This window comes from Python bivittatus, unplaced genomic scaffold (genome assembly GCF_059951505.1).
Source record: "Python bivittatus isolate LINGU-HERP-01145 unplaced genomic scaffold, Pbiv_v1 ctg000590_np1212, whole genome shotgun sequence".
Classification (NCBI taxonomy): domain Eukaryota; kingdom Metazoa; phylum Chordata; class Lepidosauria; order Squamata; family Pythonidae; genus Python; species Python bivittatus.
The window spans coordinates 31,002,639-31,074,727 of NW_028277086.1; the positions used below are offsets into that span (position 1 = coordinate 31,002,639).

Sequence of the window (72,089 nt, forward strand, 5' to 3'; positions counted from 1 at the left end):
TGTAGACCAAAACATCCCAGCTTAAATTTTGCATCTCCTTCTCAAATACCTAAGGCAAGTCACTTTTCTCACAGACTCAGTTCCATATCTGCAATACGGGCAAGATAACATACGGGGCACTCTATTTATTAACATGTTTGAATATTCTAAGGACTGATTAAATATGAGCACTTTTAAGATAATGTTTACAATACCAGCTCCAAACAGCTAGAATTGTCCAGCTTGGCCCTAGAGAAATGGTTCTCAAGGTGTCTATTAAAGATAGTCAACATCAAAACCATACAGCTTTTTTATTGAAATTCTGAATTAAAGATTACTTTTCATTAAACCAATAAATGTTTATTATTGGTTATAAATTCTAGGAAAGTTTTGTATTGAAGATAGACTTTATTTAAAGAGGTGTCTAATCTAAATTATGTTTAAAGATAAAGAACCATATTAACATTTTTATGTTGTTATTGTTGTTGTTGTAACAGCACCTGGGTCAATGATGTGTGGTCAGGACTGGCAGGGGTTCGAGAGATTTTTTTAATGTCGTCAGTTGCTGGTGCTGTGCTATTGGGTCATGAACTTCAGCTGGTCCAGGAGGAGGAAATTGAAGTGGCAATGCCTCAGTAGTGGCCTCCAGGAGAATTAGGCTGGCTGAGCTGCTTGGTGGCCTGGAGAAGATTAAGGGCTGACCAGGTCTTCAGTCAGAGATTCTTGGTTGCAGAAATAACTGGGGTGGCAGTGAAGCCAGCAATAGTATGGGCCCTTCATCTGTGCTGCTGATCAGCTGTTTAGCACAATTGGGCTTCTTTCTTGAGGCACTGCTGCTTAGCTGTTAGAGGCTGCTGGAATATATAATGGTGACAGCAGCACATTTGATCCTTTTCTTCCTTTTCTTCTTTGCTCAGGTGGCAGCAGCCATGATGAAATGCCAATGTACCCAGTTATGTATGTGTGCCCTAGGCTGACCAAGTGATGCCACTGAGGTTCTGTCTGGAAGCTATGGGGACCTCAATGGGGAAGAACAGGCTTTGGGTGAACCCTGGAAAAACTGAGTACTTTGGATGAGACCCCTCCAAATCTGTAGGCTTTCCATCTTTATCTTCCATCTTTATCTTGGGAGTTGCAGATCCCCAAGCAGAGTAGGCACAAAATTTGGGGGTCTTCCTGGACATGCAGCTTCTGTCTAAAGAGCAGGTAGCAGCTATGGTTAAGAGGCATTTGCATAGATTCTTCTTGTGCACCAGTTGTGTCTGTTTCTGGATTGGGAGGCCCAACTCAAAGTAACTGAGTTAGTCACCTCCCAGTTGGATTACTATAATACACTACATGGGGCTGCCCTTGAAGAGCTTTTAGAAGCTGCAACTGGTCCAGAATGTAGCGGCACAGGGAATTTTGACTGTTCCACAATACACTCATGTAACACCTATTCTCCATGAACTGCACTGGCTTCCAGACGGATTCAGGTATACTTTAATATGCTAGTTATCATCTAACAATCCTTACATGGCATAGGCCAGGTTACTTGTAGGTCTGCCTGTCTCCAATTATCTCTGCTTGACCCACCAGAAACCCCAACATTGGCATGCTCCAGGGCCCATCTATCTTGTGGGACCTACGAGTTTTGTCTTCTCTGTCACTGCACCTGCTCTGTAGAGCATCATCCTCTGGAGATCCAGATGGCCTTAACCTTGTCAGCTTTATAGACCTGGATGATTCCACGGCTTTGGGCCAGGCGGTTAAGCAAACCCCATTGATTGGTACTTTAATTACTGCTTTAGTAATTTGGAGTGGAATGATTTTCAATTCTAGACATGTGGGGGGCTTATTTATTTATTTATTTATTTATTTATATTTAAATACAGTCTTATGAATTGGATTATTGTTTTCTGGTTTTAACCCTCTGTACACTGCTTAGTTGTCTCAGTGACATGGGCAGCTATGTAAATGGTTTAAATAAAATAAAAATAAAATGAGTGAAGGGGAACAAGGGCTTGGAAGTTGTTGATCAATAATTAGCAGCTGGACATCAGAGTCAATTCTTCCATGATCAAATTGTAGTCTTCTAATGTGTGAAGATTTTAAATTATAAGCAACAGTTGCTATGTTTACATGTGTACATCCAAATCAGCATTAGACAAACTCAGCTCTTTAGTAAAACAAAAGCGAGTAAAGATAAAGATGCCCTTGAATTGAGCTTGACTCAGGTGACTACATTGACAACAGCACTGTTGTCTTGTGATTTATTTCTCCAGCAAGCTTTCACAACCATTTAATTTAATTTAATTTAATTTAATTTAATTTATTAAATTTGTTATAGCCACTCACGCTGTTAGACCCCAGGTAGCTTACAAATCCAACAATAATTCCATCCAAAAAACAATAAAAACAATTTAAATAATTAAACAGACATAAATAGGCAGCCTGGATTAAAACCAACAAAATGATAAGCTATAGATATGACAGGGGACCCACAAATATATCAATAAACACATTAACTACAGGACTGGTAACACAACCAGGTTTTAAGGGCTTTCCAGGCCAGGTTGCAGCCCTGGTTTTCCGTGGTGGCCATGCATCCAAATTCTAACCAAAACTGACACTTTAGCTTCAGAGTTCAGGCAAGTTCAACCAGGTACTGTCCCAATTCTAATTGCTAGGTGTTCCATATTGCTGCTGATACATGTTGTTTCCACTCCTACAACTGCTGAAGTTTAATCTAAAAAAGCCAGAAGATATTATGCTTAGTGACTTCAAAAGGTCTTATAAATGAAATTTAAAATACAGATACAAGACCATTAAGCAAAGGTGATAGGATACAAACATTCCATCTGTTTCCATGCACATTGTTCTGTGGAGAGATTGTTTCCGTTAATCAACTACTTCCTCCATTGTCCAAAATTCCAAGATTGCCAGACAAAATTCTCAGAAATACCTTAATATTTTTTAGCATCCCCACTCCATATTTTCCAAGAATATCTTTAAAATAATTCTAAGTGAATTTGATATTAGAGTAGTGAACTTCACCACTGTCCTAAATGAAATAATACTGAAGACATCATAACGTCTTATCGTAAGGATAAACTGAACGATTAAAATGTGATGCACCAAAGTGCAAAATGGAAGGAGGCAAACAGCTAATATTACACCAAGCTTGGTAAGCAATTTCACCAATTCATTTGATGAGCCAATCATAATATGGAAAAAAAAAAAACAACCCTAACTTTACACCAACATGCCAAAGAATACAGCTGAAGCTGCTACAAAGTTTCCATTCAATATTTTATATGACTCCTCACTGTCCTTTCTGCCCACGTATAAACAATTTCCCCACCAAATACAAGGAATATTACATTTGAGCTATGGACTGTTTGGGCAGGGAGCATTTTGGCTTTGGGAAGCAAGAGCTTGTGTTCTGTCGACCTATTAGAACTACCAGTGTCTTTTGAGGACTAAGATTTTTTAATATTTTGGAACATTTTTTCTCACCTATTTTTAATTAAAGTGTAGATTTGCCCTCAGACGTACACCAGTACTACTGTAAAATTCTGTATTTACTTACCTCTTCATATTTGCATTCATTATATTAGTCATATAACCAAGTTGAAGAGACTAGCTGTGCTAGCTCTATATGAACATATTGTGACTGATGGTTAATTCACTAGGCTGAAACAGGGCCTTTAATACATTCAAACGTAGGTTTACAGAGGGTGTCCTTATGGAAAGACAGAATGAAAAATGGAAATATAAATGGCACTTAATGCTGTGCTGAAATTTGCCTCACTTATTCATTTTCTTCCCCTCCAAAAGAAACTTCTACTTTTTTACTTTATTCTCAGGGTTGGTACTTCCACATTTCTCTTGTGGTGTTTTTGAGCTTACTTTTTATTGGAAGCACCAGAAGGTGCTAGTGTTGGTGTTAAATGTGACAACTTTCCATCACTCTTAAGCCTCCCTGACTATTCGCACTGCCCAATCTGAAAGTGCCCAGTAGAAGGAATTCCTTTATGATGCCTTCCCTTTGCGATTTGACACATTGAACTGCAACTAAGAAAATGCAAGACCACTGCATTTACCCATGATAATTCTTCCCAAGTTCTCTTCTCCTTCAAAAGACATTTCAGAAGCAAAATCCCATTACCAAAATGGAAAGGAACTAATAGGAAAAAGTGCTGGAGATTTTTCTGTATGGCCATACTCAAAGATTTGTCTCTTGCTTTTTTATTTTCTAACTGTTTTATTCTTGCTGGGACAGCAACATTTTTGTGAGTCTTATCCCAGGATAAACCTTCTTCTCAACAACCACCTTATACTATATACATTTAATACCCATTAATTGGGGAACATCAAAATCTCACTTTCTTTATAAACTGATTAAAATGTGATAGGCACGGTATAAAAAAAAAGGAGAGAAAATAAGCCTTCTGGTCCACACACTTGTGTTTGGCCACATTGCCAAAAAAGATTTCTATAGTTACTAATACATAATTACAAATGTTATTAATCCAGTTGCCATTTATTCCCACTTATGAACTATAAAATGTTAATATATGACCAATACAAAGTTGAAATGGTTACAACCAAATGGTAACAACTAAAAATCAATAGTAGAAAATCCAGAAGCATAGCTATAATGGAATAATTAACCCCTTCCCTCCTTTTTTTCCATAACACTTTAGTAATAGAATTATAAAACTAATTTAATTAAACATCTGTATTAAATAGGCAAAGGATAAATTTACCAGAATAGAACTTTATAATTATTTTCATTGCCAGTGTAAGCCATTTTATTGCTATGCATCCAAATGCATATAAATGTATAGTTTATTCTTTAAATCTACCAAGACAGACTAAAGAATCCAAAAGAAATGGACACAGAATAATCTTTCACAACTTGCTATCTTCCAGAAATTTTAGATAACAACTTTCCTCATTCTCTAGTACCCCGGTGGCAAATGGATGCAATAAGGATATTACAAAGAGAAGGGGAGCAGAATGATGTCACTAGTATCAACTTCAAGGATAAGGAGTTTGCTGTCCAAGTTTGAGGATGATACTAAATTGTTCAAGCAGGTAAAGGGTTAAAGTGATTGTGAAGATCTTCTGGAACTCTTTGACCTGGTGAATAGTTCAGAAAATGGTGGATGCAGCTCAATTTTAGGGTGCTATAGGACCCTTCCTCACCCTAATTTCCTATATTCACAGATGGATCTGAGTTACCTGTAACTAGCTAGGAAAAAAAAAGTCTTGGGGTCATTGTAAATAGTTCAGTAAAATGGATTGTGCAGCAGACATGAAAAAGCCAAATTCCATGCTAAGTTGTATTTTATTGGGTTGTCCCATAGCTGCATCCAGAACTGCACTGTTTCTTCTTTGTCAGATGTTGACTGGCTCATTGCAGTCTCCCCACTGATGGATTGGTAGAAATGTTTCTGATTTGACTGAAATTGGAGATTCTGCCTATAGTGTATATAATTCAAGCTTTGTGTTTGCTGATCTATTATTTCCAGTTCTTCCTTGATCTTCCTCGTTTCTAGGTTAATATTTCTTGATCAGGTGTTCTTTGGTCTTCTTGTTCTTCATCTTTTTTTTCTTTCATCTAGCTTAATTGCATCTGATCTTAACTTGCTGATATTATTTCCAACCTGATCTTCCATTTTGGTGGTGCGCTGTTTGGCTTTTTTTCCTGTTTGTTAATTTTGCATCCAAGATATTCAGTTATAACTGCAGCTGTGCTGTACATTAGTTGGCTTGTTTCTTGCACTGAGCTGGTACTTATAGTTGATATTACAGTATTGGCATCTTTTAATACTTGTGCTAGCTGTTTCTTTGTAACAGGTTTCAATGCAGGCAATCTTATTCTGTTGTTTTTGTGCTGTTCTAAATGCTCAGTTATTCTTTATTTCAATTCCTCTTGTTTTTTAGTTGGAGGAGAAGGCAAAGGAGAGGGTACCTGGTTTGGGAATGAAAACAATTCAATAGCTATGCCAGCTTCCTCTACTTCTGACTCCCCCTGTTTTGCCTCTACAGTCTGAGCTACTTCTGGCAAGGTTTTGATTTCTTTGCCCTGGGTAGACCTTTGCAGTTCTTCCAATTCTACTTCTGTGAATATTTTATTTCATATTATAAATTGACGTTGATCTGCTAGCCTGTGTTCTGTTATTTCTGATTCTGGATGTTGTTCTTTCCAGAGCTGGTGCATTCTTTTCAGATATCTTCTTCTTGTTGGTCTTGATTTGTAATAGTAGATCATTATTTCTTTGATTTCAGTTTTTGTAAATTTGCGATGGGTGAAGAACTTTTCTTCTGGTAGTCCTGCAGCTGCTGGCCCTGGTTGCTCAGCAACAGTCCTAAGTCCTGTAGTTCACTTGTCACCAGATGTCCAGGAACTAGAACATCTAGCACAGTCCTTGTTGACCCAGGTGGTGACCAATCTGGCATAGGTTTCTGTAAATTATGTCTCACCATATTGTTTATTGGAGAGACACTCTTTGTCTGGCTCCTCTAATGAGATCTGTCCAGTATGGTTGAACCTCTGGCATAAGTCTCATCCTCCTTGGAGCATGCAAGCTCCACAACCATGTCAAGGTAATGCCTCAGTGTGGAATTATTATTATTATTATTATTATTATTATTATTATTATTATTATTTTAAATTTGTTATAGTCCCTCCAATAGACTCTACACAGCTTACAAAATACAAAAACAATATAAACAGTTCAAAGTATAGAACAATGTGGACAGCAAAATCATGCATAAAATGGAGAAACTGCACATAGAAAAGGGTTCTTCCATAAAGGGAAGGAACAACCGATGAAGATTCAGAACAAAGGAAAGTACTTCCATATAGTACAAAATTAACATGTGGAGTTAATTAACACCAGATAAGGTGATGGCCGGTAACTTGAATGGCTTGAAAAGTGGAAACACAGTACATGAATCTGTTTTGGGTTTTGTTTGTGTTAGAAAGGAACTGAAAATAAAATATGGTTCTTGGATACTAAGCCTACAGTATGAAAAGGCTGAGGAAAAACTAAATGAAAGCTATTCACAGTAGGTTGAAATTGGGCCCAGGAGCACTGCCACTGAAAGCTTACTACAGAGATGATGTTTTGGACAGTTTATTGACTGTTTCCCAAATAGCAAGGATAAACAGAATACTAGACATCTCTGAACACAATGTGTTATCTGATTATGTGTTTTCATTTTACAATTAAATTATCTGGCCTATCAAAAATCACTGTATGACACCCATTATCATTTGCCTGATTAGAAAATCATAATAATTACTTCCAACCCATTATAATGGGAAATCCCATTATATCCAATTGACTGACATGACAATCATCACAGTTTATGCTGTGCCCAACTGAAAAGTACAATTTTTCATAAACATACATTTTCTGACTTAATTTATTTAATTATTTTTATCCCAACTCACCCTCAAAAGACATACATTTCAGGTGGTTTACAGTCTCATAATTCCATTAAAACTAATAACAAAATAAGTAACAAGTAAAGTGAGAAGAGGCATATTGTATGTTACTTAACAAACTGAGAGTTAACTGAACAGCTTAAGAGTCCAAATGTCTGCCATAAAGAAATGTTTTGGCATAGCCCTGTAAGGCCATCAAAGAGGAAGGGGGACAGGTTTCCTTGACAGAAAATCTTAACATTTATATTTTATGATTTTATTGGTTCATTTAAGTGGATGAATATTGACATTTTAAGTGGATTTCTGTCACTCTGTTTTTCTTTGTTTGATCCTCTTAATTAGTGTAAACTTCCAAGAGTCCCAATTGATTATAGTGGGTATAAATGTGATGAACAAATAAACAGAAAAAATATAATGCAAACATAGTGAAGGCCCATTCTTGCATCACAGTTGAGTGTAACTCAGATGTTGGTGGAATGCAATGAGTAAAAAGAATTCCTTGAATATCTTTAAAGATGGTACTATGTCTCCTCTGAAAGGTTTGGAATGGACAAAGACCCTGGGAATGAGGACTTGGTTATATAACCAGAAAATAAATCTGGGTTAAAACATGTGGAGTCCTGAGGAAATTAAATTCCAAATGGTAGGAATATAATTATCTATTTTTATGAGCTTGGGCATTGTAACTTTAAATGAATGTAATGACTCTTTCCACATTCTTAAAGATCAAAGCAGACCAAAGCATCTGAGGATCAGGGATAGGTTCCTGTTTCTTTTAAGTACTTTTCAGTTCCGCCAATAGAAGCTATAAGCTATGAGAGATAATAGCACTAACCTGAGTATAGAATTTCAGTCTATCAAGGGCCCTCGGATTGTTATTATATCTTAAATATATTGAAAGCCCCTGAAGAATTTGGTTCCTAGTCACAGTATAAATTTAAAATACTAGAATTTAAGAATTTGTAGAAGAATGGTGAGTTATGCATGGCCATGAAAAAATACGAAAGAGAAAAAAAGTTTTTATAATGTTTTATTTTATTAATTTGCATATATTATACTATATATGCAAAACTTAGAAACAACACTATAATTTAAATAGATATATAATACATCTAACCTCATAAGATGGAGACTCAGATGGTGTAGTGGCTAAGGCATCAGTCTAGAAACCAGGAGACTATGAGTTCTAGTTCTGCCTTAGGCACGAAGCCAGCTGGGAGACACTGGGCCAGTCATTGTCTCTCAGCCCTAAGAAGAAGGCAATGGCAAACCACTTCCAAAAAACCTTGCCAAGAAAACTGCAGGGACTTGTCCAGGCAGTCACCAGGAGTCAAAAACTGACTTGAAGACACACACGCGCACACACACAAAACCCTTCATAAGATAGTGATTAGGTAATGTATGTGCTTGTGTGGTTTGTGGTGCAAATGCAAATTGCCTATAGACAATTTCAAGATGGCTGTTTCCCCTTTTCTTCTTTAAACCAAACTTTAATTAATTAAGAAAGATACTTACTAATACAAAAGTGTTCTTTAACCTAGGATTCATGGCTACAATGGTGGAAAAGAAATTGCAGCCTTCTAGTCCAACCTTCTGTTCAATTCAGGATTTATAATGTGAAACACAGTTATGGCATCCTGATTACTAGACATCCCATCTCTGGTATTATCAGCCAAAGTCAGCATACCCTTTCCCAACTTTCAAATAATTAAGTAAACTCTCCCCACAAATCCTCCCATTGTAAAACATGCTTTCAACTGAGGTAAAGCAAAGGTTCAAACCACATCTCTCTCTTTTAAAAAATGTGGTTCATGTATTAGTCACCAGAACAAACAGCACACTAGGAAGATACATTAATGAGCCACAGTACAAATAGTCCAGGATAGAAGCAGATTATTATATATTTTCAGACTATTCATTAAGTGGTTTATATAGTATGTAGCGTACTGTCTTCAAAACTCAGCCCAACTTCCACAAAGTTTTGCGTGTCTTTCTCTTCTTCCCAAGGATCCAGTGTTAGATCTGGAATGAAGTCTTGCAATATGATGCATGATTAAGTTATTCATTCACTGCCCAATGTAAAGAATATGTAGAAAGAGAAATTAAAGGCTGCACACTTTTTCAATAAATATAAGGTTCTATATTTATGAAACACCCAGCAGTTATCCACTACCCAATTAGATTTTACTATTAACATTTGGCCTTGGCATCTAGCCGAGGTGCATTTTTTGAATGTCAATTTATGTGATGGTGTATGAGAATGACCTTGGGAGACAGGAGGAAGAGCTGCAGACTGAACAACTGGCATGTAAAAGGTATCTCAGTCCACAGAAGGAGAATGGGTGTGGGAAGCATTTCACAAGGGACCTTCCCTAGTTTTCCAGAGAGTAAAAGGAGAAGAAGGGAGAAATACTTTCAGACTTTCAAGATTCTGTCAACGTAACAATAAAGATAGAGCTGGTATTCATTGTTGTGCTGCTAGTCTGGACTCCTCTCTGGACAACTAGGAAAGGTTCCTTCTGAAATGCTTCCCACTCCCTGTCTCTCAAGGTCATTCCCACATACCATTACAATTTAAATGAAAAAAAAGTGTTTTAAAAGCTTTATGGGATTAAGAAGGTACAGTAGAAAGATACTTGTATGGTGCACGTTATGCAAACCACTTAACATTTATTTATTTATTGAACAGAAACAACATATAGAAAACATTGTTTTAAAACTACTTGTGAAAGATACATTGCAATAGGAACAATATAGTTACATTCCAAAGGGAAGTTAAATGGCAATAATTACACTCATTTTACTGGTTATTTTTCATGCATATGATACCTCGGTCAAATCCAGCTGCTTTTAACTGCAGTTTGCTTAGGTTTTCATTCCATTCTCTCCTCAAAGGAAACAATTAAAAATAATTTTGATGGGCAATTGGGATTCAGCAGTTATGGTGGAAGCTCAGCTGAAGGCAGCAGCTGGGACATTATTTTGTAAGCTTAGGCTGATACAGCAATTACAGCGAATGCTGCTATGAAAACTATGCTGCCTTTTTTTTACCATTACATGCAAGCTAGACTATTGTGATTATATGCACGCAGGTCTGCAACTACCTTTGAGGTTGATTTGGAAACTTCTCTTGGTACAGAATAGAGCATCCTGGACAATGGCAGAGCTTAGACACTTAAACTATATTATATCAAGTCTATATTATCTTCTCTAACTGCCTGTTCACTTCTGGGCCTAACTGAAAGTGCTGGTCTTCATCTTCAACATCCAGGGACAAGACCTAGTTCCTATCTGAGCCAACTTTTCAGCAAGTCTTTTGTCTTTATTAACTCAGGTGAAGACTATGTGGTACAGATGTGCATGCAACATAACCAATTGCTTTTTTTCTCACCTCAGCCCAGAAATACCATATTTTCATATTAGTCCATTTACCAGGATAATCTTCCATTTGTGATATTTGTCCCTAGTAAAACTCTGCCCATGTTTTCCTCCCTCCTTCCTTCCCTTGAAGAGAAATTGTATTTACATACTGTACATAGAATATGTTGTCCCAGGCGCCATATTCTCACAAAGCCTTGGTATAGACTAGAGACCCTCTAAAATTTGCCAGATGTTGACCCTAACCCTAACCCTCATATTATACTGAATTGTTTTTGTATTTGTTCTTGCTCTGTTCTCTTGTTGGAGCATAGTTCCTGTGATAGCATTCAAAGGTCAGGGGTGGCTTTATCTGAACAGGGTTGTGCACCCACCTGCAAAGGAATTTTAAAAAGCAAAACTGCCTCTGAATCAGACTCATCTGACCTGTAAATTGAGATATATTGGACTATAACTCTTATCACCCACAAGCAACATGGCATGGCCATGTTGGTGTTGACAGGGATTATAGTACAGCACATATGGAGACAACCAAATTCAGAAAAATTGTTCATTATCATACTAACAGAGGTATATCATTTCCCTCTTTCAGTGTATGATGGTCTCTGTAATCATCCAGAGAATTAAGACTATTGTCAGACTGAGTTAAGAATAAATTTCCCAGTATATGTAGAACAACATATACCTCATCTTGGCAGTATGGAAATATCAACATCAGGATTTCTTAAAGTATGTTCTATGAACAGATTACAGGTGTGCTGCAAACATTTGTAAAAATAATTCAATCTTGCACACCTGGACCAAAAAAAACTTGAGGAGTAAGAACATTGGATGAGATTACTGCAATGTGCTCTACATGGGGCTGCCCTTGAAGAGCATCCAGAAGCTTCAGGTAGTGCAAATTGCAGGGGCGCAGACAGTTATGGGTGATTTTTCTTCAGCACATGTGACCCCTCTGTTTCTCTAGCTGCATGGGTTGCCAGTATGCTTCTGGGTTCAATTCAAGGTGTTGGTAGTAACCTATATAGCCTTTCATGGCATGGGGCCAGGTCACTTATGGGATTATCTCTCCCCAATTGTATCTACCCATCCTATGAGATCTGACAAGAGTGGCATGCTCTGGGTCACATCCATTAAAGAGTGTCATCTGGCAGTTCCCTAGAGGGGAGCATTTTCTATCATGGTGCCAGCCCTCACAAACATTATTCTCCTTGAGATTAGACTTGCCCCAACCCTACTGGCTTTCCATAAGGCCTTAAAGACTAGGTTCTGTTACTGAGCTTGGATCCTGGGTTATGTCATTGAGCTTATATCATGGCTAGGTTGATTGTGCTGTCTTCTCTTGGCTGCCATACTTGTCATTTATTGTTTTCTTATGAAGCTTTTATTCCCTGTTAGCCACCCAGAATCATATGTTTGAGATAGCCAACTATATAAATTGATTGGATGGATGGATGGATGGATGGATGGATGGATGGATGGATGGATGGATGGAGCATTGCACAGATGTTCTTAGAGGCAGTTCCAGGCATATTGGCCAGAAAGGGTAGAATATGGAGGAACTTTGAGAAGATGACAGGTAATGGAATTAAAGGACTACCAGTCACAACCAGGAAGTCTAAGAACTTATGGAACATAGGATGCAAGGCGATAGAACTCTGTGAAAACTACACATTCTTTTCCATACGACACATAATACATAATTACATAGTTCTATGTCTACATTGTTCCCCACACACACTTTAACATCTTTTTTCTAAAATAACATTCAGGTCCGCATATAACTTTTTTGTTAATAACTAGAGGTTCTCAACAATCAGGAGAAGCACTGGGGATTTTGCAAAGTTACAAAGATAGATTCTTTTTTTAAAAAATCCAAATTTCTACAATGATCCAGAATTAAAAGTTTTAGTAAATTGCAGCTTTACCACTGATTTACAAGAGAGTTCTTCATTCATTACAGTACCAAACATTACAATATTTTTTTCATATCTCATAAAAATAGCACCTAGATTAAATAGCACAATATAATGCCATGGCATTAGTATTATTACGCTTGTGAAGACTTGCGGTGGAACAGCCTGGTCCTCAACTAGTCTGCAGTTTTTATGTGGATAGAAAATCTTTCTACATTGGAAAAATAAATATTGTTATAATCGCACATTATAAGTATATTAAACAGTGTCCTGAACAGCACATTTGTTCCTATGTGCCACAGTGACGCAGCATGTGGTGACATGTCCTTCTATTTATGTCATTCAGGAAGGTCACTTTATATTAGTAAAACACAGTATTAGACAACATAGATTTTTTTCAGGATAGATGTCTCAGTGTGGAGGCATATAGGCATAGCCTATTGCTCAGGCCTGAAATATATGATTTGCATGCATATGATCCTAGTTCAGATGCATATAATTTTTAGTTGAAAGCTCCTAAGCCACCACATTGCAAAACCACAATTTTCTAAGAATCTAGAAAACTGTAGTCCATCACAATAAGTAGCATTGGGACAGATGGACTGGAGACTGACTCTATACTTGGAATATGTGTGTGTTATGTGCATGTGGGGAAAGTGACAGAGAGAGAGAGAGAGAGAGATGCAGAGACATTCAATTCTGAAAAATCTAAACTCTAATTAATATTTTACAAAGTGCAGTAGGGAGTTAATGCAGATGGTTGCACTGAAGTGATCTAATGTACTATTGTCATCTATTAGAGCCAAATTTCTTTATTTCAGGCATTGACCAGCCTTACATTACATAAAACATGGAAATAAAGTAAAATAAATAAATAAAATTAGATAAATAAAACAAAATGGAATAAAAGATAAATTAAACACAACTAAAACAGGGGAAACTTTTGTTGTTCAGGTAAACCACTTTAAACACCGATACCATTAACATTAAGGCTTCAGTGAAACAATCATCATAAATGTAGCTGGAAACCGTTAAATACAGGGGTTAACACCTCTTGTTATCACTAAACTTGGAGCAAGTTTAATCAAGTCAAACTTGATGTCAACTTTATTCAACCTCTTGATATCCTGTCAAATTTTGCTAGCTGTTAAACAAAACCTGGTAGTATTATAGGAAACTGTATCACTCTAGTCAGCTAAAAGATAACTGAGATAAAAAAGATTCAGTACAGCCTAGATACTGAGCTAATGAAGGGGTGATAAATTTGTGTCACTGATCTCAGTAGGACTGACAGTAAAGAAGCAGTAAAGTTGTTTCAATAGCTTCTGCTGTAGGGCGACAAAAGCATTCATTACAGGGGATTTTCTCGAATCTCTTCTGCAAGGCCACAGTTTGCAGAGCATGTGAGTATCCAGGGTGTCCACAGGATGTGGTCAAAAAAGTCAAGAGGGTGACCATAATGATGTGATCAAAGTTCTGCCCCTTCAAATGAAGCTTTGATTGCATTGCCCTGGCTACCACCTTGACTTTTTAAACCATCCACTGCAGACCCTCCCGCAAGCATCAGAACTGTTTGGAATTTTGGTATGGTGACCATATTAAGATATCTACAGTAGCTGGTTTATAACTGGTAACTTGGTTGCCTAAGAAGACATCAATAGGAGCTAGGGCTGTGTTTAAACTGATTTTTATTTTTTATTTTTTGTCTGCGCTCAGTCATTGCTGACCCTGCAGTGACTGCTTGGACGAATCCTTGCAGTTTTCAAGGCAACTGTTCTTCAGAAGTGGTTTGCCAGAGCCTCCTTCCTAGGGCAGAGCCCAGCTGGCGAGCGCAGGAGGCGGGGTTTCCGTTGCTTCGCGCCCTTTTCGGGCGTGCACAGTTTTTCGCGCTTACCGGCAACTGCTCCCGACTCCTTTTTTGCAAGGTGCTGCCAGCATTTTTCCTCCCACCGGAGTGAGAGTACCCATTTATCTACTCAAGTAAGTTTTCGAACTGTTGGGTTGACAGGAACTGGGGAGGAAACAGGAGCTCACCCTGTTTAACGCGAAGGCTGGACTCGAACCGCTGAAGTGTCGACCATTTCTGGCCAGCAACTTTCAGCGTCATTAAGCCGCTGCGCCACCGCGTCCCCCTGTTTAAACTGATACTGCATATCAAATGCTCATTGTCATTTATTATTTATATGTTAAAGTTATCTTGCTTTTCCTTCAAGGCTACATACATAACATTCCTTCCTCCAATGTTTGCCCATAATCACAGGTCTATAAGGAAGGTGGGCCTAAGCAATAGTGAAGGCCCAAGGACACCAAGCTACAGCTAGTAAACTTCTGTGGCTAAAGGTTGACTTGAAATTGAGTCTCCCCAGTCCTAATACAATCCCCTAACCCAGTGTTGTCCAAACTTGGCCACTTTAAGATGAGTAGACTTCAACTCCCAGAATTGCTGGCTGGGGAATTCTGGGAGTTGAAGTCCACTCATCTTAAAGTGGCCAAGTTTGGACAACACTGCCCTAACCATTTCACTAATAAATATTCCCAACACCAATGCAGGAGAATGGGAAACAATTTTCAGCAGCTGTTTATCCTTCTTTGCTTATAGGTTCCCTCTTGGCTATGGTATTCCTATATTAAGCTCTCAAAGCTCAGGAAAGGGGACATTTTCAGAGAATAATGGTCAGGCATAGAGAAAGTTCGACATATTTTCCTTCCTTCTCACCTTCCAGTAAAGTTAGCTTGGCAGATACAACACAATGCAAAGACATAGCAATACAGAGAAGAGTCCATTGGATTCAATGAGTCTTCTTCCCAAGTAAATTCCAAACTATACATAAGCAAGTTCAGCTTATAAATTGAACTGACTTAAATCCATATGGTCAAACCTAACTTTATATCAAAGAGGGTAAGCAGTCCAGCTGTCCCATACTTAACAGTGTAATCCACTGTGAGAGCAGGTGCCTTTGAAATTTTTGCATTCTGTGAATGTTTGTGCATGATTACCAAAATGCAACAGATATTTTGCCATGTTAGGTCTCAGCAGGGCAAAACAGCAGTAAATTAAGCACAAATGCAAAATTGCGTCTATGCAACACTTCCACTGGTATTGCCAGTGAAGTGACATGGCCATGTATGCACATGTGTGCAAACAGCTGGAGATGGTTTTTGAAGTTGCTGCATCAGCCTTGCAAAGGATGTGGCTGTTCTGATACTTCAGAAAGAGGTGGTTCATTCATGCTATTACATTTTGTGAAACCCCTCTCTTGAATGCTTTGCACAGCGCTACTGCTTACCGTTTTTTTCTCTATTGGAACTGCTGCAGTGTCACCTGGAACCACTTGACATGGATCATTTTGGTTAAAAAAACCTCTATAACCCTTCTCTCATTTTTCCAGCTTCTCAATCCACTTTCCATATAACGCTATTTATTTTCCAAACATTTAAATAGAAAGTTGGAGATTTGAATTGAGGAACCTAGTGAAAAGATGCTTCCTTTCCAGCCATAACTGTACAGATCTACACTACACTACGGAAACTTTAAATCTAAATAGTCACTGAATGTTTGTAGGACTTGGCTTTCATCAAACACCTAAGGCCCAAATTATTGTTATTTTTCTACTAAATCAAGGCTTGGCCAAATATGTGCTGCTTCACTCCATCTGTAAACCAGATGAGTGAACTTTAATAAACAACTTTATTAAACAACAGCAGCAACTTTAATAAACTCTGAAGTGATTGTATCACTATTTTAAAGTCTTCAGAAACATTAAAAAGAACACTTTGGAATAGAATTCACTGTCGGACAATTACTTCACCTGCATAGCCAATTTAATATATCAAAATGGAAGATTAACAGAACCTGAACACCCTACAAAGGTTCTGCAAATTTTGAAAGCATGGCTTTGCTCTCAAACCTAGTGTTTGTTTGTTTGTTGTGCCCCTGGCAATTTTCTTTTGTAAGATGATGTGTAAATTTGTCTGGGCATACTTGTGCTTTTCTTTTTTAATTGCCTTTTTCTCATTGCAACTACGTTAGTTACCCAGAGTCATCTGGGAATGGGTGGCCTTCCAAATCTAAATAAATAAATAAATATTAAAGATATATCTAAAAGAAACATGTTAAATACAAAATCTAAATACTTTTTTTAAAAAATCAAATTCTTTCTTGGCAGAGAAAAAGAAACTGCTTTTGAAACGCTATTTTCCTTGCTTTTTGTCTTTACATTTCTATAGAACTGTTGTAGCAATTGTCTCTGTTTCAACTACATACAGAAAAAACATAACAAAAAATTTATCACCATGAGAGTTCTCCTGCTTCTAGAAGTAATAGCTTGATGTCCATAGGAATTTCCTGATCTTTAGCTAGTTAGGAAAATCTGTCTTCCTAGCCCAGAACTCCTAAGCTTACTCAAATATCTTTGATGATGGACTTTGTCAAAAGCTTTTCAAAGTCCAGATATACAGTGTCAACTGTAGAACCTCTATCTGCATAACTGTTCACATTCTGAAATAATGCCCCTTTCCCTGCCTCTCTCTCCTTTACCATGCATGACAAGTAGGATATGGGACAGGAGGAAGAGAAGGGAACATCTGATTTACTGCTGCTGAGTTCACTAGTAGCAGCTTCCTCTACTCTGACCTCCAACAATGGCAGAGGATCCGGGAAGGCAGAATAGCATGTTTCTCAGACCCTCCCCAGTCCTAACAGTTGACATGAAAATCTTGGCCTGTGTAGTATGGTAGCAGCACAGACTCAAAATCTGGTGTTGCACTGAGCCTCCAACATCCTTAAACTGTCCCTGCTTGCAGTTCTGAAGAAGAGAAGTGCATAAGCAGTGCCACGGAGAAGTCCCATATGCACTGGATAACTAATATCTCCTGATAGAACCTGGTCTTAGTAGACGATTATGACTTTAGCCAGAACTGTACTGATATGGTTGATCCATATAAACTATTTAGAACTAGAAACCCTATAACCATTTAAGGCTTTAAAATGTGAAAAATGCACTTCAACCAGCAACCTGTATAAAATAGTAGAAGAGAATGTGTAATATATTCTAAGCATCCATTTGTAGTTACAGTACCATCATCATTTCCTTTACTGATAACATGGATAGGATGATGATTAAATATGGCAAGTTTGGTTTGCCTCCCTATTCTATTGAATATGGTCCTGAAGGAAATGCTACCCCAAATCACAATTGATTGGGGGAGTGGGGGGGGGGATGGCAGTGGCAGATAGTACCTGAAGTATATGCATCCTGCGTTATGCCTCCTCAAAGCATTATATGAACTCTTCCAACAATTCCTAGATGTGTCAAGAGGAATATCACTAACAGTTGAAAACACTGAGGAGAGGGAGGGTTCATTTCTGAGAATATATGCCTACATGTGTCCATCCATTCAACTGAAGTCCCCACTCTCAGATATATTCGTTCTTTCTTCCTGCAAGAAGTTTGAACATCAGATTACTACTAATTCCCCATCACTAAGACCAGTGAATGGAGTTAATATGAAATAAATGTTTAACATATTTAGAGAGAGTTAGTGCTGTCTCAGTCTGGGTCTTTTTAGTTCAATGGAATGTAAACAACTCAGCATTCCTACACCTTGATCCCATTTCTGTACAGATCAGAGACAAGGCACAATGTCACCAGTTGGAAAGTAAAGCTAAATCCTATTTATTATGACTTCACCTTTGTATGAAAGGGCTGAAAGAGATTTTCCCAAGATATAATATTAAGTGCTAGAAATAGTTAAGTGTGGGGAAAGTCTAGGATAGTGTTTTAAATGGCTCCGATTATGATAGAACTTTTTTGCACCCTTAACCAGCCTGGTGATTTGGAAGTGTGACTTAATTTAGCTCTCCTATTCATTTATTAGAAAGCTCCCAAACCATGTCTTCTTTGAAGGATTTGTGGAACCAGAAGCAACAGCAGTTTTGAAGTTGTCTGTGCCATGCTGCCTGTGCTCCAACCTTTGTCCTCAGGTTTACTGTAAGATATGGAGCTGGCGCCAGTGTTGAAATAAGATTTGTGTCACTCTACTCAAACATATTTTTCTCTTTGTCTTTCCTAGAAAAATGAGAGGACTACATTAATATTCTCTTTTCTTGACAAGCTAGCTTTCTAAATAGTCAAATATTCCATTTCCTTTCTAGCATTCAACCCTAGTCAAAAATCCAGAAAAAGGTATCTTGTATACCTTAGTGTCTTACAGTATTGGCAGGTACAGTCAAATACTTTTTAGAGTATTGCAACAATTCTTTTTAAGTCAAAAATCCTATGACTCTTACAGTTTCAACATATGGATATAAATAGAAAGTCCACACTGGGGTAGGGGCATTTTCTCCAGTGGCATGAGACATTGCTTCAGTCAAATATTCAAGACAGTTAACAAGAATTAAATGACAAAGTAGCTGATTTAAAAGCAAGTTAAAACTAATGTTAGAATTCATAGCAATTAAAATGTAGCAAAAGAAATGCATCTTAGCTTTGCTCAAAAGGCAAAGGGGGTAGAGGCTAAACAAGAATTTAAGAAGAGTGTTCCCATAGGTTAGGAGTAAGGCAGAATTCTTCATCAGTTTCTTAATGGTGACTGTGATGGAAATATGGCTGCTATTTTGTTTTTCTCAGGATACTGGGGATGAATATCAGCTGCCACACTGAATAGTTGTGGAGAAAGGGAAGTCATTAATTTGACAATGACTTTTATCATGGGGGGGATGGTTAAAAAAAAGTCTGAGAAAATTCAAGTCAGCTCTGATTCAACATTTCATTCCTGTTCCATTCCTACTTATTAGAAAGAAAACTAACTAGAACTTCTCCACACTTGAAAGTAAAATAACTAATTCATATAAACTGCTGGTAATCATATGCAATCTGATTTTTATACCTCTCATTGCTCAAAAAAGCTGTAAGAGGTCCTGAAACAAGAGTACATATGAAACAATACAGAGTGTCAAAGGCAATCTTCCGAGTGACTGGACTGCATAGAATCTTTTCTGCAACACTCAATAATGTATGATTGGATGTGTTTCTTTTTCTCTAGAACAGACTGAAGATTATGGAAATCCATTAATTAGCTGTGTGTTAAGAAGGAGTAATTTTGCTTGAACATAACCACCTGGAACACACATCAATTCACTGGATAATTCCAATATTTAGAAACAAGAGAGAAAACAAACAGCAATCTGTAGTAATGCTTCAAACTGGGGCACCCATTTTCAAAAGCTGTACATTTCTGAAGCTTAAGGCTGAATGGAGATTGTAAAAATATAGATGACTGGGTCTTATGCAGTCTTTCATGTCATTTATTAGGCCCCATTTTTATTTTCTAGGAACATGAGCAGTATATTTTTGCAATAGATTCTTTGAGCAGTTGATTTATGACAAGACAATGTAATATGGTTTTATGAAACTATTTCTCATGAATGTGTTAATATTTTGCACTTTAATAAGAAGTAAAATCATTATGGTGGGGTTGTTTTTTTATTTTTTGCTTACACAAGGCATTTTAATTCTAACAACAAACTTGACTGTTTTTACTGTAACATCAGATTTATTTTTAAATTCTGCAAAAGACTTCAGCTTTTATACCATTTATTATAAAGAAAATCTTTTACCCTCCTTTTCCCTCAAGAAACCTTATTAGGAACTATCTGGCTAACTGGCAAACTGGTTTGCTTATGTTGGACGACAGTTATTTGCTTTTGCTACACACATTAAGAAGGTTATTTTTGCTGTTTATATAAAGTGTGTAGTTAGACAATTTTTTTCTTCAGATTGCCAGAGGACTAATATTGAGGATAAATGAAACTGCTTAAAACATCTTCACTGAATATCCCTCTCAAAAGGGAGTCAATGCCTTCAGGGATTTATTTTTTAAGGAAAAGAAGTGGGGGGGGGGGGCAGAGACAATTCCAACTAATCCTTAGACTCAAGACCAGTTTTTCAACCTTGGCAATTTGATGATGTGTGGACTTCAACTCCCAGAATTCCCTAGCCAGCATGCTCAAGTCATTTAGAATGTCAATGCTCAAGAATTAAGTAACAGGTCCCAAGAGTGAATGAAATCAATCTACCTATCATCTATCTATCTATCTTATCTATCTATCTATTGTTTGATTTATATTGCACTTTCAAGATGGCCATATATAATGCTCCCTCCTCCTATTTTCCCCACATCAACAGTCCTGTGAGGTGGGTTGGGTGGAGAGAGAGGGGTCAAGAGTGTGGCAAGTTCTTTTAATTAAAAAAAAAAAAATCCCATTTGTCCCTTCCTGAAAAATGTTTACTCTTTCTTTAATACTCTTTTTTTTTTTTTGCTTTTTCAAGAGAAGCAACAGTTTCTTTTTAAATATTTGTAGAAATATCCTTTGTATCTTGATGGATTTATTTATTTGTACAATTTAGGCTAATGATGCTTTTCCTGAGGGAAGTTGAGCTTTGACAGCCAAAAGTTTAGGATACAAAAGTGACACAAATAAAAGCAATGATTAGGGGAATACTTTCTAGATAAGAGGGAACACTCCTTTCAACTGTTAGGCCTAACATCCCATTGAAATGAGTTCGCAAAAGGTCCATTTTCTTGTTAATAGTATGCTGTTTTGAACTCGTTTGTCTAATTCAGCACACCCAATTTTTCCTGTTTATTCCTCTGTATGAATATTCTCATTTATTGTCACATTGCTCAACTCTTTTTTTTTTACATACTTGTTATTAAATTACTTTGTTGATCATTATACCATGAAAGTGTTCCCTAAAATGATTGCATGATGGCAAAAAGAAACAATTCACTGCCACCTATTCATAAGAAACTACTAGTTCCACATGTCAAGGTTCACTTCTATAATAAATGCATTATTTCGGGAATATCTGTTTCCCCATTTTTTCCAATAATGAGTTGATGTCACTTTAAAGGATCTTATTTCAATTTCAGGAGGCATATCAGTTTTTAAACAAAAGGCGCCTTTTGGTATGTGTTTCACCGACCAAAGCAGCAGATAGGGTGCCCTCATCTAGGCAAGCAAAACTGATGTGACATCACAATTTCTTTTTTTTTCAAACATTCCATATACTTGAAAACAAAAGCAAAAAAAAAAATGCCTGTTGGCTGAAATTAAAACTTTGTATAGGTCATTTGACAGAAATAGTTTAGAGCAGTGTTTCTCAACTATGACAACTTTCAGATGTGCGGACTTCAACTCCCAGAATTCCCCAGCCAGCATTGAAGTCAACACATCTTAAAGTTGTCAAGGATGAGAAACACTGGTTTAGAGGCATGAAGTAGGAAAGTGAGGAAACAACAAGTTCAAAAAGAGAGGGAAAGCATTTCATGAAAAGAGCAGAAGAGACAAGAAGCAAGATGTTAATGAGTAAACACTAAGAAATCTCAAAACGCTTTCAGAGGGACCACAACGTTGTATCTCTGGACACTGCATATCTAATAACTCTGAAGAGATACTGAAGGAACAAAAAGCCATGGACAAGAGAGATGGATGGGATACTAGGGCTTAAAGTTGCCTATTGATTTGATAGCAGTTGTATGACAGATTTTTATTAAAAAATGATAGGCTTGGTGATTAGCCTGACCCAAAAGCTGCCACATTGCAAAAATGCTCATGAGAGAATACTTTTGAAAATGGTCTGGAAACTTCAGTTAGACAAAACAGAGCATAGCAAGGTTACAAACCAGGATTTATAGATACGATTGTGTTTATGGTATTCCAGTGCTTCATCAGTTGCATGGTTCCTGTTCCAGTTCTGTAGAATAAGCATACTGCATTGGATTTCCAAAATGCCATGGCGCAAAGCATTAAAAATCAGGTATCTTTGTACTGGCAGGTATGAAATGGAGTGATCTCTTTTGGTAATCTGCAAAGACTTGTCTCCAAGCAATGAAAAACGTAATTAATAAAATTAAGTGGGTGCTGCAAGAAAAGGAATCTTTTTCATTGTAGCACCCCGTCTATGGACTGCCCTGCTCTGAGGTTTGACTGATGCTTATATTTTTCTCATGTTAATACCACTCAGAGATATTAGAGCCTAGATTATTAAAAGTATTTTTATATATTTTCTATTGTATGTTGCTTATTGGCATTTTTATTTCACTATTACTATATACAGTGATTTATTCTCCTAAATCACTATATATAGTAATTTATTTATAAGATGTATTATCTACCTCAATCCCAGAGGACTGTAGTTTCTATATTTTTAGTCCACTCAGTAGAATACACACATAACTCTTCTTGAGGTATAATCATCTGTTGGCTGGCATATTTATTTGTGAATTGTCCAGTTCTCTCCTTTTTCCAAGTTTAGAGTGATGTATGATAAACCTTGTAATAACGTTGGCTGAGACTTAGTGACATCTAAAAAGTTATGGGTAATTTAATATTTTGACTGTTTGACAATTCTGAAATGTTACATCATCTAATAGGAATTGGCCTTGTGTTCTAATGCAAATCACAATTAAGCTGCAAAAAATGCTTAAATATTATTCCAACAGCTTGATAATGCAGATGTATTTTATAAGATACATTGCCTTTAAAAGTAAATTAGTTTATTAATTATGGCTTATTATTAAGCCTAAATTCCATAGTCATATATATAGTTATTATTTTGTGAGTGTAGCTCAATGCACATTTTGCAAAATGTCCCAGGTCTGATCCTGAATTACTCTCTTTAAACAAATCATGCACGGTAGGATATATGACCCTGTAGAAAGACATTGCTAAAGTGTATAAAGAATGGGTTCATTCAGTAGACAGTAAAGTAGCTTGGTTTATTCCTCATACTAATCTAAAACATTTCTTTGGCTTTGAGTTTCCGTGTTGTGTGAATCTAGCCAATTATCCTTTATTTAATAAACCATGGTTAAACTACCCATGATTTAGTACAATGTGTAAATGATGTCACAGTCTGATCTCATATAAAACACTTTCTGTATTATGATATTTTAAACGTGAAATACTTTGGTATAGCTTTGAGGCCAAAGACTAGTGATCAGTCATTTAGTTATTAAATCACACAAGCGTATGCACACAGAACATAGAAACATAAGCATTTAATTAAATCTACAATTCATTCTAGAGGAATGAGAGAGGAGCAGAGTATTTCAATATGCCATTTCTTTAGCTCCTGGATCAGATATAGCTGTGTCAAGGTAGGTTTATCATCCCCAGTACAAAAATATTAAATCAGTTTCCACAATACAATCCTTTGTGCACTCAAATAGTTTTGAAATAGGAAACTAAGCTTTTTCTGTGAAAAAAAAGACAATAATTTCTGTTTCTGTGTTTAATACTGCCTGCTGACCAAAAGGATTTGGAGCTACTCTAGAACAATAATAGAACTGCTTATTCAGAAGCCTAACACTTCCAAAATAAATAAAAATAAAACAAGAAACAGATGGCTTTTAACAAATAATGAACAAAGCCTTTACAGTTTAAAATGCAAGTTTTATTTAGTGAAGCTGACCATTCTGTTTCTCAGATTGCTTTCTTTCTTTCTTTCTCTCTTTCTTTATTAGTGCACTTGAAAATAGAGATTGTACTTCCAAATGGTGGGCGGAAATAGACTGTGTGAGCTAGAGTTCAAAGCACTTTCACCCATGACTGCCTTGAATCACTTCAAGAAAGTTGCTCTTTATTATATTTAAAAGCCACTTTCCAACATTTGAATGGTGTCTGGACATGGTGATGTACCCCCAGGCCTTGGGTTGAGATGGATGGAGCCCCTTGTTGGATGTGTTTTTGCCTATATTTTTTGTATAGAGTGACTGGATCCCACCCTGTTTTGTTTTTTATTGTGTTTTTATGGTCTATTATATTGTAAGCCACACAGAGTGGATTTAGAGTCAGATGATACCTACACTGAATTAATTAATTATGAGATTATTGAGCTGAGGCTAAATCCCAAGAAGATAGATGCACTATAAATAGGCAGCTCCTTTGTCCAGGAATTTGGAGGGAGGGGCCTAGAATTAGACGGAATCATACTGCCCCTGAAGAGGCCCATTCAATTCATGGTGATTCCTTTGAAGGCATAACTGGCATAACACAGATGGCCATTTCCAGAAGTGCCTTTGCCCAGTTCCAGCTGACTCAGCAGCTACAACTACACATCCAGTTATATCTATTTCTGGAAAAGGATAACCAGACCACAGTGATCCATGCACTGGCAAATCAAGACTGAGTTAACGCAATACAATGCTGTGCACTGCAATGCACTATCTAGAGATTGCTCTGGAAAGTGCAAGTGCTGCAAAGTGGTGAAGGAGGTACCTATCACCAAAATGTCACTTCTATTCTGAAGGGACTGCAAAGGCTCCCAGTTTGTGACTGAGCTAAATTCAAGGTATGTCATGAGATTAAAAAAAAAAAAAACACCACCTATATGGCTTAGCAGGCTGTGTATCTGGCAGAGCACCTGCTTCATTATATACCCACCCATCAAATGTGGATGGATCTGTTCATCAGGCCTTTGGCTAATTGGTATTGTGGCATGCATTGTGCATGGTTGTTGAGCCTCATGCCTTTTTAAGGAGTTTATGGTTTTAAAGGTATTTTAAAGATTGCACTGAATTATTCATTGTCCTGACAGCCTATGAGGATGATCTGCATTAAAGGTGAGTTGCAATTGCTCAGTTGATAGAACTCAGGAGTTGGAACATTATCCCATACATGGAGCAGTATCAGGTTATCTCAGTCACTACCTTGCCAGTATAGAATCAGCTCACTTGTCTGGTCATCTAGAGATGACCCTCAGAGTCCCCCCTCTTTGTAACTTACACAGGGTGTGGATAAGGTGGCTGGCCTTCTTGAGAGCTGCCCCACTTTATGGAACTCCTTCCTGTCCCAGAGGTACATCCCCCCCCCCCAACTCTCCCTGCATTTTGAAAGCAAGTGAATTCCATTGTTCATTTGGCTCATGTTGATTGAGGGTGATAATTTTTTCAATGAATGTATTGCACTAGTTATGTGGCTTGCTGTTTGCTACACAGGGTCTTTCAGGATTGGAGTGATAGTTAAATATTGTTAACAAATAAATGAATAGATTTTGTCCTACTATTGTTGCATTTGGGGCTGACATCAACCAGATTGATTATATGACTCTGGATCAACTGCTGTATGTTAAGAACATGTGTTTTTTTGAGCTATAATTCCAGGATTTTGAATTAAGATATGAAGATCTAAGAATTTTTCAGCAATGCAGGTTTGCTAAAAAATTATACAACATTGGAAGTAGATTGTTGATATTTGTCAATATTTAAACTGGTCTTTTTTTCAACAAAGGGACAAAAAAAATTCTGAGCAACATGATCAAAGCATGCTCTTTCTATAACATAATTTCTTGATTTTCCTTCCTTTTCTCTTCTTTTATTATGTTTGTTAATTCTGTGTTTGTGTTGATCCTTTAATGTTGCTGTGTGCATTTGAACTTATTGTATTACTTCACTAACAAAACATTTTAAAAAATCATATGATTTATTGAATAAACCACAACGGTATTTGTGCAACGTAAATCCCATGTTAACTTAGCATATGGGGTTCAATCACTCACTTCCATGAAAAATAAGATCACTCCAGAAGGTCAGGTATAGGTATTACTCAGCTTTGTTGCCTGGTTGAGTTATTCGTTTTGGAGATATTAGAGATGTTTTTGCAAGAGAGATATCAAGCATACATTTCTATTTTTAAAAAATTAAATATATTAACATTTAGCTGACTTTATTCAAAAAGATGTTTATAAAAATGTTTAAAATACTTGCCAAACTACATGAAGTACATATAGTGAAACAAAGTAATACTGCAATGTCTATGTGAAAAAGTACCAAAAAAGCTGTCTTATGAAGTATGTATGAAGAACAACAATACTGAAAGGATTTTGAAAGAACAGTAACACATTATAAAGTTAGGAAAAAAACCATATAAAGTATTTATTAATTTTACAGTGTTTCACAACACAATTTTCATAGAAAATTTGATTATTGTCACCAGCTTTATTAATTTATTTATAATTTAGATTTCTAAGACTGCTCAACTCAACAGCAATTCTGGGCAGCCTTTGAATATATTCTGAATATACCACAATATGATTTATTTAATGCACAATGCTTGTGGCTAGAATGAAATTAAATTTATTGATAGAAAAATATAATACTGGGATTGTAATCCTTGGCATTATGTCCTGCCCTGCAGGAATATATGCCAGCTGAAGAAAGAGTATTTAGGCACAATATCATACATTCTTACAATTCATCAGTACTATATGACCTAATATCTACTCGATTCTACATTCAAGGTTATGCAAGGTATTTTTAAGAATGACCTAGGGGACCTAAAAGGAACTCTAGTCTACTTTAACTCAGTTCTAAAGGTATATTTAAATGTCATTCCCGCTAATGTCTGTACATGGATGAAATTAAAATCAACTTTAAGTCTACTTGCACTTTAAGATGCAATGACTGTTCAGTAACAAGTCAGTGGCATCTAATTATGTTTTTCTATTTTACAAAAAAGCTTGTCTACCAAAATGCAATTTAAAAAATTGCTATAACAGTTAACCAGCTGTGTGTGTGTGTGTGTGTGTGTGTGTGTGTGTATTCAAAGATAATGACTTTCTTTTGTAAAAAGACTTGTTTATTTTTTATTTTATTTTTCCACTTTTTAAAGTGGAAAAAAATATGTAAAACTGGCAACATTTCCTAATCTTTTGAGTTATTATAAGTTTTTATATCTTGCTTCAGGGAATTTTTTTAGTTTTAAACAATGAAACATTCTATATACAAGTGATATAGGATTTATCATAAATATACTTTTTCAGTTAATATTGGTGGCATATATAAAACAATCATAATGATAATGTATTGTGTTTTTTTTTAATGTGGAACATTTATGAGCTTTGAATGCACTGCATAGAAATAAATGCTAAGAAAATATAGCAATATTTAACACAGGATTAATATACTTTTCCATCATCATCACTTCTCAAATGCAATTTCCCATGTTTAACATTATAGATTTTTCTTCATTAAGATTCACATGCAGTTAAACACTCTTCTAATCAGCAAATAGTGTATATCTTCTGTACAGCCATATTACACTTTTATACAAACTTGAAGCAGGTCAAAATTAATGTTCTGTCTCTTCTTTTAAAAATTTGCATTTGATATTATAGATGCCATTTACTTGTCCTCAAACCACTGCAAATACTCTGAATGCTTTGCCTCCTGGCGGATTCTGTAAACTGTAAAAGAAAAATAAAGAACTAATGGTTTGAAGGAACTTAATCTTATCATGGACTCTCATTTTCCAAATGAATCTGCCTATTAAATTAAATCTATGTATTCACTGCTAATGGTCATTACCAGAAAGATGACATAATAATATTTGGACAGCATGGTCAACTTATATAGTATACTTAATTAACTATTGGGCATATCTAATGGCAAAAGCAGTAGCTATTTCTAGCAGTAGATAGAAATGTTATGGCCTTTTTAGAAACTTCCATAGATTGATTTTGCAAAAGCCCATCTATAATCACTAACAAGAAGTTCAATGAGCTCAAAATGCTAGGTGTGATATAAAGGGCAGTTTAATAGTGAGTCACAAAGTCAACTTCAGTTCTGAGAAGTCTCAGAAGCAGTCTCAGTAAGGAATATTACAGTATCTTTACATCGTTACCATTGAGGGCAAGGCATTGATTCATTCCTATTTAAATGTGCTTCTGTACAAAATATGGACAATATCATATCATATGTCATATCTAGGTATGATGAAGGGGACATTTACAAGAATTCCATAGTGGAAATATAAAGTTTGAGGTCTATCTTCTTGGATGCCTAAATCTAGAACTCTCAATTTGAGCTCTGTTATAGCTTTCAGTGAGAGTATACCTGAAGGGGAACAGCCCACAATAGGACAGGTCAAGGTATACCATATTTTTCCATCAATAAGACGCCCCCATGTACAAGATGACCCCCACTTTTCCAACCCAAAATTAAGAAATCAATATTTTAAAGATAGTGCAGAACACATTTTTATTTAGTAATTAGTTAACATTTACCTGATACACTCGGTGGGAGGAGGTCCAAACCGTCTCTCTGCAGCTCTATTTCCATGCTCTTTTGCATAACTGATTACATTCAATCACGAGTGAAACTGCCAATAGCTTGTCTCTGCAAACAGACTTCCTCCAATTGGTTTGTTCAGCATCAGCTGACGTCAGTTACATAAGGCTCATGATTGGAGGAAGTCTGTTTGCAGAGTCAAGCTATTTCACTCATGATTGGAGGCTAGAAATAGGAGGAAGCCTGTTTGCAGAGACAAGGTATGGGCAGTTTTGCCACCGCGCGGTTCTCTACTCGGCTGACTTCCTTGAATAAGACGCCCTTCAATTATTAGCGTAAGGATTTTAGAAAAAAGTATCGTCTTATAGTCGTAAAAATACAGTATTTGTTTTTTCTATGAAGAAATGCAATTGTTAGAAAAGGTGAGGGTGACCAAAGACCTGCCACCAAATATTTGTTTTAACTAGAATTTAAATCAGCAGGGTCTTAGGTGGGCCTCAGCAGGAACATAACCACATTCCACCCAGAGAACTGCATTCACTGCTGATTGAGAGACACAGAAGATGGCTTTCAGAAATTTAGACTGAATGATTTGCACAGGTTTGGGGGCTGCACATTAGGAAAATTTCTAAGTAGTTAATTTCTAATTTTCTCCTAAGGCAGAAATATCCTACTGCCTGTAGAGACTGACTTGGGAAAGGTTTGCTCCATTATCTGCATACAGAGATATGTGAAAACTGGAAGATGAAATATGATTTTTGCAAGGGCCAATATTATGTCATTAATGTAAACATTAAACAATAAAAGGGCCAGAACACAGCTGCTTTACTTCTTTTAGGATGGAAACAGGAACAGTCAGTTCAGATGTATTATTATACATCTATTTAACATAAAAGTATTCTTATGTGACATTATCAGCTGAAGAAGGCACTTTCAGTGAATGAAGCAGGTAGGTTCTGCCACAGTCTTTCTCAGGGGACTGAGTCAAAAGCCACCTCCAAATAAACAGAGAGTCCCTTGGGAAGCTGAAAAATTTCTCAGCTAGGTGATGTGGGATTACACATGATCAACACTTGAATATCCTGGAAGAAAGCCTACTTGCTCTGCACTTAGATATTTTCCTGGATCATCCAACTGGCAAATTTATTATAGAGAGGTTTCATGTACAACTTGCTAATTTTACAGCGTAAACTGATTGGATGATAATTAGCAGGATTATTCTTAATTGTAGATTGGTAAAATAATGGAGTAATGCCTTCTTCAATAATGCAGTAAAAAATACCATGTGTTTAAAGTCATGCTTTGTACCTTTCTGAAAAAACGCCATTTTGAAATGAAGCAGTGTACATTCTTCTCTTATCCACTGGCATGACATCAACAAAGCCACCTTCATTGCGAATTACTCCAGCATGTACTGCTGTCCGGCAGATACTAGACACCTGAGGGAAATATAGAAGGATTTCTATTTTAAAAAGTAGTGTTGACTTGCAAATTATTAGCTGAATTTATACAGTCTCTTGTTTTTCCTAATGTCCATTTGTTGATTCAAATTAAGCAATAAGAGAGTTTTCATCTCTTCCACTGAAATCAATGGAATATGGAATAGTGTTATATAGGAAATCTATTTTTAAGTGTAATTCAACTTAACTGACATGTTTTTTTCCCCTAAACTAGGGAATCAGTTTAATTAATATTACTTTGAGTTGAATGTAGATAAATAAATAAATTTAAATATAATTATTTTCTTTATTTATTTACTGCACCAGCTCACTTAGGTGTCCTAGACTATCCAATTCTCTAGGGTGCAATCTCTGGCACATCTGTCAATGGCTGTGCCATATAATTAAATGTGAGAAACAAAGGGGAAAACATTTTAGACAAAAGTGTATAAACTTAAAGGCAAATCTTAAGAGTTATTAATCTTGCCTAAATTTCTTTTTCTCCATCCAACTAAAACAATTTGTATAATCATCTTGAAAACCTTTTATGGCTTTAAAGAATATATTATGTGTTTTGTCTGATTAGTGATAAAGTATGAAGAGTAAATCATGATGGCAAGGCATGTGTCAAACAATACTGATCCTGAAATATTTATAGAAATGTGACATTAAATGATGCCAGATTATCTCCATTAGTGAAACAGTGATTACATAAATCTGGTCAGGCATTTCACAGACTGGGGGGGAAAAAAAACACTAGGGTCATTTTTAAAATGCATTTATTCCTTTACCACACAAACTGACATGGTTTAGTATAAATCAAGTTACAGTCATTCAGAAAATCAGCCTGTAGTTAAACCAGTGTTCCACTATTTTTGTCTTTCCTAGTCTATTTCTTTTCAGCTGTGGTTCTACATTCTTATTCACACTTGATGTTCTTTTATTTCACAGCTTTCCTAGTATATGTACATTTGGGGCACTTTGATCTGTACCCAAAATGAAATGGGGCTCTTTTTTTCTGGGGAGAAGTGGTTTCAGATTGGAGCAAGGAAAAAGCCACAGACATTACCGGCTGAGACAAGGAAAGAGAGGGAAAAGAGGGAAGGCATTGGAAGATCAGGAAGAAGGGAGGCTGGTGGAATATGCCACTCTGGGGGCCTTTTCTTGCCACCGAAATCATTACATAAGCCATATATTAGTGGAAGCTGAGGGAAGGGAATGAGGGAAGATGCAAGGAAGATGCCCAGATTTTGTTTCTCCCGTATCCGAGAACAACCAAATATATTCTGGGTTTGTGTCTGCAAATGTTAATGCAATAGCTTTAGCATCCATATATCTCCCCCAAAATATATAAATACCTATCTGTCTTTGGATATAAATATTAACTATTGATGTTTAAATTGTGTATCTTTCCTTAAATTACAAACAGATTTATATACATGCCAAACTATTTCTTTCATTTTGGTGTGGTTTCTGTTTTCTGGGAAGGATGGGGGTGGGTATTTCTTATATTATTATTTTTGTTTGAAGACCATATGTTTAAATGGTTTTTTTTTAAATCTCAATCCAGAGGAAAATATATGTTATCATACTTACATCCGAATAAATTACAGTTCCAATAACTCGGGCATAGTGAGGATTTGCCTGCACGCAGTTGTGAGGACAATGGACCCTTTAAAAATTGAGGGGAAAGACAAAGATTAATGATTCTATATGAATACTATAATAACATAAAGACAAATGTGATAATTTTATTCAGTATAAAAAATGAAATATTAAAGAATAACAGAACCCCAGAAGCCAGTTAAGACCATCAAGTCCAACACTCTACTAAGAACAGGAATTCATATTAAAATATCCCTGACAGAAAGCTGTCTAGGGTAATCAGTTATATTGTCAAATGTATAAACATTTAAAATAGAATGCATTTCTTTGTTACATTTTTGTTCTATCATTTCAATTCAGTAGAGTACCCCATGGAAAGCTTGAAGATTTTCCAACAATTCTTGCTTTGCCACCAGCTCTTAGTATTGTATATGTGCTAATCCACATAAGTAAATCCTTGCAATTAATGGAAAAACTTTTTTGTAAAATGGAGATGGGGCAGTTTAATGTCTTATATTATTCTCATGCAGTATAGCACTCTTAGCAGTCAAAGTCTTAGCAGTCTGAAGTTCAAAATATGCCAAAGTTTATTATTTCTAAAAAAAAAAAATCAATAATCACACTACATGCTTAGCATTACTGTGCAATTAGTGACAAGCACTTTTCATAGAATGGTGACAATAATGAAATAGTTTACCTTGGACAATGTGTGGCTGGCTTATAAAATGGACATAACTGTTCTACTGTAGTTTCACAAGTGATAGCTTGTACTGAAATTAAACAAGAAAAAATACACACAAATATTTGCTATAAAGAAATTCATCAGCATTAATGTTATATCATAAAAATAAATCCTCACCTGTTACTTTAGAGACTGTGAATGAATTAGCCGATAGGTATTTCCTAGGACAAAACAGAACCTATTGTTATTAGCAGTAATAGTATTAACGTTAGTTTTCTACAATAAAGATAGAGATAAAATAAAACAATAAACCAGCAAAAAATGAAATACCCACAATATTTTAGAAATGGAAATAACAGAAACAAAAAATAAAAAAGTCAGAATTATTTAATAGGGCTGTACAAATTCAACTTAACTTGTTAGCACAATTTGAGCAGAGAACTGAATTATGCTCTAAGGATTTTTTTCAGTATAAAGCTTTGTATCTCACTATTGCACAAATAATCTACAATCTACCGCATTTATATCATGGGTATATGGCGTACACCATGGGTGGGCAATGTTTTCAGCCCCAAGATCTACAGAGATTGCTGAGTTGGTATCTTTGTGCCACAAACATGCATTCTTTCCTTACATATATGCTTTGAACACTCAGACAAACTTCATCCCTCGCCATCACTTAACCTGCCCCTTCTACTGCTGATCATTGGTTTCCTACCACTAATGGCAGTTGTCAAAGAGTGACTTGGTCCCTGCAAGTCACTTCATCAGTTCATCAGCTGGATGACAGACCACACTGCTTGGTTTAATTGCAATAGGAAAGCTAGTGATCCATAGTGCACTGGCCAGCTGATCATACTAATTGGCTAAAAAATGATAAAACCATTGGGGAAGGCCCTTAAGTCCATTTTCATACCTGAGGACTACATTTTGCCCATCTGTAGTCTATGTCAAGGAAATGTAACTTCTTTTGGCTCAGGATAACAGAAATGTTTGGTTCTTTTTTTGAGTTTTTGTGAATTTGGAAACATACATAAAGTAAGACTTAGCTCATTTAATTTCTAGAAATAGGGGCACAAAAATTATACTGATGTTAAGTGTGCTGTTGCTATCAACTTTCAGTAACAGGATCTTAGTGTGCTCTCAGGATTGCAAAAGTGGATCTTGGAAGCTGCACTGAATTCAGTTTGTCTTTCTTATGTTGCTAAATGGATGCAAAACATCATATATAAAACCTTAATCGAACAAGTCCCAAACAGATTATAAAGATTAGCAGAAATGATAATGCAGACAATAGTAGAAGGGAATACACGGAGAATCAGTGGAGGTGACTTCAAATACATTTTCATAGCTGTTATGTCATCATGCAACACAACATTGATTAATGACATCTCCTTAAGATATACAGTATTAAATGTTTTAATTTAATTATGTTTTAATTATTTATAAATAATTTCCTAAATTATTTATATTATACTGAAAACCTGAGATCTAAGTAGTTGATTTGTGAGGGAATGTTTCACTTTTACTTACCCAACTGACTGGACCCCATTTCTATAGGACTTTATGAAGTAATTTCTTCTTCCTAGCCTGGTAACATCAACCCAGCCACCATCATTGTCTAGGATACCATAATGTATTGCAGCTCTGCAGATGCTTGATTGCTAGGAAGAAAAGAATAACCCAGAAACAAAACTTAAATTCAACCAAACCATTATTTTTCTTAAATAATAAAAGTCATAGAAGACTTCTATTATACATAATGTTTTGTGTTTTATTCAATTTGGGACTGTGGAAAGTAGTAATAATTTAATCACCCTCAATTTCATATTGAGGGAGATGAGTTCACCAATTACGTAAAAATCAGCCTGCCAATCTGACTCTATGCATGGATTGTTTTATATGCTTGGTGCCTAGGAAGTCAGGTTTCTAATACATTGCGTGAAGACTAATAAAGATAACAGCAACCTGAAATTCCTATCAAAATTAACTTAATTCTAGGCCATTTTATTTAGCAAACACTTTGTCAAAGATAACACATTAGTTAAATTTCCTAATAATTACAAAGTAAAATGCTATGAATTACAATATTTGTACCATGTCATAATAAACACTTCCAACAACTTTGGCACTGCTGTCCAAACACCCAGAAGGACATTCATACCTAGGGAATTAAAAAAATAACAACCTGAGAACAGTAAGAAATAAATTTGTTTCTTTAGGTAAAATATGCACGATACCAGAATTAGTGGATAAACCTGGAAAGGTACCTTACCTATTACATGTTGTTCCTTTGCACTGGTCCCTTAACCGTACTTCACAGGAAACGATTTGAGCTGAAGGGGAAAACAGATTATGTTATTGCAGTGTCTTAGGGCAGGTTGGTGCTTCAATTAAAAAAAAAAAACATGTTACAAATGAAATATCCTTACACATCTGTTGTTTGCTTATGACTTCATTTCTTTCACTGTCATCACGGGCAGATTCATGTGACTGTACTTGATTTTGTAATGTATCCTGAATATGTAAATGATGCTGTTCAACTTCATTGGTTTCTATCTCTGGAGAGTAATGCCTTTCTGAACCTTCTGGTAAAGGAATTGAAAAGAATAAGTGCTCTTTTTCACAATGGCTTCATTCAATGGTTATAATTAAGAATGGCATAAATATGACATGTGTTTAATCTTTGCTAGACATGATAAAGCCAGGGAGTAATCCTGTGCATATTTCCTTGGAAATAAACTCTACTGTATTCAATGGAATTTACTCCCAGGAACTTACTTAAAGGATTACAGACTTAAGTGCTTCTTGATCCCACTGTGCCTAAATCCACTGAAATCAATGGGGTTTAATACTGGTTGGCTTGAGATTGTTTTACTACCAGCCATTGTTAATGAGCTGAGATTATCTAGTCATGGCACTAAATGAATGATATAAACAAAAAACAATATTCAAAATTCTAAGTACAGAACCAGTGAACCAACAAGAAATTATCAGTTCTTTTCTTAGTGTTCCATCTAAAAACACTATGGAGGCTGGATCACAATGACAAGCTTCTGTGTAGATATATGAGGTTGTTTATAATGTTTGAGTAGTACACAAGTGAGTTCCCTACCAACATTCTAATGAATATATGTAGGTGAAGTAGCAGAATTTCATATACCCAACATAATATCTTTAATTTGTGAAATGGGCTTTGGTTGCATTCAGAAAGTAAAACCTAAGATGTTTCTTAATGAATATACATGATTCCTGGAGGTTCTTGCAAGATGGAATTACATAGGTATTTTGCAAATTTGTCTACGAAAGCATTTATGTTTAAACTACTAAGTTCATGCCACATTGACAAAATAGAAATCTGATTAATTGGATGAAATATTTGCACTTTAATTACCAGGTATTGTAATTTTTACTATTAAAAAAATTCATATGCTGATTAGTTAAGTCATTTGAATTGGTGATACAGGATCTTATAAATAAAGATATGCGTACAAAAACATATTTAGTTGTATTTTTATGCCCAGCTGAGTTCCTCTGCACAGAAAAAAAGCAATTATAGAGCCTTTACATAGTACATAGGTTTTCTTATGAAATCAGAAGACATCTGCTTGCCTCCTAAAGCATCAACAGAACTACATACCTGGCAGTATGTACATTAATTTTCTGAATACATACATACCTTTATAACAAAGATTTTCTCTACAGCCTCCCCCAAAACTTGGAGGACATGCAGAACATGGACGACCATGTTTGTATGGAGCATGGCCCCACCAATTACCCCTAAAAATAAAAAACAAAGTGATTTAGTGAAATAAATGGAATGCCTGACACCCATGAGAAACAATGCTCCTGTGACCTGAGATTTATCAAGCCCCTGCTCCAGAGGCAAAGAAGTACAGCATCTCAGATTGTGTCCCATCTTTCTTTTCTTTATTCTTAAGGGTTGGAATTCCTTCCTGCAACCTAGCATGAATTCATATCAGTTGTTCTCAGGATAGAGGCTTGAGGAAGGCAAGCTGGTAGTTTACTCATTCACTTATCCTGGCTTGGCAGGGGACTAGCTCTTAGGGCAAATACGTGCATGGTTCTGCCAGGGTATATTAGGCAATCAGTTTGCAAGGGAAGAAAATGTGGGATGAACAGGATGAAAGATGAGAAAGTATGCTGAGATGTGATCTGGAAGGACTTGTCCATCAAGCAAAAAGCAGAGTGCTACAGGACACAAGGGAAGCATATGACTGAAAAGATCAAGCATTTTTTATTCTTCAGCTTTATCTAACTATAAAATGCTACCCATCATTTCTAGTTTAGGCTTTCATTCTAGCATCCCCTGAATGTGAAGTGTAAGCTGTTTCTCCAACTTAGTGCTTCACCTGCTGCCCCTGGTGTCTATGATTGGGCACTGGAATTAAGAGTGACACACAGAAACAAACGTCCCATGGCATGACTGATTTCTACTGTTGCAACTGAGGGGACATAATTTGCATTAGCAGTAATGGATTTGTTGCTGCCTGTGCTAGTGGTGCTCATGGAATGGAAGTGCTAGAACATTGTTGTGGTTGCTATGGTCTGACAGGATAAGCACGTGTCCCCAACCACCTGAGTTTAGTAACTATTTTCATAGTTAATCAAAAGGTGGGTATTATTGCTGGTAAAGTATGATTGACATGATTAGGCAGTATTTCCCTAGAATCTTTTTTCTGTTTCTGGAAGATTTTTATGTTTCTATGTTTTGTCCCTGGCTAATCTTCCTGGCCACCTTGACCTTCTGAATGAAATGCAGAATATACAACTAACTAACAAATAGTAATACAGTAATAATAATACCATAGGTGATTCACTTAACAACCACAATTGGGACCTGCAACTCTGTCACTAAGCGATGTGGTCATTATGTGAAACATCACATGACAGCATCTGACTTACATCAGTTCTGTTGTGGTTATTAAGTGAATCACCCGCAGTCGTTAAGCATGATGTCACATGACCACGACTTGCAACTTCCTGCCAGCTTCCCCACTCCTTGTCGGAAGCTGGCTGTGAAGATCATAAATCACGTGACTGCGGGATGCTGCAACCATCATAAACATGCACCAGTTGCCAAGCACCCGAATCACAATCATGCAACTGCAGGGATGCTGCGACAGCCATAAGTTCAAAGACTGGTCATAAATCTACTTTTTCAGCACCATCGTAAGTTTGAACAGTCACTGAATGAGGCAGTCATTAACTGAGGACTACCTGTAATTCCATCGACATAATGCAGGTTTACATGTGCTCATTCTGGTATAAAAAGAATATTGGATTGCTTTGACTATATTGTTCCAAGACAAGCAAGCATGTCGCTGAATGTAAGGACAGAATAAGTTTGAAGTGCTACCAATCAAATCTCTTCTAGTCATCCATTACAAATGAGCAAATTATGTCATAAGCAGAGCTAGCAGATTATAATGAATATTCTGAATGTTGTGCTTTGGACTATACTAGATCTAGGCTAGTGTTCTCAAAATTCAAAATGATCTAGCGTTACACTGTGTTAAAAGTTCACACAGACTTAAGGAGATACTTTGCAGAAACCTGATCTCTTTTATAATTTATACTTTCTAGGTAACTACATATTCTGTGGCCAATTCCAGTACAGTTCCAATAATATTTCAATGACTAAGCTGAAATGAGCACCAGCTGATCTACATGTCTGTATATCTGTATGTCTCAACCACTTTAGAAATAAAATGAAAAATTAGAAAATGGAAGGTAAAGCAAAAATATAGAAATTGATACACTGTGAAGAAAAAAGAGCTTATAATGGAGTAGAATTAGGAATGGAGACATGACAGATAGTGAAAGGATTAAACATTGCTTTTCTAGCATGATTCTAGTCTAAACTGATACACCATCCTAAATAATTTTATCAAAAACTGGCAGTGGGGCTTTAGATATCTTTTTTTGTGTTCAAATCTGTATCTGTTATACTTACTTGGGTGAATAATTACACACTAAATAAATTGCTTTTGGCCATATCTGTCCCCAGACATTCATATTATGACACAGGTTGACTGCACAGCCTATTCTGTTACTTGTTGCCCATACCACCTGGAGGAGAAAAGAAAAAAGCTTTAAAACTTTACCTACATTAAAACATGTATGTTTGATAATATAAATTCGAAGGGTTAAAAAAATAATTCCCAAAGACAAAAACAATCACATACTGTGTTCATAAATAGATAACAAGTTTAATATAAGGATCTCCATGAACAGCCATTGATATAATCAGGCACCAAATGTGTTAGAAAAATAAATGTAGCCATGAGATGAAATAAAACACCATGTCTAGTTCCTGGCAAGATGCTAGTGAGCTAAGTATGACATCCCCCAACTTGTCTTCCAGACATGTTGGACTTGACCTGTTTGGTCATGCTTTCTGGGAATTATGAGGATTCAAAAGCAACCCATTGGTAGACATTAGGTTTGAGAGCCAGTTTGGTGTAGTGGTTAAGGCATCAGGCCAGATACCAGGAGACCTTGGGTTCTAGTCCTGCCTTGGGCACAAAGCCAGCTGGGTGACCTTGGGCTAGTCAGTCTCTCCCAGCCCTAGGAAGGAGGCAATGGCAACCCACTTCCATAATCATGCCAAGAAAACTGCAGGGACTTATCCAGGCAGTCACCAGAAGTCAACAGTGACTCAAAGGCACCAAAAAAAAAAAAAGGTTGGAGAAGCCTAATGTAGATTATATAATAAGATTATTAGAATAAAAGGTTAGGCTATTTTACAGGTAGTCCTCATTTAACAACCACAATTGGGCCAGCCACTCAGTCGTTAAGTGAAGTGGTCGCTAAGTGAAAACGCGACTGCGCTTATGATCTTACTTCAAAGCTTTCCTTTGCTTTACAGACCTATGAAAGTCATAAATGTGAGGATTGGTTGCAAATGTACTTTTTCATCACCATCATAGCTGTGAACGGTCACTAAATGAGGCAGTTGCTAAATGAGGACTACGTGTATTATTAAAATGGAAGGAATTACGATTTTGAAAATAAATAATTTTACCTTCAATTATATGAGTTTTAATTTAATTGTATTATTTTCATTTTTAAACTATTATTGCTTTTAATAAATCTGAATTTAATGCAACATTAAATTGCTAATCAGAATTAGGGATGAGAAATATCTATTGTGTGAGTAACTTCAGAATCAAGCCACTGTTTTCCTGAACAACAGTCTTAAATTTGCCTCTTTATAATGCTACAAGCACACAAGTCCACATGTAAGCTTTATCCAAGGGCTAATTGATTCATTTCAGAAAATAACCCAATCTATAAGTTAATCAGTTCATTCATCAAAGAAATCACTAGTATATACACTGCTATAGATGTCCTGATATATTCCAAGGAATTCATGCCAAAATGTGTTCTTAGGAAAAAGTTCATTTTGCAAATAGTATCCACATAGAAAAAAAGAATAGATAATAGATCACTGCAAACTGTTTTTAAAAAATGAGAATATTTTTTAAATATTTAAATTTTTTTTCATACAGAGATACAAATTCCATATGACTTACATATTTTCCCATCAAGTATCTCTTGATTTCTACCGTTCCAAAATATGTTCCTGAAACTGATTAATTTAAACCTATTATTCATTAAAAAAAAAAAAAAAGTATACCCACCTGAGTATAATGAGTACATACAGGACCAGAGCATCTAAAGGGGCAATAAGGACTGCATTCTTGAGGATATGGATAACTAAAGTCTCTCACTTCATCATACCATGCTTGGACATGAAATGTTAGAGGTCTATACCTATAAAGAAGAATCAAAGAAATTACCAAATCATTCAAGTTGCTATTATCAACAGAAACAATGCTTTTTCGCTTTTAAAGAAAGAATAGCATATTGACATAAAATAGTTTGTAACCAATGGTCTCTTTATACCTTCCCCAATGTGCTCCCAAATTCTGACCAATGGATGGAAGAAGACTTGCGGGTCCGTGTTCCCAAAGACATGTCTCAGCCCAGGATTGAGCAGATCTTTCCAACTCTACATCCCATGTCTATATTTTAAGGGTTAAGAGACAAAAATAAATGTGTGGTAGTTTTAATCTATGTTAACATTATGAATAATTTACTCATCCCTAAAATACTTTTTTTTTAATTTAAGAAAAGTCTTTATTAAAAATAGAGTATAAGTATAATATTAGCAAAAAATGTCCATCAAGTCCAACTTGTTGCTTCCGGAAAAAACTTTCTATCAATGTATTTGTACAATCCACATTATACACCATATAACACAGATTATTGTGGGCCAGAAAAAAATAGTAGGAATGCTGCATCATGGTGGTCCTAGACTACTTTTTTTAAACAGAAAGTAGGAAAATATTTCCAATACTAACATTTATCCTCATGATCAGGTATTATTAATATTGCTGGGTTTGTACTGTTTGCCAGAAGTGGTTAGTGAATAAACTCCATGTTCCTTGCAACATCTTTCTGTCTCTAGTTGTGGCAATCCTTGATCTAATTTCTATTTATGATGAAGAAGGAAAGATTAAAGAACAGAATGCCAATTCTCATAATCAAGAACACAAGTCTGGTACCAGAAGAAAAAAACATGTAACATTTTTCATACATGCTTCCAGCTGTTTTAGATCCCTTGAAGATTCTTTGTTCCTGCATTACCACAAGATATTAAATATTTTAATTTGTTAATGCAAAAAAAAAAAAAGTACAGTACGTTTGTACTTTTATTTTTTGCAGTTCCTTTCTAATCTAGCAAGCAGTTTGAGCTGGAATTGGTGATGATGCTGGTCTACACATACACGTGTTGATAATTTGTGTGTATGTGTGTGTATCATGACTTTAATCTACAACATTGGAATATTTTTATAATTAAAAACAAAACTTTATGAGAATTCCTGTTTCTTAGGTACAGGCACAGCAGTCTGTTTTATTCAACATCCCCACAAAAGGCTCATAACTTAACTGCTAATTCATTCATTGTCATACTGTGTATTTGTCTCTGGACAAGACTCCATTTTATTAAATGAATTAAGTGGACTACTTAGTGAATAGGTATAGAAATCGAAGTGCAAAGACATGCAAAAGCTTTGGGGTTTTCTTTTATTTTTTTCAGATGAGGTATTAGGTGTGGCAATGTAGACCCTATGTGAACACAAAATTCCACTGAATAAATCTTATTATGTGAACTACTTCCAACTGAGTACTGTGGATGCTGGAATAATAAGTTCCCTTATGCAAAATAAATTATTCTGGAAAGCTTGCACATTCATTTTACTGTTTTCAGATTCTACCACATCTTTAGACATAGTGTGAACAGTGTCTATTGACTATGTTTACTTTCTCCTGTTTGTGTACTTTTATACATATAAGTTCACATATATTCATGTGCATACTTCCACGGGTGCTAGAAAGAAAATTTATATAATTGTGGCATATTCTAATGTGTATTTCTCTGTATTATTCATTTTTCAAATATTTTAATTCTCCTGATTAAAATGATTCTTCAAAGCATTTTTCTTCTAAAAATTCCTGGAAAAAAATCTCCTCTGGGATAATCAAAGGATGCTTCTCACTACCTTTCTATCCCTATTTCCATTCAATTTGTTTGGACAGTTATTCAGAAAAACACAACTAACTGCTAGATCATTAAGTTCAGTGGGACTTATACTCTCAAGCTAATTGTGCATAGAACTGCAGATTTAAAATCTAGTCATTGTATCAATAGTATTTTTAACCAAGAAGACAATGTTTATGACCAAATGGATTTTTAGCAGGAAACAATTTTCTGGAGAGAATTATACAGTCAGCTGTCTAAATCCCTGCAAAAAAAAAAGAATTGTTTTTGATACCATACATGACAGATGAAAATATACACCCTTAGGAACTGTTGAAATTGGACAGAACAATCAAGAATGTTCTGATATATATAGAACATGCATACACATAAAATATATGTAGAAGTAACAGAACAATGTGCAGTTATTTATAATGTTGAAATTACAATATTGTCTTTGTATGCTTAAAAATACAAAGAAGGTATATATTCCTTAACTTCTTGGCAAATGCAACAGGAGTGAACCTGATGTAAACACACACATACACACAAAGATATCTGAGTACTGATCCATGACCAATGACTAATTGAAATATATATTTTAGTGCTAATAAATAAATGGAAAATTTGGAAGGCTTCCAAAAACAGATTCAGACTAAGCAGCATTGGGGCAACTTAACTTGTATCAATCTAGTCAATGAATAAAACACATAACAAAACTCAGTATCCACCTTATTCAGTTAAAACAAAATGTGATGCAAAGAGAGCAATCCTTATTCAGATAGGTTCTCTCTTACCCGTATAGAAATGCCTACTATCTGCTACATTCTAATTATTAGAAGTTAGTACTATAGCCCAAGATCCTAAAATACCAAGTTATGTTCAGTTTGTCAAAGATCACAATTTTCACTCTTAAGTGGGACATATCTAAGAAACCTACATAAGAACTGTTACAAAATAGAGAATCTGTGGGGAGCATCTGTGGGGGAGGTCAAGGGAAAGCAAATGAAAATGTGTGTTATGATACCATGATCCCTTTCATACTTGTCTCACATAAATATGTAAAGGGTGAAGCTCACACAATGATATCATGACACACATTTTGTCATTTTGATGAATTCTCAGCTTATTATGGATGTTCCTGTGAATAAACACATATATATTGTATATACCATAATTGGCAAATAAAGTTATTTATATAACAGTAATAAGACACTGATCTCCATACAGAATTGTTTTGTAAAATGTTAGTATGGCAACTTTTAATCTACATTCAAGGTATTTCTGACAAAGAATTCTTTGGAATACAGAGGAGAAACAGAACACTTTCAGAGGTAGATGTAAAATGTGTAAACTATAATAAAAAAAGCAAAGATTCAGATTTAGGACAGTAATGCATACAGTTGGCACCAACAGAAGTAAACATTTACTGTGGCATGATATAAGGCCTCAATGCTGTATTCATTCTATATATAAGAAACAGACTAGTAAAGTAAATATCACAGTACAGTACAGTATGGCTGTTATTTACTTTTTAATAACATCCACTATATTCTTTATTGTTTATTAAAATAATAAAGAAGACTAAAAACACTACTCAGGAAATACCACAGTACTAATTTTAATTATACAGAAACAGGCTTGAGGAATATAATTACCTGTATTTGAAACCATAGTCTTAAATTGGATGCATACCACCTAAGAAGATGTAAGAAGCTACTAATGGATATATTTATATTGATATGGGGATGTAAAGTTTCCTAATCAAAAAAGAGAACTCATATTTCTGTTTAGTACTGCAAATTATTATGGGGACGTGGTGGCACAGTGGCTTAATGACGCTGAAAGTTGCCGGCCAGAAATGGTCGACACTTCAGCGGTTCGAGCCCAGCTCCGCGCAGCAGAGTGAGATCCTGCTTTCTCCCCAGCTCCTGTCAACCCAGCAGCTCGAAAACTTACGTGAGTAGATAAATGGGTACTCTCACCCCGGTGGGAGGAAAAATGCTGGCGGCGCCTTGCAAAGGAGACGGGAGCAGTTGCTGGTAACGTGGAAGCCGCGCACACCCAAAGGAAAAAGGTGCAAAGCAACGGAAACCCCGCCTCCTGCGCTTGCCAGCTGGGCTCTGCTCTAGGAAGGGGCACTGGCAAACCACTCCCGAAACACCTTGCCTTGAAAACTGCAGGGACTTGTCCAGGCAGTCGCCACAGAATCAGTAACGATTGAGTGCGGATAAAAAAACAACAACTGCAAATTAAGTGCCAATAATAGGGATGTTTTAAAAACCTTTAGAAAAACATTAAATTGTTTATCAATCATTAAATATACAGTACCTAGGAACTTCAGCTATTTGGAAAACAGTTTTTTAAAAAATATTGCTTTTCTTAGAAAGAAAGTACAAGTTTTTTCCCCCTAAATTAAGCACACTCTGAAAATTCTCTGCTTTACAGTAATAGCTATATAATATATCCAAATCTGTACCAGAAAAAACTGGATTATGGCACTTACATGAATTACACGTATCACAGAATAATGAATATATTTGCGAATAAGAACAAGTAATAAGTTTGTAATAGGAGAAGTGAGAGCTAGTTTGGTATAAGGCAGCAGGCCAGAAACCGGGAGATTGTGTTCTAGTCCTGCTTCAGGCACGAAGCCAGCTGGGTGACCTTGGCCAGTCACTTTCTCTCAGCCCTAGGAAGGAGTCCATGGCAAACTACTTCTGAAAAACCTTGCCAAGAAAACTGCAGGGACTAGTCAATGCAGTCGACAGGAGTCAAACACTGACTTGAAGGCACCAAAAAAAAAAAAGGCTATGAAAAACATTGGAGCTCCAATGACAGCAACCAATTCCATCTTTGTAATGTTTTCAATTAAGAGAGGAAAAAACCCTGTAAGGATTTCCCATAAACATTTGCCACTGTTAGTTAGTTAGTTAGTTATTAAATTTGTATGCCACCCATCTCCCCCACAGGGTGACTCTGGACGGCTCACAATGAAAGTAAAACCCACAAACAGTTAAAAAATACCCCCATTAATTAAAATTAATAAATTAATTAAAAAGTCAAACTACAAAAACAAACCCTATACATAAAAAAGTGAAAACATTCAAGATGATGGGGGTGTAAAATCAATTACCCCACAAGCCAATTCCAATGGTGCTATTTCCCATCCGGCCCCAGGCCATCTGGCATAGCCAAGATTTCATGCTCTTCCTGAAGGCTATGAGAGTGGAGGCACACCGCACCTCGGGTGGTAGGTTGTTCCACAGAGCGGGAACCATAGCAGAAAAGGTCTACTTCCTAGATCCCACCAGTCAAAATTCCTTGACTGGTGGAGTCTGCAACATGCCCGTTCTGCCGGACTAAGTGGGGCAGGCTAATATAACAGGGGCCCCTCAGATAACCTGGTCCTGGACCATGAAGGGCTTTAAAGGTGATAACCAACACCTTGAATTGGACCCAGAAGCAAACTGGCAACTGATGAAGCTTGCGTAACAGTAGTGTTATATGGATCCCCCCAGGGGCATTCAGAACTGTCCACACCACTGCATTCTGTGCCAGCTGTAGCTTCCGGATACTCTTTAAGGGTAGCCCCATGTAGAGCACATTGCAGTAATGCAACCGGGAGGTGACCACGGCATGAGTGACCATGCGGAGGGCCTTCCAATCGAGGAAGGGGTGTAACTGATGCACAACATGAAGTTGCGCAAAGGCCCAACAATTGCCACCTGCTCTTCGAACAGGAGTCGTGAGTCCGGGAGGACCCCCAGATTATGCCCATGTCTGTCTGGGGTAGTGCAACCCCATCAAGAACCAAAGATGATAAACTCCTAGACCCTGAGGCTCCCTATACAGCCACTCTGTCTTACCAGGGTTCAGTTGAAGCCTGTTATCCTCCATCCAGGCCCCTACAGCCTCCAGGCACCGCGAGAGGGTAGCCACAGCATCACTTAGGTCACCCGATTAATCTCGACTAAAGATGTTACTGTATAGATTAAAGTTCACGGCTCTCCTTTTTATTACTATAATTAATTTAACAACTGCAAAATAAAATAAAATGAAAAGATTATCTCTATCTTGTGGAACTATTATGATTATGTTTGTGAATTCTTTGTGTCCACAGCCCTCTTTTTGCTTTGACACTTTTCTCAGTTGTATTTATATTCTCTAACTGCTCCTGTCTCTGCATCCTTAGATATCACAGCAAAGATTTGCCCGTTTGCTTTCTTGGCCACCTATCCAATGTAGACTCCACTGATGAACAGTTCAAGATATGAATAAGAGAAATTGACATAGCTCAGCCCTTTGATATTGTGTCAATAGCCTCTAGACTTAAGCATGGAATCTCATTCACTTCCACCAAGCTTTGAAGCTGAGCAGGAAAGAAGAACGCCAAGCCTTTTTCTTAGACACCAGTAGTCTACAAAGCACTTTTTCTTTATGTAAAGTCACTTTGCAGTCCAGCTCTAGCCTACAGCCCTGGAATTTCCTAGTATTCTCACATTCCAATAAGACTAGGATCCTTTCTCTGCTTCCCTCTTATTTCTGATGGCTCCACAAGTGATCCCAAGCAACTCTGGGTTGATCTTAATTTCTTTTGCCTCAGTTGCCTGACCCTTCCTTCTTTGGGTTTCTTTTGCCTCTTGTCAGCTGCCTCTTATAAGGGTTTATTTGTTTAAAAAACTGCATGCCTTACTTTTGACTTTTCCCTCCTTCTCTTTTTTATTTCAATTCTTCTGAGATGCAGATGTCAGCAGGTCTTTCAAACAATAAAAATATGACTAGCAAGATGCTATTGAAGAGAGACTAAAATATATGTGGGCAAAAATCGATCCCGATTACCCTCTCGCTAGTCAATTTCACTAGAATGTTCTTGACTGTAGTTTCTTGACCTGAGTCCTGTCCAACATCTCACCTTTTATCTTTCTCTCTTGCTATGCATAAATAATTAGAATTAATCCCTTCTTAAGAAATTTTTAAAAAATCATGGATAGGAAACATTATAATAGCCTACTGCTCTTATAATTTGGATGGGCAGCAGGGATAAATGAATTCACTGCTGACAAGTGACACCTACTTACCTTTCTCAATTACCATGTCATTTTGGAGAACAAATGGTGGACCCACTACACACTGCTGTTATTTTGTAGCAACTACGTATTTTCTCAAAATGAGCACATAAGACATTATTCCCCCCACCCCCCAAAAAAGCAGCTGCCAGCATGCGCTCCTTTTTTTTCTTTTTAAAGGTTGCCCTTTTGTTAGGATAAGGGCAATCCAAAGCAAGACATTGCCTTCTTGTGGGAAAGAAACAACAAAGATAGTGATGTTAATGCCTGCCTAATGCCACCCATAACAAAGGTAGGATCCTGCTGGGAGAGGTCATTGGCCAGTGAATCTGCACTATTTTCTGATAGAAATTAAAGGAGGGATTGTCAACGTAAATGTGGCTTATTGACAGCAGGCAGATCCTTCTCAGTAATGCATCCACAGAATACAAAAGTTTTGTATTCTGTGGATGCTATTATAATGTTTCTTATCCATGATTGTTTTTTAATTTCTTAAGAAGGAATTCATTCTAATTATTTATGCATAGCAAGAGAGAAATCTTACTTCATATAATAAGAGTTGTGCAGTGTTTTGCTTTTGTCAAAGGTTTGACCAAATAGTTCTTTGAAGAAAACATTGCAAATAGGTTGCCTGCTTCTAAAAAACAAAGCAGCTGCATTGCTGAACAGAAACTTCTACAGTATTTGTGTGTAATGCATGTGCAAAGGCTCATCATACTAAAGCAAAGTATATGAACAGCACTGGTAGGTACTGGTAGCAACACACATCTCTGATGTGCTTCACTGCATCAAGGTGGATTGCACCTGTGTAAGATGAAGCAACACATCAAGCCAGATCTTGACCAGTCTTGTCAAGTTGAACAGACAAGTCCTGGCAGTCCAGCTTCTGTTCAGGTTATAGAATTTTGTATCATCATTATTTGCCATTTCAAGGATGTTCTACACAGAATTTGCCATGCTGTTTAGCATAACCCACCAATCTCTTTTTGTTTCCCTTGGGAAGCTACCAAAATGCTATAGTTAATACTTCATACTGATTTTGCAGGAACTATTTATAGGTAAACTGATTGTGGTAAATTCCTATACCAAATGGATTAAAATAATCTTAGCAACCTAGCAAATATCCAGTTACAAATTATGGCACTGTACTATATATTAGCAACTCTGGATTGCCCAGCATTATTTTTTCTGATAAAGAGTTTTCATTTACTTTAAGTGTATTTAAGAACATTCTGGATGTCATTACTGTTTCTTGTGATTCTTGAAGAAATAGCCAGATTGAAGGTTGTTGCAAACAATGAAGTGTGCCCTAAAGAGACTGGCCACCTCACTTGTTAGATTCCTTGCTGCTCAAAATATTGTAAGTCAGTGCTTCAGATTATTTATTTATTTATTTATTTATTTATTTATTCATTCATTCATTCATTCATTCATTCATTTATGAATGAGATACAATGTTTTGATTGCATTCATCCAGCGTAACTGGGACAAATAAGAATGTGCTAGAAGCTATCTTAGCAACACTTATTCTTCATTCATTTGAATCACAAGAACAGGATTTTGCTAGAAAAGATGTTTTATGACAAGGTGGGTCTGTTTCACTGGCATATTGTATAGCATAAAGGTTCCAGGGCACAGGTTTATTGTTGCATAGGCATGCTGATCAATTAGAAAACTGGTGTTTTCAAGAAGTTGTACCAATCATCAGAAGCATTTCCTTCTGTCCTGTGGAACTGGCAGAACCAGTTAAGTTTCAGCAACGATGCTTTCTTACATGCTATGGTTACTGAAGAAGGGTCACCTTTTAGCACTCTCAAATTTTCAGAAAAAAACCACCTCATAAAAAAGTGTCTCCATGAAGGATAGAGAAGTATGTTCATTAAGGGAGAAAGTTTCCATGTATACCAGGGAGCATTAAAGGTTAAAGATATTCCACTGCAAGTCTCTTTAGCCACATAATTCCTTCCCCTCTCCCCACTGATATGTAATTGAGGAAAGTAAATTGGTCTTTTGTGAGACTGAACCAATAAAGGCAGTTATAATATTGCCTGCCTGAATTCTGATCATTTCTGCTACCAACACAGCAGTGGCCCTTTATCAGCAGTGAGTCAATGGAAAATAGCATTACTTTCCTGCTGGGCACATAACACTACGGTCCTATTGTGTTCTCCTTATTAGGAAAGGAAGTAATGGCAGGAGCTAGGGCACTGCCCCTTTCTTCTGCCCCAGGTTGAAAAGATTCTATCAAGATTTGAAAAGGGGAAGCTGTGGCTGCTAAGCTAGATGGTCTCAGAGTAGACTATGAGCAGGACCCTACCTGATCTGAACATCCTTGTAAATAATTATATTTTTTAAAAGGCTGCTTAGTAGCAAATTTACTAACTTACATGCAAATAATTTATGGCAGATGAAAAAATACTTGTTTGAAAACAGGGTATTTCCAGATTTCAGGTTCCTCAATGATGGAGTCACAAATAAAGAAGCAAAACAGAGACAAAACACATTTTTGCATGTCAACTGGTGTTCTCTGTGCAACCAGTTATGTTTTGGAATAGTAGTGTTCAATATGACTTGTACCATTTTTGACATGTAGAAGAGAACACAAAGCAAGCAGGCACATCCATGACACACACAAGAAAGGGAAAGAGCTTCAATCATGTGGTTACAGCTGCTGTTTTGACTCACACACAATCACTGACAGCCCTGAAAGTAAACCAGTATTAGTAGCTGAAATGATCACTAGAAAAAAAATCATTGGTGTTTTTTTCAGTTTAGTTTGCTTCTTCCTGTTAATTAATGTAGGTAATGTCCTATTAATTTATTCTTGACTCCAGTCTCCATCTCATTTATTGAAAGGCAGAAGTGAAACTGAAAGATAACATGAAGCCATTTTATCATAAAATGTGTTATGATAAAATTTGCTAATTCTTACATTCTGACTTTTCAATATATATGTGCATATGTACATTTGTGTATACCCATTCTAAGAAGGAAGCAGGCTGGCCCAAGACTTTTTCTCTGAGTCAAGGATGTGCCACCTCTGCCTCTGAACAGAAATCAATTGGACTGATAGCTATAGCTTATTTTCAACACTAGCAATAAGCAATATCTCTATCGCATCTGCAATATGGTCCTGTCAGTAAGACTCTTTTTCTTCAACAACTAAGAACTACAACTTCAACTACACCCATTTCTCCTTAATTCCACCTGCATTTCCTCTGCATGGATACTCTTTTCTGCCCAGAGAATAAACCAACATTGTGTAGGGCAGAATAGTTCAGCTATATATGGTACAGAGGTATGTGCACATATATGAATGTTCATGTGCATACTTACTGTGTTCCTGATAGGTGCAGATCCTGAAGAACTGAATTAGCATCTGATGTAGCCCTTCAGAGTACAAAAGGCTGAAGCCCCTGGAGTAAATGCTTAGCTGGATAAAATCAATCCATGTTCCATTCTGGCAAACCATATACTTTCTCTGCACAAGTATAATGAAAGAAACCATTTCCTTGCCTCTCTGGTCACAGATGACACCCCCCCCCCCCAAATTACATCCAGGAGGCCACAAGCATCAAGCTTTAATTTAACTTTGGAGGACTTCATGTTAGATGGTAGTATGCCATATGAGAGTACCTAGAAAGCTTGATACAGTATACTTACATACAAAGAGTATTCCCTTTCAAACTGAGCAATGTTATGCAAAGCACAAAAAAAGAGTAACAAGTAGTATGCAATAAATAAATGGATGGATGGATGGATGGATGGATGGATGGATGGATGGATGGATGGATGGAAATCTAACTCTAGTTTACTGCAGCACCATTCACTATAACTCTCCTTTCTATCCTTGCAAAAATTTCCTAGTTTCCAACATGACTTTACACTGATTTGTAGATTGCTGTTCATTCTTTAAATTTCTCTTATATCTTTTTTGAGGATCTCATCAACTCCATCCAACCATGACTTTCTGATCTGCCACTTCTTCTCAACCCATTCACAGTTCCTATTTATTTTATGATCCATTCTGCTTTCTTTCAACATATTCACTCTATTTCCTATATATGTTTTGTGATTCAATACTCATTCATTCTCTCTATAGCACCAAGCCATCTCAATGTTCTTCTCTATACTGGTCACTCACTTTTGTATACTATCCACATTCATTCATCATCTCTTCATTCTTACACTTCTACCTTCTTGGTTTAAGTATGTCTCAAGCACCCTACTCCCACTACATTCAACCTACTTTTATCTTTCTCCTCACATACCCAACATTTACTTCCATTTAACAAAGTGGGCAGAAGAACACTTATACACAATCATTTTTGTTTCTTCTGACAAACTTTCATTCTCCACAACAAAGACATAAGACTCAGTTCCTTTCTACAAGCATCTGCTTAAAATGTTTCCATCCATTTCTCTATCTTTAGTAAACATTCAGCTGAAGTACACACATTCACTTGCTTGCTCTAATTTTAAATGTATAACTTGCAAGTGTTCATTCTGCTTTTTTCTGCCATACACAACTACCTTGGTCTTTGATACATCACTTTTGAAATCCGTGATCACTGAATGAAATAGTCTAAAATTCTGTGCAAATAAGTTGTGTCCTCAGCAAACCACACAACTTATTCTACATACAAAAGTCAGGTCCTCAGCTAACATACTCTAAACAATCAAGAGGGTATCACTTATCCATGTCTTTCTCCCTGTTCAGTGTTGAACCATGGCTAAGCATGTGACTAATTCTCTTGCATGCTTTATTTCCATCGTATGCCACATTACATTCCCCACCAACCTTCAATTTTATATGGCACAAAACATTCCATTATTAGGTTATCTGAGGAGCTGTCTTGCCTCCGTTACATCAGCCTGCCCCACCTGGTCCGGCAGAAGGGGCATATTGCAGACTCCACCAGTCAAGGAATTTCGACTGGTGGGGTCTAGGAAGAGGGCCTTTTCTCTCTTGTCCCCCACTCTGTGGAACAACTTACCACCCGAGGTGCCGTGTGCTCCCACTCTCATGGCCTTCAGGAAGAGTGTGAAATCTTGGCTATGCCAGATGGCCTGGGGGCCAGAGGGGGCTCGCACCATTGGAATTGGCTTGTAGGGTAATTGATTCTAACCCACCCTCTGTCATCTTGAATGTTTGTAGTCTTTTTTATGTATACGATTTTTTTATATAGCTTGACTTTTTAACTAATTAATGTGGATATTTATATTTTTAACTGTTTTTGGGTTTTACTTTAATTATGAGCCGCCCAGAGTCACCCTCTGGGGGAGATGGGTGGCATACAAATTTAATAAATAAATAAAAACCTATTCACTTTATAATACAGTTTCTCTAAATCACATATATACAATAAGGTCTCTTACATTTATATATTTCACAGTAAGCTCTTAAGAGGAAAAATCTGGTTTGCACCATCCAGCCGAGTATACAGCTGCCTTGCACTTTCCAAATAATGCTCATTATCACCTCACATATCATTTCAATCAGAATTCTTCCAAACTCCTTCCAAAGCACATTTCATAAAAATATCTCTGTAGTTTTTACTTTCTTGCTTGCTACTTTATCCATGGTATAAAGAATGTCTTACACTTTATGCAATTGTGGGCTAACTAAACATGCAGAAAATTAAGAGACTATCCACTAAAATATTTTCTCCTTTTTTCACCTTTAAGAGCATGCAAGTTCATATTAGGTGGCAAACAAGATTATTATGTTGCCTTTCCAATCTTTGCCATTGTAAAGGCTTTTTAAAACTAATTTCTGTCCTAAAATTTTAAAGCAAAATTAAATATCTATTTACCACTTGAATTACACATTCCATGCCATTACAATAATTCTGACTACAAACTTCCTGGTCAAAAAATGTGAGTATTTAGTTGTTGAGGATGAATGGATCTTCAGCTCAATGAACCCCATTTTTAGATACTCTTTTATTCTTGAGCTGTTTGTGTGAGCAGCACATACGCACTCACAGTTACTGAACTTGCTACTGAACTTGTTATTGAGCTATACACTGTTTGATTTCTGAATTTTAGTACTCACATAGCTATCTGTACTGTAACGTAAATGCACCAATGACCCAGTTTTCAGTCACAAATTAATTCTAGTGAACAGGCTGAGTGTTGGCACTCATTTGGAGGAAGAAAGCAAGGTAGCAAGTGCCCACTCACCAGGTGAGCCAGTGAACAGGCTCTGGCCCAAGAATGTGGGAGACTTCACTGGATGGTCCTGTAGACATTCACAGACTACCCAGTGATCTTCGAACCACACTTTAAGTGTCACTGCTATACACAGACAATAACGGTATTCTTCCAATCATCAGAGACAAATGCAGTCTTCGCACACATTATTAACTGAGTCATATAGCAGCTCCAAATGCATCTATATTTCAACATTTCTTCAGTTATACCATCAACACATGCAGCCTCTCCATTTCTCAACATTCTCACAGCATTTATGATTTTCTTTTCATCATTTCATTTCCACTTTTCAATTTATCTCTAACTTTTCCATCTATATCTTTGAAATAGTCCTTTCCTTACTTCAGTTTTATCTCAAATTATTTTAACACTTTTATTTTTACTTCCATTTACTGCTGGAGGTTCCTTGTTTAGCCCTCTTCACTAAGTTCCAAAGCAATTGTTTAATCCATCCAGATCACACTGTCTTTTCTTTGCTTCCTCCAGTCTTAACTATTCCTTGTCCTTTAACAACATTCTTTCCAGCTGTATTTTTCTATCCATACATATTATACTATTTCGTTTTTTATTGTCATTTTTGCAGCAATCAATTATCTTGTGTATTTTTTCTCACCCACAACCTCTTACACATAAATTCACAAAGAAGAATCATTTCATGCTTCTTTGTTAGCATAACCCCACTCACGCCTGTGGCACTTGATAATATAATTCTTTGCATTCAGCTTCCATATTCCTTTTTCCTTATATGCATGTTCCATTCATTACGCTGGAGGATTAATCTATCTTCTAAAACTACTTCATACAAGACTCATACTTTCTCTTCCTACAGTCATTCTACCACTTATTTCTTTCACTTTCCTTTTTCTTACATATATCTTTTTTTCCCCACTATCACTCTTACCAAATAATGGCCTGGTCCCACATCTCATCACCCTTATATTCTTCATTAATTCTCTTGCTCTTTCATTGCAAACAATCAAATCAATCACACTTTTAGATTTATATTAAAATCTTTGCAATATATACCTTAAGTTAAATATTGTATTAAACCCAAACAATATTTTTCTCAGTATGTACTCACCAGTCACCATCCTTATTCATTCTAAGATTTCTGGCCCAATCATTTTTTCTGTACTTTCTCATTTCATTCTGATCCATCCATTCATGTCACCTAACAGAATTATTTTTCCTTCAAAATATTTTTATTTAGAAAGTTGTCATTTTTTCCCTACAACTTGTAATTCATCCTTTTGTTATTACCGTTCACTAGAGTGTAACATGCAACTATCACCAACTTAGAGGTATGCACAAGACAGAAAATGTATTTTGTTCCATATATTGAATAAAGACATTATGGCTCAAAAACTCAGCCAAACTACTCTAGGCAGGGTCATAGTTCAGCCATACTGAAATCTGGAATATTCTGTTTGTTCAAAGTTTCAGCAAAGATAAATCCAGATGGATCTTCCAGGGTCTATAAAGCAAAGTTGATGCACTTTGTTTCTCTCTCCCTTCCTGCTCCACACAATCTACTTGCCAGGCCAACCACTGATCTTCCCAGACCAAAGATTTGGTGATTTCTGGGTCAAGACATGAACAGAACAGTGTTTGGGCTGGGGGAAACCTAGCCATTCTGTGCATAGAGAAGTGTATACATGGAATATTGTGCACAACCTTATCACCAACATAAGCATTCCTATTTTCATATGCACCAATAATCTAGATGACAACCAATTCATACTTCCTGACATAAATTTAACTCTCATGCATATTTCACTTTCACTTTCCTGAATGCATTCATCAATTCCACTTAAGACCTATTCAATCTACTACATCCTTGCCCTTTCTCTTAGAAACACACTTTGCTTTGCTTTCATTTCATTCAATACTTCATCCTCTTTACTCTTTATGCCTCTTAAATTCAAAATTTTTACTATGTCACAAAGCTACCAGTATCTTTCTTTCTATTTTCCACATATACTAATTGTCTTCTTTTCTTTCCTTTTCTTCTTCTTGCATTATCAACTGCCTTTCTCCTCACACCCAAGTTCTCTTAGTTTTTTACTCTGCCTTTTTTATGAGGAACTTAACTTTCTATGTGCCTTAGTAGAATACAAGTATTTCACCATACTTCACTTCATTACAAATTGCTTAACATATAATTTTTAAAAATCTGGATTTGAGAAAACATCTCAACATTTCTGGAGCAAACCATGAAACTGATAGGAAAAGGAAGTGCTACTTTGTTATTATAACTTAATGAAAAATAAATAGAAAACACTGTAAAGCATATAAAATGTCAAATAGGTAATATTTCTATGTTGTTCCATGATAGAAACCTATCATTCTGTTCTTCTCCATGCCCACTCCCTCCCAATCATACACATAATTTCTGAAGACGAACAACAATACACCCTTACCATGTATTCCATATTGGAAGCTTGTGGATAAACCTGACCCCGTAATTTATTATGAATATCCAAGATACTTTGCATATCATCATCAGCGATAGCCCTTTTTCCTCTTTGTTTTGCGATCCACCATTCACCATCTTCATCCATGTATTTTTCCAGCATTTCCTCAAATAATGTTGCATTGGGAAGCACCATAGTAGAAACTGCATGAGCTATGAATAACAAAGCAGTTACTCTAAACCATTCTTCTGCTATATTGTTCATGATGAATGATGTCAAAACTCTTCTGGGTTAACTCCAAACCAAAGGCTTCTTTCAGTCTATTGGCTGAAATGGCAAAAGAGAGTCAAACTATTTGACTGCAATGAATTAATTATTGAATAACAAAATTCAATCTGAATTTTTAAAATATACTTGAAAACGTAACTGTTTCAGCATCATAACTAAGGAGGAAAGAGACCATATTTATATTGATTATGAATGGCAACATATCTTCACCCTCATTCACTAGCAGTATGTTGGATTACTGAGATGCATAACTGAGGCCCTATTTGAAAGAAACTAGTTTTCCTATGAAAGTACTTAAAAAGAAAACAGCTATATAATTGACAATTCTTCTGTTTCACAAAGGAATTCTTCTAAAAATATTTAACTTAAAATGAACTATGAGTTTAAAACATAGAAAAGGAAAATACTGTACCTAAGAAGGTCTGCAGAAAACTAACAGATTTCTGAGTCAATTTTTTTTTAAAATAATCATTTTAGGTTGCAAGCCAAACACACTTATTTACAAAACATTATTCATTATTCATCTTTCACTCAGAAGAGATTTAAGCTTGTGATGAACTAACTGCTGGTTTCAGTGAGACACAGAAGTATTTAACACTGATTTGAACTTGATATAAGTTTGAACAAAAGCATTCTACTTTTAAAACTACTATTTTATACATAACAACATTCCTGGGCATTTTCAAACCCTTTGGCCACAATTCATATTTAGGATACTTGACCAAGCAAGCAAACAAGAAAAAACCAAAACCAAACCCAAAACCCAAAACAATTATTTCCAAAGCATAATAGAAAAATGTTCTGAATTGTTCTGTGTATCTGCAATCAGGAAGGTACCGTTCTCCCAGAAATCAATGGAACCCACAAGTATTTCCCTAATAAATGGAAAGTGGCACAATCATACAAACCGGGTCAAATGAAAGGGGCAGGTTTTATGTAGCTCTGAATGTCTTTTCCCTTGCCTTGCATAATCGCACCTCCAATCCAATATACTTTTAAAAATCAATAGTTTTCAGCAACTTTGATAGAAACAATATCCCTCAACGCCTCCCGATTCTCTTTTATTCTCTATCCCGTTCGCAAGAGCCAACGCGCCCGGTATTGCCTGGGACAATGGCTCTTCTTTCCTTTTTCTGGGAACGACGCCGAATTCCAGGGAGGCCACCGGGTGGGAGAGAAGCTAAAAATTCACAGGCAGTTTCGCCCTCCGGTTCAAAGGACTGCTTTCTTTCACAGGGATGCAGAGCCGGGAGAAGAAGAAAACCGCTGGGAATTGGGGCATTGGTTCGTGTGCGCACGCGCGCTTTTGCAGCAAGGAAGGAAGGCTCTTACCTTGGGCCTCTTTTGAGAGCGGGTCGCGGTGGGGCTGTACAACTTTGAAGGGCGCTGAGCTTCGTTGCTTCCTCGGCACCTTTCAAACGAAGTTTGCAGCAAACTAGCCGGGAAGGGGCGGGCTAGGAGCGCGTGGGCGCCTGCTGCCAACTTGTGCGCTCCCAGGTTTGTGCCCAAGTGGCAGTTCAGTTCTCCTCCTCAGCACGGGCACTTCCCCGTTTACCCGCGCTCCTGCTACGTGGTGTCCCCCAGCCTTCCCTCCTTCTCGGCAGCACGGACGAGCCTCCCGCCTCCAAGGGGTTGCCGGCTGCTGGGGAGCGGACCGCTTCCCGCTGCCAGCCCTTTATCCCAAGCTCCGAGGAACGCACACCCACCGTGACGCGCCCGGGCTCTTCCCTCCTCCCCAGTATCCCAGGCTGCTTGAACGGTTTGTGGCTGGCGGGATGCCGCGGCCACCCACCCACCCCTCCACGCCAGGGTCTTCGGTGAGAGGCTGGTGGCAATGTCACTCAAGCTTCTCTCAGGGACAGGTCAGTGGGCAAATTATTCAGGCTGTTGTAGGGAAGAAGGAGAACCTGGGGTGGCTGATGGCCCTCTCGAAAGGAAAGTTGACGGACGGTTCTGCCGGAGCTGTTATGGCTGTGGGCCTGAGTGTCAAGCAGAGGTTCAACAGGTGACACCGAAATGTTATTGCACAGAGATGCAGCCAAGTCAGGTTGCACTTGCTGGAGTGTGTTGCTTGCTCCTTTGTTGATTATATGTATAGTCTAACTTTACAGAGCATACATTTCTCTCATCTTAGGCTCACAACAACCCACTCAGATAGGTTAGATTGAAATGGCAGCTGCCTCAAAGCCGCCTAATGATCTTCAAGATACGTCTACCCGATTCAGTTATATTATTTAGCTTTGCAGTAGAATGTTACAGATAAAAATGTAATGATTTGCCCTGTGTCCCATTTAGACACCATGACAGAGTAACAGTACTTTGTTAAAAGTCTAGTTTAGCATATGACATTCACTTTAGTAAATGACAATATTATATTTTCCTACGTACATTGGTTGTCCCTGTACCAACTGCAATATCCTTTTGTATGATGGTGGAAAACAATGATTAATAAGTGTGATTCACATTACTAAATTATTCATTACATTTATGTATATACTACCCCTCACATAACAGAATACAATTAAATCCCATGAAACACAGAACACAAAAACAACACTATTATCAGCATTATCAAACCCAGATCAACAGGCTAAAATTGCAAACTCAAACAACAACATCTTTACTAAAAATTCAACAACTCACCTGAACAGCGTATAATTTTAAGTGCCTTGTGGAAGACCTATAGTGAAGGGCCAGGTACATCTCTGAAGGCAAATGGTTTCCAAAGTGTTGGGACCACTATAAAGAAGGTCTGCCACGAGGTCCAGGTTCCTTCACCTCTGTGGGAATGGGACCCTAAGTATCTCCTCTCTTGAGTTTATAGGATGGGAAGAATTTATCTAGATGAGATGGTTCCCAAGATAACTCACGCTGTGTCAATTTTTATAGGTTAAAACCAACACTTTGAATTGGGCTTGGGAAGCTATTAGTGACCAGTAAAGTAACCAGAGTATAGGTGTAATGCTGCAATAGCTTCTTTTCCCAACGAACAGTCTGGCTGTTATGTTCTGTACCAGCTGTAGTTTCTGAGTCATTTGCAAAAGCAGATCCACGTAGAGTATATTACAGTAGCCTAAACATGTGGTGGTAGGAGCATGAGTCATTGTCACCAGGTCTTTCCAGCCCAAGAAGAATTGCAACTGCCTAAGCTGGCAAAGAATCCCCTGGCTACAGCTTCTACCTGCTGTTCTAGTAGGAGCTGCGAGTCCAGGAGAACTCCAAGTCATGGACCTGCTCTATCAGGAGAGTGCTATCTCAGAGCAGTAACTGGAACTGAATCTGAGATTGGTTGTTTCTGAACAAGTATTAACTCTATATTGCTTGGATTTAAATAGTGCTTGAATCATTTACTGTATAATAATTGTTTTGCTGTCTCTGGAAATGGATTGAATATCCCAGCCACTACTTGTAAGATTTTCCATGCAATTAAAATTATTTCAGTATTATTATTATTATTATTATTATTATTATTATTATTATTATTATTCTATTTTTATTACTATTTTAATGGTGATAGTAGTCAAAGATACTAAAAGTAGTCTAACCTATGAAAGAGAATTATGAATCACCAAACCACTTACAGTATCTACATTCATGTGCTATATGACTGGGAGGGATCAGACTTGTTATCATATTCCACACATAATTCTAGTGGGATTTTCTGTGTGAAGGTATATAGAAAGAATATCTATCATTTATACTTGTGTTGTTCTGCTGAAGATCAATCAGATCAATTTGCTGCTTCATCAGTTTGTGACATATGGATTTTGTTGTTGTTGTTTAGTCGTTAAGTCGTGTCCGACTCTTCGTGACCCCATGAACCATATTGCGCCAGGCCTTCCTGTCCTTCACTGCCTCCCTGAGTTTGCTCAGTTTCATGCTCATTGCTTCAGTGATGCTATCTAACCATCTCATCCTCTGCCGTCCTCTTCTCCTTTTGCCTTCAATCTTTCCCAGCATCAGGGTCTTTTCCAAAGACTCCTCTCTTCGCATTAGGTGACCAAAGTATCTGAGCTTGAGCTTCATTATCAATCCTTCCAATGAGCAGTCAGGGTTGATTTCCTTTCAGATTGACTGGTTTGACCTCCTAGCAGTCCAGGGGACTCTTAAGAGTCTTCTCCAGCACCACAGTTCAAAGGCATCAATTCTTCGGCGCTCAGCCTTCTTTATGGTCCAGCTCTCACATACATTCAAAATGATTATACTAGCCAAAGAGTGACAACAGTATGTAATTATTTCTTCTCAAAACATAACAACTTTAGGACATTCCAAAAACCTCTCTTAATGTAGCATTATTTGGTTACATCTCCAGCAACATGACTTACGCATCCCTTTTTTGTACAAATGCAATGGGATTCCATAAATCTGAAATGTTCTTTTTGTTGTATAAACCTTAATCTAAGATCTAATAAGGTTTTTATCTTACAGTTTGACTGAAGGTAGTAGTCAGATGCATCAGACCTAGAACTGAAAAATCAACTTGAGAGATAAATAATAAAATATCATCATCATATGAAACTACTTTATAATTCTAATGGATTATGCAAAAATCTGTGGGTATTATAATCTTGCCTAATAGCACAAGCTAAGAAATCATTAGAATTTAAAACTGCTTAACTTTGGCTATCTTGTATCCACTGTTCAAAGTTCAATAACTTCTTTCAAATATAATGAAAGATAAAGTTATCAGTGGATTATTCAGGTAATCCTTGTTTAGCGACCGCAATTGGGACAGGCAACTTGGTCATTAAGCAAAGCAATCACTAAGTGAAAATCATGTGACTGTGACTGTGTTCACAATTTTACTTCAGCTTTCCTTTGCTTTATAGCATCAGAAGGATATGACCCCAAACAGCCAGGTGAGCCCAAACTCATGAGGAAGCTGGGTAAAAGGGTAAATCTTCTAGCCCTTTTTCATCACTCCCTGCCCTTTGGAATGCTCACCCTGGTACTGGGATAATTAGAAAGAAAATTAATGTTTATATTTGCATTCACTGGAGTGGAAGAGATTACAAGACGGTAAGCAGGTACACAATGGGGAATACACATGGAAAGGAATGCACTAGCATCGACTGTTTGCCCAGCGGACCCGCTGCTGCCAGCCAGCTGCTTAGGAGGCAAACAAAAGCTTTTAGTATGAAACTAATTAGGGTCTTGTTAATTTCAGGCAGCAGCTACAAGCCCCAGGAGTGTTCAAATCAATTATTAATGTCACAGAGCTGACTTGTTAACTTGCAGTTACCACTTTTTAAGGATCGACTGGGTTCTGTGAGGAGAGAGAAGAAAAAAAACAGGTCAAGCACAGGCCAATGCCTAAGCATGACTGAGAGAGACGTTGCAAAGATGGTAAATGCAGGCATTGGTCACAAAGTTACTTTTTCATCACCGTCATAACTTTGAATGATCGCTGTCTGAGGCAGTCTCTAAACAAGGACTACCTGTATATTACTTCCCATATTACTCCTCTCAATATACCTATTGCTGAAGAATGTATACAATGTTTTGGAGCATATCATGGTTATCTGTCTGGCTACAATGTGAGGAGAAACCTGAATGGCTTAATCCAGTGTTATATTTCTTAGATTGTTTTGTTTGAAATGCCAGAATCTCTGCTGACTTTTTAAATAATGTTGATTAATTCTGTGTTCTGCTTGTGAGATATTACAGTCATACTATTTTACTTTTTACAATCACCCTCTGAACTATTTTGGCTACTCTAACATCACTGCTGTTTTCTTACTGCTAACTCCAAACTGTGTGCATTGTTTGTCATAATTCAGAGGCATTTATTATAGTGAGGCAAAGGGACATACAGTTCACATCTAGGCAATCTGTGTTCAAGAAACCCTTCCATGGTGCCTGAGCTCCATCCTGAATTTTTCCATCAAATAAATATTCCCCAGTGCTGGGGAGATTGACTATATGGAGCAGATCATACTGGCTTCTGATACTTTGTCATGACTGGCAAGTTTGTGGGAGCATGATTGGGTTTGGGAGGGTGATTTCAAGTCTCAGCAATTGTAATGCCCTAAATCCACCAAATAGATTTTGTGAGTATCGTAAAAACACAATTTCAATAGTAAGATGATTCACAGAGATTTTATTTAAAAAAAACAGCAAAATAAGGAATAGCTTCTTTTGGCCTCTTAAAAGACTGGCAAGGAATTGAATATTTTGAGGTAGTTACCATAGAAAAGGTAATAAAAAGGTCCCAGACCACACAAGCATTCTAACTTTTCATTTGGACATTTTATTTTTGTATAATTTGAATTATAAGTTCCTGAAGTTTTAAAATGAGGCAATTCAAGATGGTTTTTAATTCTATCAAGATGGGAATATCATTTCCAACTTGCTGTGTTCCTCTCTCAAAATGCAACAGGGAACAAAAATACTGGATTTAGTGTTTGACAGATCCATCCTCTCTCAGAGTAACTCGTACAGTCAGTCATTCCCATGACAGAGCCTTGTACAAGTGGCAAAGTCATGGGGGTGGAAATCTACATGCATACAGTTAAATTTTGATTTAAAGTTCCCTTGTTTAGCGGACTTCAGATACAACAAACCAAATTTGCATTCAAAATTACAGACAAGTCCATTGCAAGTGCAGATGAGGAAATTAAAATTAAATTAAAGTTATGTTAATTTCACCTTAATTTTGTGGCAATAGGTAATTATGGACACCCTCCCACTCTTTATACCATATAGACAGAACCTTGCCAGATTAAATCTGTACTACACTAACCTAATGGATATACCCTGGAAGATTCTAGGGAGTGGCTATCCTAAATGTCTTCCTCTTCCCATGCTCCTGCTCTGGACTGTGCTGCCTCTTATCTCCCCACCTTTCCTCCTGGAACATGCTCTCCCCTTCCTGAGAACCTGGTTCCCTACTGTATTCCATCACACCTACAGAGAGAGAGAGAGAGAAATTACAGTTGCATGTGTCAGTCTTCCTGTTTTTGCTTTTGGTTTTGTTTTGCCTTGTAAACTGTGTATACTTCCCATTTTATTTTGACCCCACTGTATTTACTAGGCAGAGTCACTTGAGAGATCAAACATTGGGAAGACAGTGTCAGGGCACCATTAAATTGCACCAGCAAAGAATTATTGGGAGCTTCAGTATTACTGGGGAAGTGGTCTGAGTAAGCAGTTACTAGAATCAAAAGATTTTGTACCGTAAAATTTTCATTAATTTGGCTTGTTTCATCACTCCTTAATGATCTAATTAGTCTGTGAGTTTCATTTATTCTGATGAAAAAAATATGGGCACATTAACAAAGTTTAAAGCGGTGTAACTTGAAAATCCATGTACCAAATTTGGTATATACCATCCTGTCATAATGTTGTAACTACTGCTAATTGTATCTAATTCAGATTTTTAAAAGCCACAAAAATTTATAGATACTTTTAGGCATTTTATCATGCTAGGTAAAAGAAGTGTAAAGTTCTGGTTTTCAAAACTTATTCTATGGAATCAGAAATTAGTCACAAGGTAGGTCTGGGTATTTTTGGAACTGGCTCTCCTTACACAGCTATATTTGTACATTTGCATTAAAAATAATGTTAATTTCTAATGTTCTCTTAGTTTCTCCATGTTGCTCATTTTTATTTATTTTATTTATTTATATTTCAAATTTAGATACCGCCCATCTCACGAAAAAGTGACTCTGGGCGGTTCACAATAAAACAACAAAAATATTAATTAAAATACAATAAAAACAATATAAAATACAGTAAAAATAGAATAAAACCAGACACATATGCAAATAATATCTTCCAAGATGTTGATGATCAGTAAGATGTTAACATATGGGAGCATCTTCGAGATGCTAGCACCCCCAGGGTTGGTTGCCCCTTTTTTCACCCCATGCCAGTTGGCAAAGCCAGGTCTTGACGGAAGGGCAAGAGAGTTGGGACCTGCCTCACCTCTGGGGGAAGAGTATCCCATAGGGCGGGGGCCATGGCAGAGAAGGCTCTTTCTGAGTTCATTTTGAGTTCATTACTAAATATTACACACATAAAAAAGACCCTAACATGCTATCTCTGCACAGAAGCTTTATACTGTAAAATTAGAGAACTCTATGTACTTTTTTTCTAACAGATGCTAAAAAGATCACCCACCTAATCACTTAGTAATACTTTTAAAAATGACCTGTTAGCAACCTGGATAAAAGATCTAACTTTTTGTACTCACGAATATGTGAAAAGGGTCTTTTAAAATGTCATTCAAAGCATTAATCCCAAAGATTGAATAAATCTTTTTTAATTTAGAAAAGCAATTTCTTTTAATGCAGACTTGACAGGAGCATGATAAAAGTGCAGGGAACAAACTTAGTTAAGTAAGTGAACAGGTAGCTTAAGGAAAGAAAATATGGGAACTAAGTGAAATGAACTATCTTATCATAATAGACTCTATTAATTTCTTGGAATAGAAGTAACCCAGGCTTGTTGCACATACCTTGTCATCAGTTTCTCTTCCATATTAATTCCCTGAAGCCTAGAGAATATAACTATGTATGTTCTACTTTCACAACAGAAAAATGTTTATATAGGCAGAAGACTAGAACAAGACCGGGGAGATTTCAAGAGAAATAAGCAGAAAGGGCACACAAAAAGGGAATCTAATAGGTAAGCAAGTAAAGGTCAGAAAGTGAGAGCAGAGGAGGAGTAAAAAGATGAAAACTAGCAAGTCCTGTTATTGTATTCAGTGTAGAGGTATTATGCCACAAACTTTGCTGGAGCTGAATTTAGGCATCTCAGTGCTGGTAGAAGCCATAGCAACATAAATGTTTTTGGGTTTTTTTTAATGTCTGAAATGACTTGCACATTCTCAGCTGCATTGCAGCTTTTCCTTCTTTAGTGATGCCTCAAATGCCAATATGGTTACATAAGTTTACATGGACATGGTTCCGTTGTGGAACAAGTAAATTCCATGTGAACACCTCAACATTACTATGCACATGCATAGAAAATTCATCAGCCATACTTGAGAAATCAACAATGCTCTGGAAATCTCTAGACTGAGAAAGAGAAAAGGTATCACACACTATTTAGAAGAATTAGGAATAAGCTGTTCTTCATTCCTTAATTAATTCAGTAGAACATCATAACTGAACATATCTATTGTCCATTTGTAATTCCACTAGAACTAATTACATATTTGATTAAACCTGTTTCATTTCAGAGTGCACTCCAGTTGGTCATTCACCAACAATTCCTCTGATCAACAGGTTGCAAGTAAATGACTAAGAAAGGTTTCCTGAATTTGCCCTGAATCATATAGAATGGGGTAATGGAGCAGGAGCATTTTACGTACGTTTTAAAGTAAGTGTGATATGCACTTATCAAGAACTCTAGGAATAAAATAATTCCCCTCTCACCCCTATGGGTGGTATGTGTCTTCCTCAATCTCATGTCCTCTACCAGAGGCTTGGGAGTTTGAGGGTTCTGCGCAGTATTTTAGCTGTTCCTAGCACTGCACTCTTCTGGACAGAGAGCTCTGATGTTGTTCCTGGGATCTGTTGGAGCCACTCCCCCAACTTAGGAGTCACAGCCCCAAGTGCTCCTACCACCACTGGGACCACTTTGGCCTTTACTTTCCACATCCTCTTTAGTTTCTCCTTCAGGCCCTTTTACTTCTCCATCTTCTCATGCTCCTTCTTCCTGATGTTGCTGTCATTTGGGACTGCTACATCTATCACTACCGCTGCTTCTGGTCTTTGTCTACTACCACAATGTCTGGTTGATTGGCTAGTACCTGTCTGTCCATCTGGATCTGGAAGTCCCACAGGATTTTAGTCCTGTTATTCTCCATGACCTTCTGTGGAATCTCCCATCTGGACTTGAGAGGGTCTAGCCCATACACTGTGCTGATGTTCCTGTGCACAATGCCAGCTACTTGGTTGTGCCACTGTATATGCTGTTCCTGCCTGCATCTTATACCCTGCCACTATGTGTTGGACTGTCATTGAGGCTTCTTTGCACAATCTGTACCTTGGGTCCTGTCCAGTGTGGTAGACCCCTGCTTCTATGGATCTGGTGCTTAGTGCCTGTTCTTGTGCTGCTGTGATCAGTGCCTCAGTGCTGTCTTTTAGTCCAGTCCTTTCCAGTCACTGATAGGATTTCCCAGTGTCAGCCACCTCAGCTATCTGTTGCTGGTACATCCCATGCAGGGTGTGATGGAAGGCATGAGCGGGAAGGATTCTGGAATGGAGCTTCAAGGTTACAGGGAGGGGGAAGTGACATTCCAAGCATCTCCTCAGCCCCCAGCTGGACTGCGTGAAAGTAAGGAGGAAGAGACTGGCCCTTCCCTAAGGGCTTGATGGTTATAGTTGCTCTCGTTGGGGAATTAGAGTTAGTCTGGCAAGATTCTGTCTATTACGTGCTATCTAATAAAGAAGCTGAGCTGATTTTTGGACTGTCTTATGTGATTCTTGAGCTGAACCTGACACAGGGGCTTGTCTTGCCATGGTACTTCCTCCACTTGAACTTCCTCCCATGTCTGCTGCTGCCTCAGGCATTCTCTCAGCAGCTCATCTTTGGGTGAAATCTTACTGATGTACTCCTGGATGCTCCGGGTTTTGTCCAGGACAGTGGCTTTGATGCTCATCAGACTCCATACGCCCTCTTTGCAGCTGGTGTACAATTTCTGGGTGTTGGACTTGGGGTGAAAACCTCCATACATTGTGAGGAACTTTCGGGTCTTCACATCATCAGCCTCCATGTCCTCCTTTGGTCAGCTCACTATACCAGCAGGGTATCTGATGACTGGCAGGGCGTGTGTGTTGATGGCATGGATCTTGTATTCCCACTGAGCTGGCTCTTCAGGACCTGTCTTATCTTTTGGATGTTGCTATCTTCCTTGCCTCCTCATCATGGTTCCCATGTGACTGTGGGATACCAAGGTATTTGTAACTGGTCTCTATGTCTGCTATGGACCACTGGTAGTTCCACCCCATCGGTCTTAACTACCTTCCCTCTCTTTACTACCATCCGGCCACATTTCTCCAGACTGAATGACATCCCATTGTCCTCACTGTAGATCCGTGTCAGGTGGATCAGTGAGTCAATGTCTCATTCACTCTTAGCATACAGCTTGATGTCATCCGTGTAGAGGAGGTGGCTGATGGTGATTCCTTTCTTGAACTAGTACCCATATCCAGTCCTTGTGATTATCTGGCTCAGGGGGTTTAAGCCTATGCAGAACAGCAGCGGGGACAGTGCATCACCTTGGTACAGTATATGTGGCACTTGATGGCCATTTGTGTGAGCTGTTTTGAGTTGACTTCCAGTGTTGTCTTCCACAGTCCCATTGAGTTCTTGAGTAAGATCCTTAGTGTACTATTGACTTTGTATAGCACCAGCCATTCATAGATCCATGTGTGTGGCATTAAGTCATAGGCTTTCCTGTAGTCAATCCAGGCTGTGCTCAGATTGGTCTTTGAGCCTTTGGTGTTGTTCCCAATGCCCTTATGAGCTCTGCTCATATCATCTTGTCGCTTGGCAGCTATAATGCCTGATAGAACATTCCATGTTTGGGGAGGCAGGTTATTGGCCAGTAGTTGGATGGTGCTGTTCCCTTGTGAGGGTCTTTCATGATCAGCACTGTCCTTCCTTGTGTTAGCCAGTCTGGGTGGAAGCCTGCTGCTACAGCTGGTTCATTTGTGCTGCTAGGCATTTATGCACTGCTGTTACTTTCTTTAGCCAGTAGGTGCAGATCATGTCCGGGCCAGGTGCTATCCAGCTCTTCATGTTCTTGACTTGCTATTGGATGTCTGCTCCTGTGATGGTGACTGGTTCCTGTTCTGGGAGATTGCTGTGGTCTGCTTTCAGGTCCTGCAGCCACTTTGCACTGGTGTAATGTGTCTTCTCTTTGTTCTCTTTTCTCTAGTTGTTAAAAGGAACAACTAGAGAAAACACATGAAACTATCGACAACATCTTCAAAGGAATAAAATTCACCAGAGAGGAAGAAAACAACAACACACTACCCTTCCTGGATATCCTCATTATCAGAGGAAACAATAGCAAATTAGAAATCCAAGTCTATCAGAAGACAACCCGCACTAATCAAATACTCCATTACCAAAGTAACAACCCAACCTCCCTCAAGAGGAGCTGTGTAAGAACATTATTCAGACGAGCACAAATGCACTGCAGCAACCCAGAATAGCAAAAAAAGGAAACAGACCACCTATACAACATATTCCAACAAAATGGATATCCACACAACTTTATAAAAAAGTGCCTGACCACTCAATCTACTACAACCCAACCAACACAAACTATGAAAAGGATCACGCTGCCATACATCAGAAAGGTCTCAGAAACTATCAACAGACTATTACAACCACATGTCATCTCCATAGCACACAAACCAACAAAATCACTCCAAAATATCCTAAGTAAACCAAAAGACCCAGTAGCCCAAGAAGAAAAAACAGGAGTCATCTACAACATACAGTGTAAGGACTGCAACAACCACTATGTAGGACAGACAGGCAGAAGGCTAGCAGAGCACATCCATGAACACCAACTAGCAGTCAGAAGACACAATGAAAACTCCTTAATCTCACAAAACATACAGTAGACAGACTTAACCATAGCTTCAGCTGGGAAACTGTCAGCATCTTAGACCAAGCTGAGTCCAAAAATGTGAGGGAATTCTCGGAAGCTTGGTATTCAGACAAGGCAGCCAACAACAGGCACATAGAGATAAACAACATGTACACACTATTCAAAAGAAACAATAAAAAGGAAAACAAAAGATCAGAACATCTCCTCACCAGCAATCATCACCCAGATAAGCAGAGATTAACACCAAGATTACCACCAGACATACAATCAGCAGTAAACAATACCCTAATCAAAGAACTATCAGAAGGAAAAAATAAAACAAAACAAAACCCACACCCCCACCAACACTGGCAGGGCATGCCACTGTATATAAACAGAGAGAAAACCTCATTCCATTCTAGCACTGAAGGTGTTACCTAGCCAGGTAACGAAACATTTGCAAGAAAACAGCCAAGCTCAGAGAACCCCAAGAACTCCACTGTCTTCTCTTTCTCCCATATGTTCTTCCAGTACTGTTCAGTTTCTGCTGCTGATGGCTCTGCTGTTACTGTGTGGTTGCACTGGTTCTTTGGAGAACAGGGCATTTATCTTCTTGGCCTCTGCTTCTCTAGTGTATCTCCTTAGCTTGGCAGCCAGTGTTGTGAGCCTTTGTTAAGTCTCTAGGGCTTCAGATGGAGTCAGGCTCATGTATTTTTTCAGTAGCCAAGCCTTTAATCTTTAATCTCCACACCCTTCTGTAGTTCCACCAGCTGACTGACTTCTCTCTGAGTTGCCTTGATCTTAGCCTCCAACCTCATTTTCCAGGGGAGGTATGTACTGCTGTTCTTCTTACTTGTGTAGCCAAGCATTTCCAGGATTACAGAGGCTGTAGCATATACCAGTTCATTGGTTTGAGTTATGGTGGTAGTAGGGATTGTCTGGAGGGCTCTATTGGCATCTTATAGCATACTATCTAATGGTACTTCTCCACTCGAGGGTTGACTGTAGCTAGATTGTCCATGATCTTATGCCTCATATCAGCTGCTGTGCTCTGTAATGGGTGGCAGTGACGTTCCAGCTTCAGGTGTTGGCTGCACATCCAATTGTTCTTCCAGGTCTGCTTGAGTCCAGGTTGTAATGTGGAGTTGGTCTATCTCAAGTTGTGAGAGCAGCTTCCTCTTCACTATGTTGAAGCTCTGGGTAACTAGTTATTTCTCAGTTAGTGTGGATGTAGGTCTTCTGTCCATCCATCGTTTCCTCATATGTTTCATATATCCCCTCTCATTAGGTCTACTGTTGTAGTAGCATTCCATCAATTCCAGGTTCTCTTGTCTCGTCCATGTATGGTTTGTTCCAGTAGCTCACTTATCGTCAGATTGTCCTGGTTCCCCAACATCTGACATGGACCTTGTTAATCCAGGCGATGTCTGAGCTGGCATGACTCTCTTAGTTTGTGTCACTCTCATATTTGAAGTAGGCAGATGAAGCATTGGGGGGTCTTTGCCCAAGGACCTCTACTGGTAAGGTAGGTACCACCCAGGATTTGAACCCCAGTCTCCTGCATCAAAGGCAGTGCTCTAACCACTACGCTATCCAGCCTATCTATCTATCTATCTATCTATCTATCTATCTATCTATCTATCTATCTATCTATCTATCTATCTATATTCAGCATTTGTATTAGAGGTTATTGCAAGCTAGGTAAAAGTAGAGCTTATCTGGCCTACTAATACATTTGTTAATTGTTTGTAATTGATATTACTTGAGATCTCTAACACCACTTAAAGCCCAATATATTCCAGAGGAACAAAAACAGGCAATAGAGAGCCGAATGATGACACTGCTCAAATTTCTACACATTGTGGTTAAGGATACTCAACAAGTCAAAATCATTGAAAAGGAGATATGAAGAAACTACTTGTCAGTGCTTCAATGTTACTATTCATAACTTTTAAAAGAAAGTATATAATTAAGTATACTTAAGTAATAAAAATAAACTGGCATTATAAAATGGACTATTCTGCTGAAAATGAAAAATGTTCGTTATTAAGGTACAGGAACATAGAAGTTATAGGGATAAGCAAACCAATCGTCTGATTTTGTTGAATTTTTCACTTTTTCAACTTTACATTCATTCAATTCCATATTTCTACCTAACATTTGCATTAAAAATTCTTATAATATCCACATTTTGTGTCCACTTTTTCTCCAGCATGTATATTTTGCGCATATTCTCTCCAAATACTTTTTTTGTAAAGCAATTTTCTATGTAATATATTTTTGTATACACTGTTTCTAATATATATGCTTGCAAACACTTGGAAAAGCACAGATATTCTTGTATGACTGTGATATAATTGATGAATAGTTTTAAGAAGAGTAAATTAGGTAAATTAACTTCAAAAATATGAACAGAAAAAAATTGCCCTCTATCGTTAAGAGTTTATTGCTGCTAAACGAGGTTATTTCTTTTCATAAGCCTTTCCACTAGAATCATAAGTCTGGACAAAGTATCCCTTCTCCAAAGTACCTACTAATTATAGCTTGATACGGTAAGAAAAAATTACACAGAATTGCTTTCTGTATATTGATAGGGCTTGACTCGTTATCCTTTGGCTGCTAGCCCCACCACTACATCAGCTTGCTTGTTTAAGTGGTAAAAGAGGCATGTTAGGCAATGAAGAGAACTAGTAATCACCACCAAAACCACAGTCCCACAGTGGCACAACCACAAAACTTGCATACATAAAACATTCACTTTCCTCATAAGAACTCCCACACTGAAAAACATGCTACTTCAAAATACTAAATGCATTATGTTTAAGCAAAAAGTAGACCACTTTGCTGATCAGATTCATAAATAAACTTACAAGAATATACTGAAGCAACTTTGAACATTGGAAAAATGGGTAAAGAACCAAGAAGTTCTTACACTGTTCAGTTAACTCTTACTCCCTGTGAGCATTTCTCACATATACCTATCTAAATGCTTTCCATTAACATTTGGGAAGCATTTCATGCTTAGTTGGGTGTATAACAGAGACAAAGAGAGGAAGATTGATAACATTCAAGTCAGCAATGCCTGTTACTGTTGTGTAAACACTTCAGGGGATTTGGCCTACCCTGATCAATTCTCAATAAAATGCTTTTAATCACATGGCCTATCAAACAGATTTGGGAACTGGGAGAAACTGACTGCACCAGCATCTTCAAAGATGTAACATCTCAAAGAGAGGCCTGCATTAACATGATATAATTGATTGCTGTGCAAGTAAATAATGTGGGAGCACTTAAACTTCAATGCTATGTAGATTTAAAATAAAGCCAGGTGCAAAATTAAAAAAAAAGATTGTACCTCCTAACCTCCTTGTATATATTGTATACAGACAATCTAACTGAGCAAATATCCTGAAAATACTTGAAATTCTATCCTGACATTAACATTTTTTATTAGGACATCAAGA

General features: G+C 37.3%; 1 protein-coding gene across 1 annotated transcript; it reads right to left on the reverse strand.

The window, feature by feature from the left end:
* Positions 1–26,445: 26,445 nt before the first annotated feature.
* On the reverse strand, positions 26,446–57,752 carry CRISPLD1 (cysteine rich secretory protein LCCL domain containing 1). The gene is made up of 15 exons (XM_025172773.2): positions 57,405–57,752; positions 55,791–56,111; positions 40,447–40,565; positions 40,182–40,314; positions 38,492–38,607; positions 36,194–36,294; positions 34,947–35,102; positions 34,790–34,850; positions 34,612–34,678; positions 34,048–34,178; positions 32,692–32,735; positions 32,530–32,602; positions 31,824–31,899; positions 30,097–30,227; positions 26,446–27,965 (listed from the first exon to the last, which is right to left on the reverse strand). Exons 2-15 carry the CDS (start codon positions 56,046–56,048, stop codon positions 27,914–27,916), a joined length of 1,518 nt encoding a protein of 505 aa, XP_025028541.2. The 5' UTR covers positions 56,049–56,111; positions 57,405–57,752; the 3' UTR covers positions 26,446–27,913.
* Between the last annotated feature and the right edge of the window lie 14,337 nt (positions 57,753–72,089).

Coding starts and splice junctions, on each gene's coding strand:
- CRISPLD1 (XM_025172773.2), bottom strand. CDS start 56,048: ATGAACAATATAGCAGAAGAATGGTTTAGAGTAACTGCTTTGTTATTC. Junction 34,179..34,611: donor GAAGTGTTTATTATGACATG/GTACAAATATTG, acceptor TTTTCTTCCTAG/CAATCAAGCATCTGCAGAGC. Junction 32,736..34,047: donor AATGGGGTCCAGTCAGTTGG/GTAAGTAAAAGT, acceptor GTTTTGTCCTAG/GAAATACCTATCGGCTAATT.